Here is a 72,089-nt window from a genome sequence, read left to right as displayed (position 1 = left end):
TGGAATAAGCAATTGTGAAAGCTTTGTTCCTGCTGCGCCATAGAAGAACCCTGATTCAGTCGCAAGGTGAAGATATTCCTGTGCATTCGTAATACTTCATTATAAGAACTTTCCAATATACAACAAACTAAAAAAAATTCCCTTTGATAATCCAGTTTTCCTTTAAAATCCAGTAACTCAAAAACAAAATATGCTTCAACAGGTACAACTATTGTCTGATAATAGATAATCTTTGTTACGATTTTTTAAAGTATTTCTTTATAATGTTATTTTTTAAATAAAGGTGCAATAAGAAAAAGAATTTTATATTTTTATAATCTGATTTGATCGTTATACAAAACCTATCCACGATTAATCTTTATTTTAGTATACTTTTTTTATACGGCGTATTATATGATGATAATGCCATGTCTATCAACAAATCAAAAACCACCTTCCAATAGGCGCCCTTTTGTACTTAACCTTAAATTCCAGGGTTCCATCCAAAGAACAGAAAGCAAGAAGTATTTGGGATGCATTCTTAATTGTAAGTTGAGTTGGAACAGACATGTTGATTACGTATGTGGGAAAATTATTAAAAGACTTAATGTTCTTAAAAGGTTTGCTGATTGCAAATGGGGTTGCAGCTAAGACACTTTGAATACCATCTTCAAGCTTTTCATTCAGCCAAACTTCAGTTATTGTAACGAGATTCTAGTCTCTACTGTTAGTAATACTACTCAAAACTTGAAACTGTTCAAAACCAAGCTCTCCGTATTATTACGAGCGGTTTAAGAACCATTCCTATTCTAGCAATGCAGTGTTTAATTCAAAACCCCTCAATAAGAAACATAATTGAAAGATATGCAGTCCTTCTTTATGAAGAGCTAATTCGTCTGCCGAACAATACGTTCTGAAGTCTACACCAACGCAGAGAGAAACATTAAAACTCAAAGAAGGTTTATACAATATGCTTATTCTGCAGTCACTGACATGAATGTTCACCTCAATCCTCAACTTTTCACTGTAGGCCCGTGTGCCGTTTGGGATATGGAGAGATCTCGGTATGTCTGAACCTGGATATGCAGATTAATAAGAGTCATATCAGCGAATAACCTTTGCTCTGTCTACCACTGAAAACCACCTACCCTGGAGACACATGATTATATGTCTACACAGGTGGATCAATGTTTAACGATGAGGACGGAGCGGGAGTCGGTGTCTGTTGTGATCCTTTTTCATGCTATGCACCAAGGTGCTCATTCCACCCATTACGATGGCAAAATCGACGCTATTTATATTGCATTAAATTATAAAGCAACTGGCTATCCGCCCCTCATCATTCTGCAGAGCGATTATTTTGTTAGACTGCCTGTCTGCTCTTCAATCTCGTGCAAATATGCAATACGCAGATCATACCCATACACTGAATTGCAGTGAGCTGTCAACATCAGTATCTGTTTCTTTCCAGTGGATCGTAGATCACTGCGGGATTCTTGCAAACGAGGCTGCCGACCTTTCGGCCGAAAAGGGTTTGAGCCACTGAGCTGGTTTCCGTCCCGGGTATAACGGGTATACCCATACGGAATTGGATGTCGACCCCGCGGATATTTATTGTACCATTTAAAAGATGTACATGGGCACGGTTACAGGGCCCTTGATGTCTTGGTTACATTCTATTGTCAACAGAGAATAAGGAATTATTAGCATAAGAGAAACATAGATTATACAACAATTTGAAGCTATTTAAGACTGTACATGACTGTACATGAGGCTAATATCAATGTGTCAGTCGCATGACAATACCCACTATTGGTACTTTTAATGCTGTACGTGTGACTTACACTATGCTATGAGGTGAGATTTTAGGAGCAATACATGGGGGAGCATGGATAAACAGACACTATAGTACCACACAGGATACTAGGATAAACAGACACTATTAGTACCATACGTAAGATATACATTGAACGTTAGAATTGTATTTAAAAAATTACATATAAGAAGCATTATACTAAGCATTTAAACAATTAAGACTGTACGTGGTGCTGGTAATACATGATACCGATGCGAGCCAATTGGTGCTGATTGACACTGTTAATGCCGAACAGGATACATACATTATGCTGTAGGAATGCACAGTAATACTTATAACATACTTTAACCTGAATATTAATACACATGAAACCATACAAGAGAATGCGTGATAAGCATGAGTGCTGAGAGAACATTATGGCACATGAGAACGGGAAAGAAATAATAATAATAATATACATTAAACTGATTAATAGTACTTTAGAAGCCATACAGGAGAATGTGCGAATGTACATAAAGGCTAACGATACTGACCAAACTTGTTACGTACATTATGCTGTAGATGTGTGCATAAATACATATAACTTATATTGAACTGAATATAAGCACTAATGAAACTATATAAGAGGATGCGTGAATGTACATAAATGCTGAAAGAACATGAAGCCACAAGTGTACGGGGGAAAAATGTGACAGCCATATGACCAGGCATGATACATACATTATACTGTAGATTTTACAATAATACATATAACGTGCATTATACCGAATATTAGAACTTAGAGACTATACAGGAGAATGTGTGAGTATACATGAGTGCTGAAGAAACTGACCAAACTTGAAACATGCAAACATGCATTATGCTGTAAAAGATATAACCTACATTAAGCTGAATGCATGATATAACATACATTAAGCTGAATGCATGATATGCAAATGTGCTGAAAGAAACATGGAGGCACGTGAGTACGGTCCAAATATGATACATACGTACATATATTATGTTGGACAAGTTATGCTATAGAATTTACAATAGTACATATAGCATACTTAAAACTGTATATTAGTACTTTAGAAGCTATGCAGGAGAGTGCGCGAGTATACTTGAATGCAGATGATACTGATCAAACTTGATACATACTTTATGCTGTAGAAGTGCACAAGAATAAATATAACATACATCAAACTGAATATGGAAAAAAGAAAAAAAAAGTGAACAATGTGACAGCCATTTGACCAAATTTGATACATACATTATGTTGTAGAGATTTACAATAATACATAGAGCATATATTAAACTGAATATTAGTACTTTAGAGGCTGTGTAGGAGAATGTGTGAATATATATGAATGCTGAGGCTACTGACCTAACTTGAAACATACATTATGCTGTAGAAGTGTACAAGAGTACATATAACATATATTAAACTGAATATTAGTACTTATGAAACTATACAGGAGAATGCGTGAGTATACATGAAGGCTAAAAGAAACATGAAAACACATGAGTACGGAAAACGAACAGTGTGGCAGCCATTTGACCAAGCCTGAGATATACAGGGTGATTATAATTAAAGTTTAAGTTTAAAAACGCTATAAAAAAAAGAACCACTGATGAAAATGATGTGAAATTTGAAAGGAATGTTATTGAAGAAGGCGGAAAGCGTATGGCAGAAGAAAAAATTTAGTTTCGAAAGTTAGCCACAGATGGCGCTGTAAGCGGCAGAATCACGACGAGAAATGATTCGTAAAACAACGGCTAAGGTGGAAGTTACACATTAAAACGTATTGATAAATTAGAATTGTTGAATTATTTTATTTGCATGACTGTACATATCACATCGAAAGGGACAAATCGGTTTCAAGAGTTTTGCGGCGACGTACCGCATAAGAACCATTCATCAAAGAAGTTCGGAACTGTCGCGAGACTGGCGCAAAACATGTTCAATATGGTGTCCACCATTGTGTGCAACAAGTTGAAAGCGACAAACAGCATGTTCCACAACGGATCGCAGTGTCTCCGGGGTGATGTTCAGAATGTGTTGTGAAATGCGTGCCTTTAATTCCGCTAATTTGCAATTGGAGCACGGAACACAACATCCTTCAGATATCCCCACAGCCAGAAATCACACGGAGTAAGATCAGGCGATCGGGACGGCCAGGCTGTAGGGAAATGACGGCTGATAATTCGAGCTTTCCGAAATGGCGCCTCAGCAGCTGCTTCACGGGATGTGCAATGTGCGGAGGAGCGCCATCTTGCATAAAAATGATTTCATCCACACATCCATGCTGTTGCAGAGCTGGAATCACGTGGTTGCGCAAAAGAGACGCATACCTCTGACCAGTGACGGTTGCGGTAACAGGACCGGAAGCACCCGTCTGCTCGAAAAAATATGGTTGTAGGATGAATGATGCCATAAAGCCGCACCATACCGTGACCTTTTCAGAATGAAGTGGTACGGGGTGCGTTGCCAATGGATTTTCTGTTGCCCGTATTCGACAATTCTGGGTATTCACGTATCGTGTCAGATAAAAATGGGCTTCATCTGTCCACAAAATTTTCCACGGCCATTCATTATCCACTTCCATGCGAGCCAGGAATTCTAACGCAAACGTCTCCCTAGCTGTCAGGTCAGACGGAAGCAACTCCTGCACATAGCCAATTTTGTACGGATAGCATTGCAGGATGTTTCGTACAATTTTCAGCACCGTGCTCGTAGGCCTGTCCAATGTTCGGGCAATTCCTCGTGCACTGCACGGTTGCACACCACCGGCCGACCCCTCCTGTAATGCTGGGGCCACTTCTTCAACTACCGTCGAATGCACTCGTTTTCTCCCTCTACCAGACTGCACATCAAACGAACCTGTCGTTTCGAATTTTTACATCATTTTCTTTAGACCTACGACACTTATTGGACCAATGCCTTCTTTTATACCCTTCAGTGTCCTGAATTTTTGCAGAGCTACTCTTGCACAATCATCATTCTTGTAATACAGCTTTACCAGCAGAGCGCGGTCCTGCAGTGAAACACCCATGGCGAACGTCTGAGACGCAAAATGAGGAACAGCCTGGTACCTGACGGCTTTATAACACTGAAATTTAACTAACATTTTAATTTACGTCTTTTTCTGCTTGCAGCGCCATCTGTTGCTAACTTTTGAAACTAAATTTTTTCTTTTGCCATACGCTTTCCGCCTTCTTCAATAACATTCCTTTCAAATTTGACGTCATTTTCATGAGTGGTTCTTTTTTTATAGCGTTTTGAAACTTAAACTTTAATTATAATCACCCTGTACATTATGCTGTAGAGATGTACAATATAACATTTAATATACATTAGGCTGAATATTAGTACTTTTGAAAATATACAAGACATGTAACGGCGCTAAGTGGGGTTACCGACGGTGTGCACCCTTCTGTTGGCGTGCCCCTTCCTATACATTATGAGACACTCGTCTATTACAGCCTTGATCTTTAGCTGATCCTGCTTGAGTTTTTTAGTGGTCTTTAGCCAGTGGGGCCAGTAGGTGTCATCATTCGGCTTTTTTAGCCTGTACTGTTCTCTGAGGCTAGGCTGCATGAGAATAGGAGGTGGTCTGGGTCGCCAACCTCACCACATTCGCAGGTGTCAATGTCCGCGAAGCCGAAGCGATATTTGTATGTGAGGAATGGACCATGTCCCGTAAGAAATTGTGTCATATAATAAGAGGTAGACTGGGCCTCTGTCCTCACTTTCGGTATGAACTTGTAAGCTCGACGACCAGTGGTGCCCTGGTCCCATCTCCTTTGCCACTCTGTTATTAACAGCTCTAGCGAGTCCCGCTTCATAAATGTGATCTGTTTTAACGTGGCACCCTCATCTGTGTCGGCCGATTTAGCTGCCTCCTTTGCCGCCGCGTCTTCCAGCTCATTGGTCAAAAAGGTTACAAAAGTTCTCCAGAGACCTTTGAAAAGCCTCTCATTTCATTCAAACTCTTGATAAAAAGAAGATATGCCTCCAGGATAAGGCAGAGAGCACTGAGTAACTCTGCCGGTAAGCCATGGGTTTCACTGCTTGAGGATTCACAGTTGATCCCAGATTTTCCTAGGAGAGCAGCTGCGGCACTTTTTCGCCTTACTACAGGCCATGAATCTTTGCCTGCATACTTGTACTTGCTTGGGCTTTGTGACTATCTGTTATGTTCTCTGTGCGGACAACATCAAATTTTTGATGCTACTCATCTTGACTCGTGCTTGGAAATTTTGTTGTCCGCAATATTGGAAGGCTAGAGATCTAATGGCGTCATAGCCTATCTTCTGGATATTTGTAATAAATAAACACGGCGTATTTACTTTTATGCAGCCGTGAAAGAAAAGAATACGGCGAATCATTGCAGAAAGCACGCGACTGTTGCAGTCTAAATAAACCTTAAAGCAGGATGAATTTGAATACTTAGTTCTTAATTTTCTGTTCTTAATTTTTATTTATGCTAACTCTAGCAAAAATACCCCCTTTGCTTTGATTTAAAAATATTTTCTGGTATATAATAAGAGGCCCGAGCTGTGTTAGTTAAATATTTTTACCAAATTTTATTGAGAAAGTGAAGTTTAAGATTTTAAAGTTTTAATTATGTATTATTATTTATTAATTTTCTTAAAAATTTTAATAATACAAGTATACTTTTAGACTGTACTCTGAAATTTATATTTCATTCAACACAGATTTCAGATTTTGCTTTAATGAAATATTTTTATTAGACACGAGTTTTTTCTTTTAAATTTGATTCTTATATGAAGTACGAGGGAAATTTGTGAAAGTTTAAGGTTCACATGCAAGAAAATTTAGGATTCGTCCTACTTGTAAAAGCTTCATTATAATTTTACTGATGAAACTTATCTGTTTTAACTACTTCAAGCAGCAATAGAGATAAAAACGTAAGATTTAATTAATTATTTTATATGTTTAGTTTCTCTGTACGTGTTATATTGAACAATTCTTTCGAATTTTGATGTTTATTTGCGGAATCTCTGCAGAAATTGCACAGAACTCCCAAACTGGAAAGAACACAGAAAATAGCCATATTAAACTAATTACGAAGTCATTAATTGGTTAATTTACGAAATCATCATGTTAGTTGCCCCTACGTTCACTTCTACAGTAACCAACTCTCCCCAGAATGAAAAATAATTAAAATATTTAACCACGAAATTCTGGAGTTCCAGAAAGGACTTTTGACAGGTGACAGAGGACGGGAACGCCTGGTGTTTAACATAGGTAAACAGGCGTGTGTCCCACGCCCTCCCCTATCTAGGAATAACAACTCCCTAGGGCTCCATGAGGCTGCCTCGGGAGTTTATAATACAGATCTAAAGATCAATACATGGCCAAACAGGGCCTGAGGATTATTGTTTGACAATGGTTGCGTGACAATAACTTTGTGGGTGTGCATGGCTGTTGGAATAACACAGATACATAAAAATATACAAAACAAATACAAGAATAGATACATATACAGGCAAAAACAAACAAATACTAACAGATACGAACATAAGGATGCATTGATATTAAGATAAATATGAAGAGAGACACATATGTAAGATACAAGAGTAAAAACAAGAGTAATAAATACTTAAAAAAAAAAAAAAAAAAAAAACCAACATACAGAGTGAGGTAAAGGGTATTGCTGGTATCCTTGCGGTTGTAAATGTGCTGTGAGCACTTAAACACAGAGATGAAGCAATTAGTACCGGATGTAGAGTTATGGTGCCAGGAGTTAGTGTTAGAGTTCGCTGAAAGTACAGTCTGCACTATAGTTCAAATTTGCAAGAGTTCAGGCTACACTAAAGTTTAATGTACACTGTGGTACTAATAGCACTAAATTTGGAGTTTGGCACAGTCACTAAGTTTTAATGAAATAGCTGTAGGTTGGTACAGTCGCTACAGCGCAAACACTATGTTAGGCACAGTAATTTCAGTACACAATCACAATGGTTGCACAGTTACTATGAACAAGTTTAAGAGAATTATCTAAGTCACGGTGTAGGTACTGATGTTCACTGATGTGTGCACTTATGTAGTGCTTAGGCATAGACGGAGTTGGTGCGTGATGTATACGTGCGGTGTACCATGCATTGTAGTAGGTTGGAAGGTGATGTAGGCATTCGAAGGCACTTTGAGTTGACACAGTTGGTACTCTGCTAGCACACCGGTAAGGTAAGTTCTAAAGAAGATTGACGTGTGCACATAAAGTTGAAGGCTTGATGGTGGGGAGCTTTTGTTTAAAAACTTGTGGGGGTGGCCCCTGAGTGAAAAGCTTTTGAAAAGGTTGGATAGTCGGTAGGGGGGACGAAAAGATGATCGTGTTTAAAGAGTTGTTGGATGGGTCTTTGTCTATTGCGGTGAGCAGATATCTTGGCCCATTGCCCCGATTTGAGTGATAGCTTTGCAGATTTTGGTAAGGACTTTTGATAGCCATTTCTCCCTGCTACCTGAATTGATTTATCAGCCGTTTGCTTCGACAAGCTGCGTTTCCTTTGCAAACATTTAAGGCCCAAGCCAAAAGTTATTTAGGCGCGTGTTAATTTTCATTTCACATTTTAATTTGATTTGATCGTTTCTTCTATATTTTCTGCAATCTGCGGAGCTGTTATTTGTTGATTTAGTTTTGTGTAACCGTTTAGTTGATAGGTTAATATATAGTTTATTTTAAACTTTTAGTTAGTTATATTTACTGTACTTTAGAACTTAAGACGGAACAATAAGTCGTCTGACTGTCTTTTATGGTTCTAGTAGTACTTTGGTATTTGAAATGATGCACGATCGTATAAACAATACACATCTGCATCTAGTTTTAAACACTGAAATTTTTATTCGTTAACATTTCGCTCAAAAGGTAGAGGTAGTAAAAAAAAGGGTCAAATAGCACATGCTACTCAAATCGCAATCTCTTAGTTCATCGCCGCTGCTAATCAATTTGCTTGCTTTACTTATTTTAAGTGTACGATAAAAATTAGATAAGCGTTGCATTTGTCGAGCAAAGCAGTTAGCCGAATTTAGGCATTCTAGAAGCGATAAGAGCTTGCTGAGTCCGTGATCGCCGTTTCTATTTTACCTCTACATGGTTAACGTTCAAAATTTAAAATGACGGTATAAAGTCTTATACGCCTCTTTTAATGCGTGTAATCCAGGGCTTAATTTCTAAAATTAGAATTTACGAAACTCTGTTTATTTACTGAAAATTGCAACAGTCGCTTTCTATGTTTAAATGAACATTCCTATTAGACATCATTAAAGCTAATCGTTTCGAAGTTATGAGTTATAGCTAAAACCAGCTAAAGCTAGTTACCGGCTAAAATCTTTGGTATTACTTAAAAGTAAATAAATAGTAAATATGTGTATTCAGAAAAATATCAGGAAGCCGTAGCACGTAAATACGCATGCACGTAATGTAATACGCACGTAAATACATATGTAAACAAAGCACGAGAAATCCTGAAATATAAAAGCTTCCAATCTAAGCGAAATTTTCGAGTATTTTAATCTTTCAATTAGAATGACGTCGCATGAAAATGTTAATCCTAATGGCGAAGCAAGTAAGACTATCCAAATCAAAGAATTTGTTAGAAAAGGTCAGAAGTAACCTCTCAAAGAATATTAAAAATTAAATTTTCTAAATGCATGGATAAAACAGAGTTTATTACAGGTAGTATAATGTGATAGCTTGACATATACACATATATATATAGTTTTTTTTTATATATAAATATATATAGTTCAGCAATTTTTTCTTTTTCCGTGAAAATGGTAAAAATGCAGTTTTCTAAAACACAGAAATGAAACACACTTCGTTTGAACAAGAAACGTTTACTATGGCATAAAATTTGAATTTGAAATAAAAAAATGCCTTCGAGAACAGAAAAATATCAGAAGTTGTTAAATTCACTAAAAGCATACTGAAATATACTAAACTAAAATAGAACCTTTTTCATTCTTAATCAATTGCTCCGCGAAGACATACTTTTCTAACATTATACTAGAAGTCATATAATTAAATTAACTATTCACGTTCGCAGTTTTGTAAAGACTATTAGATTTCCGGACTCATCAAATATGATAAACACTGTATCCTCGATGGGATCTGAACTAGGGATCTTTTAATCGCTCGCTGGACCTGTTAACCACTAACATCACGGTAATACGCAAGAGTAGATGCGTTATTTCCTTTCGATTTTCCTCTTCCTAGCCATCCGAATTCTGGTAGTGATGATCTGTTGTCCACCACATTTCAGTTTGGGCTGCGTTATAGAAACTGTCGAATTATCGTACCTGGAAAAAACAGTGCTCTCGTCGGTATTTGAAACTTTCATTTTCCAGTTGCCTTTCGGACATATTAACAGCTTATATCCAGAGAGCACGCACGAGGAAATAATATAATCGTCTATAAATTTTTGTATAGATAATGAGCAACTTTTTGTAAGCAGTTGGGCTTTCTTTTCCTAGCAGAAATGCTAAAATGGATAAAGATTGGGGCTTTCATGAATTCGGAAAATTTCCTGAGGCTCCGGCGGCTATGGGTCTGCCTTGTCACCTGATATCGGTTTCAAAACAGATGAAACATTAATCATAACTGTATGATCCATGCAACAAAAAAGCAATAAACTCAGTGGAAGAAAATAATTTAATGACACTCATCCCCCCCCCCCAAATCGAAAAGTAAATCAATTATCAACGTATCAGGTTCAGTATTTTAACCCTGTCGTCACAAATTCATAACTCTTGTATCTAATTCTTTACTTCATAGCACAAAAGCAGGTTATTCTGATGTCCTTATCCAAATATTTTATAATGATACCGCTACCTTTAAGCAAATCAGTAACTATTCTGTAATCAGGGCCGGATTTACGTATAAGCTACACAAGCTATAGCTTAATGCCCTCCACCCCCATAAAATATAGTATAAATAGTATTAAAATATATTATAGCAGACTTATAAAGGGCCCCATACCTCAAATATAACTTAGGGCCTTATTAAGTCTAAATCTGTCTCTGTCTGTAATCCTTTAACATGGGAGTTCTGGCGTTAAATGAAGGTTGCATTCATCACTGTATAAACTCACATTCATAAGGGCGTCAGCACAGCCGAATTTACGTATAAGCTGCATAAGCTGTAGCTTAGGGCCGCCACTTTCTTGGGGCCACCCCTAGATATAGTACCATATCCCATATTAAAAAAAATTGGCTTATGTCCCTAATAAAGAGCTCCATATCTCAGATAGCTTAGTATCTCATCAAATCTAAATCCGGTCCTGGGCGCCGGGCACATTTAAGTCTTTATGTAGGGGCATTTTTGACGAACAGTGGTTAACTTGCAGAATAATGACGGTACTTTTATGCAAGTTCGCCGTGCTGGTTAAAACCAGCATCATCCACCCATGCATTTGACTACCATTAGTGGTATTTGTATCAGAAATAACTCATTCAAATTAAAAAATTAAAATAAGTCTAGATTTTTTTTCGATTGTTTTGAAAGTATTGACATAGCAAGCAATTATAGTGGAATATTTTCCAATTTCTGAGAAGCTACATTACGTTTAGTTACATTACAGAGCATTTATAGTCTACTCGGCCTGGCAAGTGCTGCCATGCCACGACATAGAATCTTTCTCTTCCAAGTGGCCTAGCAAATAGCCATATGTGCGGTGCAAAGTAGTGTCCGAAACATCCCGCGGAAAATCTTCTGACTTTGAATTGAATCAAAATGTATCAAATGCATCAACTTGTTGTTACAATAAGTACTATTCTTATTCAATAATTATATTTTAGTGAGAAATATTATGATTCAATAAGTACCAGTAAATAGTTTTTCAAGTAATAAACGTCACCCTTCTGAAATTCGTGAACTATAGTTTTTACGCTGTATATACCGAAGATATATACCCGAAAACATATTTTTGCTTGCCTTTGGCAGAAGAATGCACTTCCGAAATTTGGTGACTTTGACAAAATTTGGTGATTCTAGACCCTATGCATTACAGTATAAAAGTATTTTAGTCTATATTATCAAAAAATCTGATGTGTACACCACATGACTTCCTTGTATTGGAATATTAAATTATACGCATTTTTTCTTGCATTTCATTTAAACTTATTGGATTGAATTAAATCTACTTCGCCGATAGCGCATAAACCACAATAGAATAAATGCATTCTTTAAAATTCACTCTAGTATTTGTTTACCATAGCGACACTCTGGCGCTAGATTCACTTAACAGTATTAATAATTATATAACAGTTAACTTATATAATAATTATATAACGGAAACTAAATTAACTGTTATATAATCCAATAATTATATAACAGTCAACGTATATATTTCGTTCATATTATAACTCATAATGCACAAAATTTATATCATTTAAAGAAAAATTTATATCATTTAAAGAAATTTATATCATTAAAATTATATCATTTAAAGAATAGAATTATCTAATCGTTGCCACATGTTCTATTCAAATACTATAATAAAGCTAGAATGATGTATAAAAGAAATTAAGCAAACAAAACAAAAAAGAAACAGTTTTTCACAGACGATTGAGTATTTCTCATTTAATTAATTCAGTTCTCACTTCGCGAGAAGGCAAAAATACATAAAAACTCAAAATATCTATATTAAAAATTACGAAGTAAATCTCAAACACTTATTTCCTCGAAAAAATTCCAGAAAGAATTAAGCATGATTTAATTGGCAATAATAAATGAATGCGTTATCTTTGTTGTTGCGAAGCTAAGTTTCTCTAGATTGGCAACAAATCCACTAGTCTCCTGTTTCAAATGTAAACATCAATGGCCGCCATTAAAAACAGGCTTAGCGGCAATTAAACAACTTTAAAATTGCTGATAATTTTAAAAATATTGCACACAGATTTACTAAAGACATAAAATCCTTAACCGGAAGATAAAAACAACATAATTCAATCATTTTTAAAGGAAAAAAATGTGCAATTTACAAACATATAAGAGTAAAGAAACTGAGATCACTGAGCCGGGTAACAGAGTGGATATATGTATAAATATATTTATATACGTTTGGTGCGGCCGATTGCAACCAAAATACGAAGTGCACATCTACATGTTATAGCAGTCCTATATACAAAATTTCAACGTTCTGAGGCTACTTGTTTTTGAGTTATGCGAGATACGTACGTACGCACGCGCGTACGTACGTACTACGCACATACGTACATACGTTCGTACAGACGCCACGAAAAATTCTCTTCAGAATTAATTTTAAAGCAGTTTTATAATTTTTTGGAGGAAAAGAGTATTTTATTCTGTCCTTACGTACAGATATCACGCAAAAACATCGTTAAATTGCATTCGATAGCGGTCAAAATGCATATTTTCGTTGAAATATGCTGCCTGAAACTTTTTGCGATTACAATACTTCCTTTTTACTTCGCACAAGGAAGTAAAAAAGGGCAAAGACATCATGTATTTCAGAAAGTCGTATTTCAGTATTATAATGAGCATAACGAATATTTTCATTTGAATGTAGCCTCTGTTTTGACGTTTATCATAAGACATTATTCAGCTTTGCTTATGCGTTAATTATCACTCAGGAAGTAGAATTGAAATGTTTTGTGTTATGCATGACTTTACGTTACAGAGACGATGCTTTCAAAGATCCCGTTCAAATAATTTGTTGGCTGTTACAAAATTCGTTTTTCCTACTGGGATGAAAATTTTCATGTAATCGCTACGGTAATTTCATTTAAGTCATATCCAGAAAACTGAGAAAGTAATTTTAGATATATATCTTGCTAAGCATGTTAGGTTTAAAATTCAACGGTTTTGCAACATTTTTATAACATCATATAATATTTTTTATAATTTTCTTTTATACTACTTTACATACAAGAAAGAAAAGCAAAAGCAAAGAGTTTTTAGAACTAAAATTCTTTTTGATGTGGGTAAAATTTTGTTGAATAGCAAAGATTTTATTTCATGAGTTGGTAGAAGTTATTATCATTTTTATTTATGTCCAATGAAGCTAATGAAGATTCTATTATAATATGAATAGAAGTGAAATATATTTATATATGTCTTTTACATTTAAAAATTTTTTTACGTTGAAAATTAAAAAAAAATGAATGATTAATTCTTTGAGCTTTTGGGTTGTAAACTGAAGTCTTAAATCACAAAATTATTAAAAACATTAAAACTTCTCTTAACCGCAAGGTTATTAAAAACCATAAAATGTAAACTTGTTGATTTTCTAATTCCTAATTTTTTTTTTTTTTTTTTTTTTTTTTTTTTTTTTTTTACAGTGCAGTTACATTAATAATGATAGAATGAAGTAATTTAGGAGAAATGTTTGTTTTAAACAAACATATTTTAGAAAACATTTTAGGACATATTTTAAAAGAAATGTTTGTCGTTAGGAAAAATGTTAAAAAAGGATTTAGAAATAATTTTCTAAGAGCATCCAGAGGAACTGGAAAGAGGTGGTGCGATAAACAAGAACGAGTGGCAACATCCGATTCCGATAACACTCGGATATTGAACGTAACGTACAAGATCAAAAATGACTCATTGAGATAGCTAGAACCTGTTTTCTTTGTCGGCTGGAGTAATTTTTTTAGGATTTGGAGCAGGTGTTTTGTTCATCTCCGCTATGCCATTTATAGAAAAGTTAAAAGTGTTTATCTACATTTATTTCATATCAGTTTAGTGATATCTAGACTTTACTTTCATGTATCTGTAATTTCGTTCGAAAATGTAATAGTTTTATAAAATTTAATTAAACGCCAGTATTTTATATTAAAAGAATTAACGTGATGTTTACTGCAATTTCTGATTTATGATCATTTTTATGTACTTAGTTTTCATATTAATATGCTCATTCTATACATATGATTATATTTTAATTCGATATCTGATTTTTATAAATTATATATAATTCGCATTTCTCACCAGTGTAAATTAAAAAAGGCGCATAAAAATATTTTTCTCGCTGCCAACTATTACCTAAAGGAAGGTAAATATTTAGGAGCAAATTTTGACCGCAATTTCATGTTTCAATGTCATATTGGATAATACTCGTAAAGCAATGAATGCATTTATGACCATTTATGACCTACTTGGAAGGAAATTTAAACCTGCAATTGAAATTAAAAGATAGAATTATAGTTACCAAACAATATTATGTTTGCTTCGCTTATGTGAAATACCTTCTCACAGAAAGAAGATTCGAGTTATTCAGAGTCCGATTATCAAATTTCTTCTGAACGCGCTGTGGTTATGTGACTAATGCACAGATCCATCATGATTTAAAACTTGAGTTTATTGACTTTAAAATGATTACAAATTCACACAACTCTTTTGCAAGATTGACTGCCTCTTCATGTAAAAAATTAATTCCTTAGAAAACTATGACTCGAATTTGGATTAAAAATATAAAACTTAAAAACAATTTTCCGTGATGTTAAAGGTAAACTCTGATTGAACTTTTAATCTTTAATTCTAGAGGAGTACAGATTCTCACTTTTTGGGATGTATTTATCACTTAAAACGTTTCATTGCTGCCGTTCCTGATAAACTATTTAGCTTGATAAACTATAGCTAGTTCAGTAGCTCTTTCCTTGTCAAACAAAGGATTTGGTTTTGCGGAAGACTGTTCCATTTAATACCAAAAGTTAATACAGCTCTCAATAGTGACATCCTAGAGCTCACTCAATTTTTCACTGCATGGAACATTTATGAGCTATTTTAGTTGGCTTGATTTCATGGAAAATAAGTAACCTTTGCATATATGGCGGGATTGGTTCGTCTTCATACTAATCTTCTGAGGCTGAATTGCCGTCTTGTAGGAAGAACTGTCAAGATGCGCAACACACCTAAAGTTTCAGAAGGTTTTCATGCCGTTAGAATGTTAGAATCACAAAGTAATAGTGCTCGTTGGTAGAAATGTTACTACAAAGCGAGGCATCATTTGATGTCCACTTACGAAGAGTTAGTTTTCTGCATTCCAATAACTGAACTAACTGAAGCTGCAATAGTCCTTTAGTCATTAGACCCAGTAAGAATATCGTTCATGTAAAAATTCCTTCGAGCCATAGCCGCTGCCCTTGAAAATTATTCTTTCTCCTCGTCGCATTACTGCTTCAATACCTTTGTGCTACGTAAGGGACGCTTGTAGTTCTGTATATAAAAGCCCAAAGATTTAACAGGTTCACTTGAGCCTTCCTTCCATAATATTCTTATCCATTTTCTTTATAAATGATTTATTAACATCTGTCTTTACATCATTTGAATATCTGCTGTAAGTACGTAAGCGTGTTTCCAGACGCAGCATTATCGAAAAAAAACCTTGTTTCGGTACTTTTACATTTACCCGAAGTTAGTGTGAATTAGAAGACTAGAAGATACTGAAGTTACGCCATTAAAGACAATGGGCAATTTTGTTGACGTCTTATCAGTGGCAAAAAGTAGAAATTTTCTGGTTCTCGGCATTCAACAACTCTCAGATGAGTCTCAAATCCTTATAATCCGGAATAAAATCTTTATAAAGAGACTGCGTTTTGGATTCCGAATTAATTCTCTCCAAAGAGATACTAATCCATTAAATGCCATGAATTTTGATTTACCTAATTTCAAATCCGTTTTTATTAGCATATCTATTATATACTCATCATTTGGAACTTTAGTAAATGTTTGTAAGAAATGCCTTCCACATTTTATTTCTTCGATACTTAAAATAGGTTCAGAATTATTAAAATATTCCATTTCTCAAAATATTTGAAGATTTTCATCAATAGAAATAAGTTCTTGCACAATCAATAGAAATAAGTCCACAATATGATTTATCAGCAGAATCCACCGCAGCAGCTGAACCACTGCGTATATAATCAAAAACATTTTTCTGCAGCTCCGAGCTGGAGTCTTAATACAAATTATCACATTTGAAGCGATTGATAATTATTAATCTTCTTCGAAGTAATTCCCTTCGATTACGTTGCACATATCAGCAAACTTTTTCCATTTTCGTGAAACCGATTTATAATAGGGGGACCGGAAAGTAATGTCGCTTTTTTACATTAAATTCAAATGAATAAATGTGTAACAAGTTTTTATTTTTAATCAATAATATAATTACCCTCATAATCAGCAACCTTTTGATTGAAATCAGCATATAGTATGCATATTTCAATCCCAGACCGATAAAAATCAATTGGTTTTTGAGTAAAATATCTCGAGATGGCATTTTGGACATCATCCAAATTTTAAAATTTTTTGTCACTAAGAAAATGTTGTAGGGATCGGAATAAATGGAAATCCGAGGGCGCGATATCGGGCGAATATGGTGGGTGAGACAGTACCTCGCACCCTAATTCATTATATTTTTCCAGTGTTCGTCTTGCACAGTGCGGTCTTGCATTGTTGTGTTGCAGAATGACGCTTTTCCGTTGACAATCGCCGGATATTTTTCGATTAAAGATTGGTTCACTCGATCCAGCTGTTCACAATAAAGGTCTACATTAACAGCTTTTCCAGGTTTCAGCAATTCAAAATGAACAATTCCGCGAATACTCCACCAAACACCCAGAAGCGCCTTTTCGGGATTTTAACCCCTATTAAAACTGCCTTTTGAGTTTTGGATTATTATATAGGAGTTTTGGATTATTTTTTGTCTCTAGTAATCAAACGATCAAAAAGCGGTTCTATATGGTGCCGTTAAAGCAATATGTTGCATGCGATGGATAGGTTGGCTTTGTTCATTTCGGCCGGATTATGGGGGACTCAAACACCTGCTTTGCTTATTTTTCCATTCTGCTTAAATGTTCTTTGATGGTCGACCAAGGTTGGTTAAGAGTGTTTGACATGGATTTGCTTCCACTTCTGCCTTTAGCATGTTGCTGTCGACATGCGTAGAAACGACATTACTTTCCGGTCCCCCTATTAAATAATACTCACCATTTGGAGAGATGAGATTCGTTCGGTCTTAATAAAACGTCATCTTCAAGACTTTTATTTTGAAATCATCCACATAAATAAAAATAAAGCGATTCACCATTTAATTGAGGAATTTAGCGTTAATGGGTATAAAATATTCATAAATCTCTTCAATTTTTATATCTTTATTCCAAAAGCCTTTTTTTAAATACAATAAGGAAAATTTGCTATTCTCCTAAGGAGTTTATTTTGAAAAACTCATATTTTTTTTCAGTGTATCTTTCTTCTTGTAACCGCAACTCATGTCACGGAGACATATCGTTTTCATAAGGTAAGTGATATATCTATTTATCTGTATATACATGTATAAGAAGAACGGCAATTAGATAACAAGAACTGTCATATAGAAAATGTTTATTGGTGATTAACTGAACTTTAATACTATACACCAGCGGTGCCCAACCTTGTGCTCGCCAATCGTTTTGTATGTGCTCGCCAGCCAGATTATTTACTACGAACAAAAATATTTAAAAAATAACCATTCATTTATATTTCTTAATTGTTAAAATATGGTAAGCATTTAAGTCATAAGAGATATCTTGCAAAACGTTATAAAGTAATTTATTTCTGACTGATGAACTTAATAGCAAACATGAAATCTTATTGTTCCATTCCGATGTTTAGATGGCTCAGCAGGGGAAAAGCACTTCAATGGTTTGTAGAATTTCTTTCGCCAATAAACCAGTTTTTGAAATCCGGAAACGAAAGTTATAAAGAATTGGACGATAATAATTGGTTATCCGATCTGTATTTTCTCACGGATATAACAGCTAAACTGAACAAACTGAACGAAGATCTTCAAGGAAAAGAAAAAACCCTTTTTCAATTGACTGGGACTGTAACTGCTTTTCAGATAAAGTTAAATTTGTGGATAAATCAGATGAAAGAAACCAATTTCACCCATTTTTCAGAATTTATCAAGCCGTATTAATAACCACAAGGCAACTGAAACAGAGAAATACTTGGAAAACCTAAATGCACTGAAAAATAATTTTGAACTCCGCTTCTCTGATTTCCATAAAGTTCAACCAATATTATTATTCATCTCAAACCCACTTGCCGAAATTAATATTTAAGATGTATCACATAAGATTGGAAATATGTTTAACAAAAATGCTGATGTTTTGGAAATGTGTTCGCCATAGGCCAAAATGTGCTCGCGAGAGACCAAAGGTTGGGCACCACTGCTATACCAAAGGTTGGGCACCATTGCTATAGGGGGAATACTAAGATGGTGATCTTAGTATTCCCCCTTGTAAATCAAAGCACTTGCGCCAGGGTTTCTCTCAACGCGAAAAGCAAGTGCAGAAGTCGTCTAAAATTGTACGGCTCATTACATTTTTAATGCTTTCCAGATCATCAAATTGATGTCCTTTTATTGCAGAATTTAACTTTGTGAAAGTAAAAAAGTTTGTATGGTGAGGGTTTAGGCTTTGAAAGCTGTGCGAGAGTTCGCAATCACCTACTCTGGAAAACTCGCCAATGCTTCGCTGATTCACGCTTCAGTCAGTCGTACTCTTTTTGCGTATTGTTCTAGTATGATCTGTATTTGGAGCTGTGGGTGCTCGTTCTTGTATTTTCAATTATCTGTTGGCTATAGTGTATTTTTGTTTGAGTTAGGTATGCTATTTTAAATTGTACATGTTTGAACAGGAAACAAAATATTTATTAGTTGTTAGCGGATTTATTGTTTTGGTACGTAGGACAGCTAGATGGCTTATTGTGAATTCAAGCGGAAAGAAAGTTTATTGGAACTGAATTGAACCTTCGTGTGTTTAGTGTAAATCCAAAAGACTTACCATGGAAGACATGGGAGTTTTAAACAGGAGGCTAGCAGCATTGAAGTCCAAATTTACTGGATTTGCAAATTAAGTTGATGATAAAAACGTAGAAAGATATGACACAACAGTCGTAAGGGCAAAGACGTTAGGATCAGCTGAAAATCAACTGGAGGATGTCAAGGTTCAATATTAAGAACCAGCGGAAAAAGATGAAATCTTAGATCAAATGAAATAGGATTTAAAAACTTTGGACGTAAGACATTTAAAACCTATTTCACAGATAATTTTTATTTAAGTATTGCAAATGATAGTAATGTAAAAGTGAAATTCCTGATTCCCTTCCGAAGATTTCTGATGTCCAAGAATGGCATAGCTTTAAAACACTTGGAAAAAAGAAAGCCAAAAATAAGCCTGTTTGGGAGCTCCTATAATTAAGATACAATAACACGCCGAACAAGTATTAATTTAGAAGTCACGTTGAACAAATATTAATTTAGAATCATATTTGGACTTCTAAATTAATATTTCTTCCGTGTGTTATTGTATCTTTAAAACACTGTTTAATTCCTTTATATTTTCTAATAATAAATTTGATGACTCACATAAATTATTTTATTTGCAATCTATATTAAATGGTAATATTAAATTGATTCAAATTCATGATTTCCTTCCGAAGTTTTCTGGTGATGTCCAAGAATGGCATAGCTTTAAAACACTGTTTAATTCCTTTATATTTTCTGATAATAAACTTGATGACTCACATAAATTATTTTATCTCAAATCGGTATTAATGGTAATACTTAGTAGATTCATATTATTGGGAATACATTTAGCTCCCTTTTTGAATCATTAGAAGAACGTGATGAACGTAAGAGGCAACTTGTTAACACCCATATGACTGAGCTTATAAATCTAGAAAAAATTAGCATGAATCTGCAGTTGAATTGGGATTTCGATTTCTAATGTATAAAGTAATAAAATATGAGTTCTTTAATCTTTAGATTTAGAATTAGATAAATGAATTCAAAAAATTGGAAAGAGTCAAGAAAGCTTCTTAAAATATTTTCCCATACTTGAGAATTGCATAAGATTTAATTAATTTTCTTGCTCCTTTCGCCGTTCTCTCCTGTCCGCGAAAATTCCCCTCCAGCGGCCGTCTGTTTTCCGTAGCGTGTAATGTTGTTTTCTCTGTACATCATAACTTTCCATGTAAGACTTTCGTAGTGGATGAATGTCAATGAATATTAAGTAAAATTATAAGGAAATAAAGCATAATAGAAAAATAAAATTATATCTGCTTATTTCTAAAAGCAGGATAATTTGACAGCATCTGATTCAGGCGGTTCACTCCTCCCATTTTGTTGTAATCTTTTACAATTAATGTTTTTTTTACATTTTTTTCCCCGTGTTCCAACCTCAATCATCGAGTTATTATGGACTGTACTCATCAAACGTATATTTTTCTTGTCTTTCCAATTCACAACCTCATTTTTTCTCTTTTTCTGCTGAGTAGACGTTGAAGCCATCTCTTACTGTCTTGTATTTTATTTAAAATGGAGCGAATATCCATAAAACCCGGGGCAAATTTAATTAGAAATAGGATGCCTAATTAGTGCTGCCCTCTAGGAGGTATTAGAACAAACAAAAATAAAAACTCAAACAAGTAAACATTTAGAAAGCGTTTTAAACGTTTAAAAGTTTTAAAATGTAGAAGAACGCTTGAAGCGCGTTACGGCTGCCCTGCGGAAGCTTCACTTGAACGCGCTAGACGTGTTACAGACGACGAAGAGGTTAAGAAACGTTGTCAGTTCTTAGAAATTTACAGGGGCACTCAGCTGAAATGAAGTTCCAGTCTATAAATAAGGTTAAAAGTCTTGTAATAGACTCAAATGGACAGCCTATATTATTCGTAAATCTGAATTATATCCTGTTCATAAATGTCGTAAATTTTTAAAATGTAAAATGAAGCAGCGATTTTGTCATTTAAGAAGCAGTTTCTTATGCCTGCGATGTTTTTCGCCAATGCATAGAATAGACTGTAAGTCAGCATAAGCTGTAAGTTTTGCGGGGAAGCACACAATTCTGTATTTCATCGCTCTTAGAAAGCGGAACAATATCAAAATCATAATTCAAATGAGTCATCTATTTCTAAAAAGAAGAAAAATTAACCATGAAATTACTGCTTCAGACAATTAGAAACCATATGGATCCGTGCCTATAAGTGTTATAATTGTTTAGATAAAACTCTTACTGTATTGGCGACTTTATGTGAAGATGCTGTAACAGCTTTAAATAGTATTAAAATCTTGTAGTTTAAATAATTTAAATAGATGAACATTAAGTTATTTGTGAATGGCAATATTTGAAACCAGACTCGAGTGCCACGTGCGACTCTCGCACGAAGAATGTAATTTATTTTTAAATGTTAGAATATGTTTTCTCTTCTTGTTTGTATGTCGCCATTTTTTTGAGTGTGAAATAAAAGTTATTGCTGTGTTCCATCATTGGAGTTGCTTCATTTCGCCAAAGAAGTATCACAGTCATAATTATTTTGGAGGCACCGACCAAGATCGAATAATCGTGCGTATTTTTATTTTATTAGTTCATCACTGAACATAATATTAGTGATACCAGATTATTACTTCCTGTTCATATAGAATTGCTTTATTTTATTAGTTCATCACTGAACGCAATATTAGCGATACCAGATTATTATTTCCTGTTAATATTAAATTGTCTTATTTTATTACCGTATTTGATATTATATTTAATATTCATTTTAGTTGTGCAGACGGTAGATATATATATTGCTCTATGTTATTCTTATTTTAATCACAATTAATGTGGTAGAGAGAATGAACTTCATATAATTTAAATATTTCATTTTTGAGGTATACGTGTACTTAACAAAGTGCATTTAATTTCGTGATTCCTGACTGCATTAATTAATTAAAGTAATTGAATTGAGCTATTTTGAGGAAATATAAAGAAAACAGTGTTCGTTAATTTTAAACATAGAAACAATGTCTTACTTAGGAAGAGCTCGTAAGGAAGATTTGCAAAATCTCGCGGCTGAACTGGGAGTTCATGTGACTGCAGATTTGAAAATAGTCGATTTAAAACAGAAAATTGTTGAAAGTAGAGATTATGATGAAGTATTCGTCAAAGGAGTCTTAGACACAATAATAGAAGAACGGAAAGTGAGGGAGGAAAGGGAAGAACGGAAAGAGAGGGAGGAAAGAGAAGAACGGAAAGAGAGGGAGGAAAGAGAAGAACGGAAAGAGAGGGAGGAAAGGGAAAGAGAAGAACGTAGGAGACAGGAAGAACCGGAAGAGCGGAGAAGGAAAGAACAGTATGAATTAGAGAGATTAAGACTTGAAGCAGAGACAAAGTCTCAAAATACCGGACAGATCCGGCCGAAAACGGAGCTTCGTCACCTTATGCAGAAATTCGATGACAAGAAAGGAGATATCAGTCTATATTTGCTATTGTTTGAAAGGCAAGCAGAATGGGCTAAAATTGATAAAGGAGAATTTGTATCTCATTTACTAGGACTACTTCCTTACGAAGTAACCCAGTTAATAGCTAGAGAACGCTCCGATAAAGCTAAAGACTATGAACACGTGAAGAATTTATTGTTAAGACGGTTTAAACTAAGCCCGGAAAAGTTTAGGCAGAAACTTATGAAACATCAAAAGAGTACCGAATCCACATGGGGGGATTTCAATTATGAAATAGAAAATTATTGCAAGGAATGGGTGACTGGTCTAGGAGCTAAGACTTTCGATCAGTTGCTAGATTTGATGGTGATTGACCAACTTAAGCGTCGAGTTCCTCCTGAAATTCGAGATCATTTTCTTGATGAGTGGGTAGAGATGATTTCATCTAAAAAATTAGCTGAAAAACTTGATGCCTATGAAAACGTTTGCGGAAACTTTAAAAAAAAGCCTGTAGTGGATAGGCAGAAAGAAAGATACAATGCACTAACTCAAGGTAAATTGAGTTCAGATAATAAAAATAAAACTGAAAACAAATGTCATCAGGATTTAATACGCAAAGCTTGTTTCATAGACCTAGAAGTCCACGTCCAGATGATAAATATGAAAAACGAAAGACGCCACAATGCTATCAGTGTGGGCCCTATCAACATTTAAGGCCCCAATGTCCAAAACTTAAGAATAGTACTGAATCTCCTGCTAATCTTAACAGAATTAGTGCAAAACCAGAGGATAAATTTCTATTACCTTATACTAGTATGGGTTACGTAAATGGTCATAAAATTCCTATATTAAGGGATTCAGGTGCTAGTATTGATATAGTTTGTCGCAAATACATCACGCCGGAAATGCTGACAGGTGAAAATGTGTGGGTGCAACAGCCATTAGACTTGAATCCAACCTGTTTACCATTGGCTGAGATCGAACTAAATTGCGATCTTGGGCGAGTAATAACTAAGGCTGCCATTATTAGAAATGAACTCGACAAAGGAAGGTATTTATTAGGCAATCGAACTTTTGCACTGTTGAATAAACAAGGAAAGGAGCCTGATAGTTGTCCTCACCAGGTTAATGCTGTCTCTACTAGAGCTCAAAGGAAAAGAGAAATAGCTGAAGAGAAGCTCTTGGAACCGATGAAGGAAGAAAATAAAGCATCCAGAGATGTTTTTGAAGAAGAAGATAATTTACCGGAACTAAATACGGAAGATGAAGCTCTTATGAAACTGGTAAAAATTGACTCAGAAGAAATTGCACAACTTCAGCTTGCTGATAAGGAACTGTCTAAAATCATCCAAGAAGTTAAAGAAGGTACATGCAAAAATGAGAACTATAGTCTGACAGGAAAAGAACTTTTAGTTAAAAAAACGACGGATAAAATGGGCTTTGAAAGACAGCTTGTCGTTATACCTGAAAAACTCAAGCCGTCAATTATAAAGATGTGCCACGAAGGAACTTCTGGTCATTTGGGTGTCAAAAAGACCAAAGACAGACTTGCTAGATATTTTTACTGGACGAGGTGTTACAAAGAAACTGAAGATTTTGTAAGAGCCTGTGATGCTTGTCAGCGCGCTGGAAAAGGAAATGACAAAAAGAAGGCTCCAATGACATTAGTACCAGTAATTTCCGAAATATTCACTAAAATAAATGCCGATGCCGTTGGTCCGCTACCTATTTCGAAGACTGGAAAAAAATATATTATTACAGCTCTATGTATGTCGTCCAAATATCCAGATGCTGTAGCGGTGACAGACATTTCTTCGCCATCTGTGATTGATGCTTTCTTACAGATTTTCAGTCGTATGGGTTTCCCAAAAGTGATCCAAACAGATCAGGGGACCTCTTTCGTCAGTGCTTTGACAGAGGAATTTTTGGAGCGTTTTGGCATTAAACATGTAAGAAGCTCTGTGTATCATCCGCAGAGTAATCCCGTTGAGCGATTCCATAGAACGCTAAAAAGGGTGTTAAGAGTCGTATGTATAGGAGCGACTTCGGATTGGGAGAATTATCTACCATCAGTTCTTTTTGCTCTCAGAACAGTCACACACGAAAGCACTGGTTTTACACCAGCAGAATTAGTTCATGGCAAAAACCTACGAACGCCAGTCACTTTACTTTATGAGCAGTGGCTAGAACCGATTGAAGAAAGTAATAATGTTGTCAGTTACGTTTTCGAACTTATTAATCGAATAAAGAAATGCCAAGAACTTGCCGTGGAAAACATGAAAGAAGCTCAACAACGGAGGAAAACATGGTACGATCGAAACGCAGTGAAAAGAGAATTTGCTAGAGGAGATTTAGTTCTTGTTTTATCAACGAATCGTCAAAATAAACTAGAAGTACAGTGGAAAGGACCTGGAAAAATAGAGCAGAAAATTTCAGAAACCAATTATATTGTAAGTTTCGAGGAACAAAATGAGCCAAATCAAGTATATCACATTAACATGCTTAAACCATATTACAAAAGACCAGAAATGATTAATATGATAACTGAAGTGGAAGGAGACTTAGAAATGGACATTCCTCGTTTACCTTCCAATCCAAGTATATTAAATTTCTCGGACATCATAGAGGAGAATGAACTCGAGAAAAGGTTGAAATCCGAGCAAATATAAGATTTACGAAAGATTTTATGGAAATATTCTGGTTGTTTTTCAAATAATCCTGGACTAACAAACTTAGTTTGTCACGATATTGAGCTATTAAATAACGAACCAATACAAATAAAGCCATACAGACTGTCACCCCGACAGACTGAAATTCTCAAAAAGGAAATACAGAAAATGCTCGATCTTAAAATTATAGAGCCGGGAGAATCGGACTATACATCTCCCATGATTTTGATAGAATCTTCATCAAAGGATCCTCGGCCTTGTATTGATTATCGTAAACTCAATGCTGTTACTAAAACTGAATACTATCCTTTGCCTAATATTGAAGAACGTATCGAAACTGTAGCAAAAGCAAAATATATTACCCTATTAGATTTATCTAGAGGCTACTGGCAAATTCCGTTAACAGAAAGAGCCCAAAGATATGCAACGTTTGTAACTAGTTTTGGAAGTTTCAGGCCTCTACGTTTACCCTTTGGATTAAAAAATGCCCCATATTTTTTTTAGCAAAGTTATGACTAAAGTCCTGGCTGGATGCGAAGGTTTCGCTGTACCATACCTGGATGACATTGCCATTTACTCAGAAAACTGGGAAGAGCACCTTAAAAACTTAACTTCTGTTCTAGAAAGAATACAGAAAGCAAATTTACGACTAAAACCATCAAAATGTAAATTTGCACAAGATCAAGTGAGATACCTAGGCCATGTTGTGGGACAAGGACAACGAACCCCGGATGAAGTAAAGATCCTGGCTGTAAAGGAGTATCCTACACCTAAAACCAAAACAGAAGTACGTGCTTTCTTAGGACTGGTAGGGTATTATCGCCAGTACATACCGAGATTTTCAGAAATTGCTTCACCCCTCACGGACGCTTTGAAGGGGGTAACAAAAAAGGGAAATATACAATGGTCTGAAATATGTGACAGAGCTTTTAAAAATTTAAAAGAGTTGCTATGCAAGAAACCAATTCTGTATGCTCCCGATTTTGATAAAATGTTTATTATACAAACCGATGCCTCAGACAATGGCATGGGTATAGTACTATGCTAATTAGATGATGAACAACGTGAACATCCTATCTTGTATATAAGCAAAAAATTTACTAAGTTTGAAAAGAATTATTGTACTACTGAAAAGGAGTGCGCTGCTATCATCTACGCTATCAAGAAACTGCATTTTTATCTGGATGGTCAGCAAGAATTCTTGATTCAAACTGATCATAATCCTTTGGTCTGGCTACAATCCAACGCCAAATGTAACTCTAGATTGATGCGCTGGGCACTCTCATTGCAACCTTATAATTTTAAGGTCATTCATCGCAAAGGATCTTTGCACAAGAACGTAGATGTTCTGAGTAGAATTAAGTAATGTAACTCTTAGTGTATGTAACCACGTTTAGAATTAATTTTATTGTTTAATGTATGCTCAACTAATGTATTTGAACGTTCTCCATTTCTTTCTTTTTAAATGTAGTGTAAAAGTATTGTTTAAAACTTAAAATTTTTTGGCCTGAAATTTAGAAATTTATAAGAGAAATAACCTTTGCTCTTTAAGCAAATGAGCAAGCCGAGCTTATTAAACTGTCAAATTTTACAGAACTTTTCCCTTCGGAAAAAGTCTCTCCGTTGGGGGAGAGGTTGTAACAGCTTTAAATAGTATTAAAATCTTGTAGTTTAAATAATTTAAATAGATGAACATTAAGTTATTTGTGAATGGCAATATTTGAAACCAGACTCGAGTGCCACGTGCGACTCTCGCACGAAGAATGTAATTTATTTTTAAATGTTAGAATATGTTTTCTCTTCTTGTTTGTATGTCGCCATTTTTTTGAGTGTGAAATAAAAGTTATTGCTGTGTTCCATCATTGGAGTTGCTTCATTTCGCCAAAGAAGTATCACAATGCTTTGGGAAACAGTCAACCTGTGCATTGTTATATGTGATTCTGGAATCATGATTACTGCTTTAACTAGAGATGGTTTGAATCTGTTGGGATTAAGGGAAATAAAATTAAACATGCAAACATCGGAGTTAAATGAAGTTGTTAATCCCATTTAACCAAAGGTATGTGATGAGATTTCTAATTTTAGAGTTTCAGAATTTATCAAAGTATCTAAAATAACTATCGCACCCACAAAACATATAAATATAGATTTTTATAATTCGAGCCATATTATTAAATGCACCAATTCAGATTTTTTACAATTGGAAAAATAGATGGGTGGGGAAGACATTTGCATTTAAGGACCCCGGTCCAGTGCTGCAGAAAAGTGGTTTTGATTATGTAGGCAATAGTTGAACTACTGCAGTGGATTCGGCTGATAAATTATATCGTGGATTTTCGAGAGAACCTATTGATATTAATGAAACTTTTAAAAGCTTTTGGGAAAGGGAATCTGTTTATAATTCCGAACGAATTTTAAGTAGTGAAGAAAGGAAATGCGAAAGGCAGTCCTTACAGACATATACTACAGCGCATAATGGTAGGCATATAATAAACATGTCGATAAAAAGAGACATAAAATTAGGTTTGTCAAATAGGTTTAGATATTAAATTTATGGAATCGTGTGCTCAATTAGTTTTGATCATAGTAATGTCAAATGACTATCAATTTGTCGTTCTTATTTTTTTTAATTTCTTTTTCGCTAAATGCATAAGTGCAATTAGTTCCATTTTTACTTCCCTGTACGAAGAAGCATTGTAATCCCGAATCGGGTATCATATTTCAACGAAAATATCGATTTTGACCGCTATCCAATGCAATTTAATGATGTTTTTGTGCATTTTTTGCTTTAAAAATGACTAAATTATGTTGTTCTTATCTTCCGGTTAAGGTTTTCATGCCGGTTTCATGCCTTTCAAATCTGCATGCAATATTTGCAGAATTATCAACATTTTAAAAGTTGTTTAAATGCAGCTAAGCCTAATGAATTTTGCGATGGCGGACATATTTGTTTACATTTTAAACTTGGGAAAAATAGCGGATTTGTTGCCCATCTAGAGAAACTAAGCTTTGCAACAACAAAGGTAACACCTCTTTTATTATTGCGAATTAAAATTATGTTTAATCCATTCTGGAATTTATTCGAGGAAATAAGTGATTCAAGATCTCGAGGATTCGAGATTTATTTCGTAATTTTTAATATAGATATTTTGAGTATTTATGTATTTTTGATTTGTCGGGAAGTGAAAACTCCCGAATTAAATGAGAAATACTGAATCGTCTGTGAAAAACAATTCTTTTTTGTTTTGTTTGCTTAATTTCTTTTATACATCTTTTTAGATTTATTATAGTATTTGAATAGAACATGTGGCAACGATTAGAGAATTATTCAAATGATATAAATTTATATGCATTCTGAGTTGTAATATACACGAAATGTAACGCTGTTAAGTGAACCTAGCGCCAGAGTGTCGATATGGTATACAAATATAGAGAATTTTAAAGAGTGCATTTATTCTATAGTGTTTTGTGCGCTATCGACGAAGTAGATTTAATTCAATCCAATAAGTTTAAATGAAATGCAAGAAAAAATGCGTCTGATTTAATATTCCGTGCAAGGAAGTCATGTGGTGTACACATCAGATTTTTTGATTTTGCAAACCTAGAGTAGCCAGACAAAAAATCGAAATGTCAGTTCTTTTTATAGGCTAGATTTTTAGTTCAAGGAAAGTAAACATTTCCTTATCGTTAACGATTTCTCCGAAAAAGAAAAATGCCATGGGATGATATTCAGATTGGTGACGCATAAACTGAGAGCAGACGATCCCTTTCTTGATGACAAGTATGTGACCCTTATCGTTCTAGGATACAGTTACAAGCAACTGAAATCTCGTATATATGAAAGGCCCATGGCAAAATACCATCTGGAAATTTGCAGTTAAACTTCATTCATTTATGGTTTTGTTGGTTATCGTGGGAGATTTATGAAGATCATTACTTTTTATTTAATGTGTCATTACTTTTTATTTTATTTTAGTTTGTAATTTAATTTCAAACAATTTCCCTTTTATTCTTGCATAAACAGTTTTAAATTCTTGGATAAACAGTTTTCAATTCACGTAAACAGAATTGTTTAATATTTTTTTAAAAATTTATTTCATTTTCCTTTATTTTTTCTCTTTTTATGGGAAATAATGTACAATATTTATGTTTATTTTTTTTGTTTCGGTCGTATGCTTACTGTTAAACTAACATATTTTAAAGCGAAAATCCAGTAATTTTTCTCTGCCTCAGGTTTTCCGAAAATTTCATTAGTAACTTACCTTTTCTGCATGTTAACATTTCTTGCACGATAATCATATGCATATTTTATAATGTTTTCTCGCAGAACTATTTTTAGTTAGTTGCACCTGGAGATATTTTTAAAAACCTTGAAGGTGTTTATTGTTTTTACTTCTCGAAATTTCTGTTTTGAAGAAATAGAAAGCTTTCCCTCAAAGAGAATATTTGTTCCCCCAAGTGAATATATTTCTCTCAAGGGAAATATTTGCTTCAAACCTCGTGCACAATATCTAATGGACTCTGAAACATATGTTATATGAAACTACTTAAAATTTGAAAGGAGGCACGCTTAATAAAATATACGGATGCTTAATATTTTGTAGAGTTAACTTCAGATTTACTGAAATAATTCCAAGGTCAATATCCACGACAAATTAAAAACTAGGGTTAATTAGAGTTTAGTTAAAAAACAAAGAGGATTAACTAGGATTCCCACCTCTCCCGGAATTCCGGGATTCTCCCGGAACTGAATCCTGAAAATTAAAATCTCCCGGCTTCCGGAAGGAATTTAAAATATATATTACTCTTCCGGAATATCACGTTTCTCGAAAATAACGACACAATCTGCATGGACGAAATGGTTGAGAGCATCGAAAATCACACGACCGCGACAGCATCCAAAGAACGTCTATTGTCAACATATATTTTTTGCAGCAGCGATCTACGGTGAGTTACGGGATGAGTCCTGGTTTCATGTCGGCCTATGGCGCACGCGCCCTCATCTCCCCTCACCCTGTCATTTTCAATCCATTCTTTCATTTAGTCTGCAGTTAGCTAGCTATGCACAAACAAGTGCGTATTTTGAAGTTATTTAAATGCTTTCATAATAATGTGTAGTGAAAAAAACGATTCTAATTCTGCAAGTGAACAAGTACCAGATACACACACACACAAAAAAAAAAAAAAAAAAAAAAAAAAAAAAAAGAAGACAAAATATTCGACGTCGTTTTTAAGACAGGTGGCTAACTCAATTTGATTAGCTTATGAAGAGAGGCAACTTTAACGGAGAATGTAAAGTATGTCGGAAAACGGTTAATATTAAGTACAAGGATGTTAGAGCTTTAACTGTACATTTCCAAAGCAAGAAACACCAGTCGTTAATACTGAATAGGGATTCTTCGCAATCGGTTTCAAACTTTTTCTTGAAGAAATCTTCAGAAGAACAGGAAAATATATAAGCAATTGAAATTATTTCAGTCTATCATAGGATTAAGCACCATCACACTTTTAATAGCCAGGATTGCACAAATTGTACAGCACTCAATTTCGAGATTCCTCTTTGCCAAAAACGATTTCTTGTGGTAGAACAAAATGTACGAGTATTTGCGAGAGTGTGCTTGCTCCTGCAGCTCAAAAAATACTTTTAAACGAGATTAAGGAGGAGATTTTTTTCAGTTCCGACTGAAAAAAAACTTTTTTTTCTTCTCCCAGAAACTTTTTTACCTCTTCCGGATTTTGACAGCCAAGAGGTGGCAACGCTAGGAGTAGCCCATTTTATAATTAACTGAAAAATTCTGCTAAATCTTTATGCATATTTTGAAGCAGTTGAATGTGGAGAATTACTTCACGTGGCTATGCAAATTAAACGCATATTCAAAAGAAAAAGAACTCGCAGTGTATAAAGGATGAATACATATTAGATATAAAAAAACTAACATATAAATGACCACGATGTCACTTGTTATCACTGTAGTTATCTCAAGAATTAAAAATTTTTTCCGTGTTTTTCGTAGACAGTTTTGTTTTACACTGATAAATAGTGATCACAATTTTTCCATTGTTTCATTATGAGCAGTCTTAATACAGTTTTTAAATTTAGTTAATTCGCCATTCACCGCCAGTTAATAGGATGTTAACTGTAATATATATATATATATATATATATATATATATATATATTAAAGTCACTCACTGTCTTTACACTAAACCGGAAGCATCGTTATCGGGCTTCAGGAACATAAATTTATTCGAAAATATGACAAGTGTGAAATTGTAACAGAAGAGGATGTTAATAATACGCATACTTTTCTTTTTTTACGGCGGTTTAAATTCCATCGCACTTTACTCTTATTGCCATTAGCAGAAGGGATTATTCATTTCCGTTTGAGAAAGGATAACTAGTGGTTGTAAAACTGAGTAACTGCGTTTTTTCGCCATTTCAAAGCAGAACTTCCTTAAATAAACTTCCCCTCTCCCAACGAAGGTGTTTGAAGTTAAAAATAGCTTTGGGCAAAGTACAGTGGCTCGCATTCGGTTCATGATATTTGCGTTTTTGATATTTATTTTAAAAAGTATTTGCTAACTATTTAGTGATTAACTGACAGTAGATTTTTTAATTAAAAAAATTTCAAAAAATTTCTTAAAATAAAATAATAATTTAAAAACTGTTGCAAACAATGAAATAAATTTACGTATGTATTCGTATATTTAGAAAACAAATTATTATAATAATATTAAAAAAATGCAAATAAGAGGATATGTAATATTAATTTACATGTCTTTTAATTTAGATGTTCTGTTTATGCACTCTAGCTCGGATTCAACTAAAGATTTCTTTTATATTATTCGGTTTTGTTTCTTTCCTCCGACAAAATTTCTCTAACTTGAACGTTTTCGCAGAAATGTCATGTTTCCTTATTCTCTTGTCCAATTCAATCTATATGCGTGCGCTAGGGCTTAGTCCGGAGGAAACAAAGAAGTCTTGATAACTTCAGGACAGTCGTGCTACACCCATAACAGAACATTTAGAACGAATTAACATAACATAAGAATAATAAATAAGAACTTTGAGAACTAATTAACATAACACTAGAATAATAAATAAGAACTTTTAGAACTAATTAATATAACATAAGAATAATAAATAAGAACGTTTAGAATTAATTAACCATAACTAACATTTAGAAGTTCAAAATTCCCTATCTGATGCATTTTGCATTCCAAGATTTTTAATTTGATGTTGTCAAGTTTAGCCTGAAATCTTTTACATTTGTATCCCTCCAACACCTAGCCGTAGTATTATGTTTAGTGTTTATTTAAGTGCGTTCTATTATCCCTCAAAGTTTGTTTTCATTAGTTTTTGAAATACTCTGGTTTAATGAGAAATAACGTATAGAATGTTAATGATATAAAACCTTTTTTAAAAGTGTTACAATTGATTTATAGAATGATTTGGAAGCCTATTACAAGGTATTCTTGCAATTTGGGATCGTCGGAAACAGACAAACACACATAATACTCAGCGTTACTTCTCAAAACAACCTTTATCTAGCACCTTTCGCCCATGTTCCTGTATTTATGCAAAGAACTGACGACAAAACAGAGTTTTTGAAGCGAGGTAGTCCGTGAATTCGTGACTCAGGTCTGCCTCATTTTCCCACGGAGGTGATCATACAGTTCACCTCTGTGTACTGGATAATAACCTCCAGTCGAAGGAAGATCTCATGAGACTGATCAGAAATCCTTCGTGGATCCTCTGTAGAATGATTAGAAAGAAATCCTGAAAAGTTTTCACGGAGGTGGTGTTCAGGGAACAGAGTAGGTGGTAATTTGTGGGTGATAAGTCCGGTGAACATATTGTCTTACAGTTAAGTCTGTGAATAGTATCCCTGGTTTTCCTTGCCACGCGTGGCCTTGCATTTCTATGAAAGTACAGCAAAAACTAGCAATTAGCCGGAGCTAGCTTTTTTTGCTGCATTGCATGTAGTATCCGTTGAAACTCTTGCGAGTTCAGGCCCTCAGTGACGGTGTAGCTTAGTAGCAGTAGCTCGTAATGCAGCATTTACCCACTAGGGTCACCCAGACACAGAGGATGATTTTGTATGGGTGCAGCAGTATCTTCGGGATTGAGGCACAGAGTGACGTAGTGACAAGCCATTGTTTGGTATGCTTGGAAGTGCCACCCACATTTTATCAATCATGAATACTAGGCCAAATATGTGCGTATTGCGGCGCTGAGACAGGCAACGGCATTGTTACTTGTTGTTCCTTATTGGTTTCCTACAATGTTTGGGTGCCCCCTTGCTTAACTTGCACATCTTCCATATAAAGTGCAGGTGAGGTTTGACTGTTTCCTCGAAATCCCGGAATCTTTCAGAAAGTTCGACTGATGTCCATCTCAGTTCTTTCACTTCAGGGCCTTATCATTCAATATCTGTGGTCGCCTATTGCGGGATTTATCACAAAGGCTCAAACCTTCTAGTCCAGACTTATGGAATCTTGGTGCAATCGTTTAAAGGGCATGCATTCTTTCCACATGTCTCATATCGATGATTTAATACAACTGTTGACAGGCCTATCTAAAATTCAGAGACACATATTTGGCAAATGTTGCTAAGAGAAATTACTTCCACAAAACCGTTTATAGAGACTGAATTAAATAGAAGCATTTTCAGTTCATTTCACATAATATAGTATATGTTATACAGGTCGTATTCGTCACTCATGAAGTCGTATTAGTCGCTCTTGGTGAACCTGTATAATATTGATATTATAGATATTGCCTAATAGCTAGAAAATACTTTAATTACCCACTAAACAATCGGACACAAGATTCTGGCAGCCTTGGATATGAAACGTCTTAGTCTGCAGACAGATTTTTTTTTTTATTAATGCAAACTTTTCCCAGAATTTTATTAATTAAATGAAGCAATTAATAAAAACAATTTAATAAAACACTTTAATAAAAACAATTCTGAAACAATTTGTAGTTGTTGCTTAATCGTATAGTAAGTAATTAGAATACAGTAAGGAAAATTAGTAAAAATAAATCTTGTTCGGATTTAAATTCGTTAAAATTTTAAATGCTTAATTAAATGCATTTATTACTTAGAATTACATGCGAAGATCTTAGCAACCGAGTTCAATCTTAACGATTCTTTAAATTGGAAGAAGGAAAGCAATAGCCACAAGTATATAAGAATATAAATTTTATTTACAAATTAGAGAATCATCACATATACAAACAAATTAGAGAATCATCATATATATAAAATAACATTAAACATTTTATACAGTGACACATTTGCTGCTTAGATAAAGCCAAAAAGTAACATTAAACCATTACGTTAAGGATTTGTGCATTTGAAGCTTAAAAGAAGACCGGAAACATTATAATAAAAAAATTACCGTAATGTTTGGCCTAGTACTATCAAAAGTCAGAATATTGTTTTAGCAGATAGTATTTCAGGACAGATTGAATTTTTGCATAAATATAGCACGAGCTTCAAGCAGGGAAGAATAATATTATTTTATTATAGCAAAGACAGAACGATGCACTTTTATTTTGAATTTATCGGTTTACACTAGTGGTCTTCACACTTTAAGGAATCTGCAAATCCTGGAACTATAACTCTTTTTTGTGGAGCCCGAAAACTATAATTTTTTATGAAATTTCTAAAGCTATTCCATATCATTTCTAGAAAACTAAACATAAAAAAATTGAAACATTTAAGATATGTCAATAGTACATGCACTTTATGTGGAATATAAAATCATTATTTCCTTACAATGTAAAAGATTTACTTCATTTTATTTTAAGTAACAAAGAAAATAGAAAAGAAAATATTCTTTAATCAGTTATCAATATGATTAGTTTTGAGTTCTATGCAGATTGAAATATTTTTAGAATTTTGATTTTTGACTTCCACAATCTCTTGCTTGAAATCCTGTGGCTTCCCAGAACATTGCTTGAAAACGAGTGGTTTATAATAATGCTTGGTTTTTGAAGCATTTTAAAATAGGCATTTTCATTAAGAAAATTAAATTCTGAAGAAAACTCACATTTAAATTTTAAAAATAATCGAAGCATTTTTATCTAAAAAATAACAAAAACCTAATAAAATAGTAAGGTAAATATACATATATTTATTTACGAGAAACTAAATTTCTCATTGTTTAATTAATCAGAGTGCTATTTTACAAACTAAAGAGATTTAAGAAGAAATTTACTTTAACAAAAATTGTTGAATTATTTGACACATATTTGAATATTATATACTTATATAAGATCTATGTAGCTCCTCAGTTATAAATTCTCAGAGTGTTGCCATTCGGCAGAAAACAATATGTTGGATTTATCTTTAGTAGTAATCTATAAATAACAAACAAACTGAGAAATTTAAAAGCAATAAATGCATTTATTAATAACTTGCATCTATATTTTATTTTTAATAGTATATTTAAGTGATATAAATTAAAATATGTGCAGAAATTTTGCAGTTCATAAAATATGTTTCTAATGCCGTATTTTACATTTTGTGGTATAATCTATTTTTTATTTTTATTCTCATGTACCTTGAACTTATTTTTCAAAAGAAAAAAAAGAGGAAATAATATAGTGATAGGATTTACACAATGGAAGAAATAGATAAAGTATATTAAAAAAAATTCATAAAGCATATTTTAATTAAATAAAGGCTGTATTTTACAATATCCTTGTGTGCCGACACAAGGGGAGAAATGGCTTATTACACGTAAAATATTTTGAAAGCAAAATTAGTTTTGCCATTCTTAAATAAGGATTACAAAGTATTATGAACATTTTTGAGATAATATGACAAAGAGCAGTAAGTAAGAGATAGCAAGTGTACCTTACATCATACAATAAAGATTATTATGACTATTGATTTGTACTACTGACTATAGATACACATACACTTTATTTTGTACTTTTTATACTTGTGACTTTTCGTTAATGTTTGCATCATAGAATTTCGTAATCGTCAAAATATATTTAACATTTCTAAAGGAGAAACAAGACTGAATGTTATTTAGAAGTCAAAATATAAAACACTTTATTCACTTTTTGACAGCATTTTAATCTTTATTTCTTTTTAAAATAAATAACCGAGTTAATATACATTTCCAGTTTTAATAAATATTTTACTAAATAATAATAATGGTTCATTTTCACAATATCTTCTTTCAGTGCTATTGTATTATTAGTAGAAAGAATAATATCAGTTTAGATAAATGAAAACAGTGTGCATAATATATGCTTTATTAAGTAACAATGACTCATATTTTTATTATTCTATTGAACTGAATTGTTTCTATGTTAAGTACTGTTTGAAATTGACGATTTCAAAATACTGCGATGCAATTTAGTCAAAAATGTCAGTTTTCGTGATAAACGCAAGTATAAGATATATATATTTACATATATGGACAGTGTAATTAAAAACAATCTGAATATTTAAACGGTGCAAGCAAATTTGACCATTTATATAATTTAATAGACTCTAGATTTTCAAAATAATAATCTGTACAAAAGACATCAAAATTTGAAATCAACAGTACGCATAAACCAAATTCTTTACAGGAAATGACTTTCATATACGTATATATTAAATATATACAGAAGATTTTTTTAACTCATTTTATATAATTTGTAAAGAAACCCTATTTTTGAAAGGAATTTCTTAAATAATCCAAAATACAACATCTTTCTTTTTAACGTCTAAATAGACGAACGCTCTAGGTTTAAAACAATATATCTATAACCTACTCTAAATATTTTTCAAATGATGGGTAGAGACTATTTGGCAAAAATTGGATGTCACGCCACAGCTATCATGACTATAAAATTCATTATTTACAAAGTTTCTTTTGATAAGATTTGTTAGGATGAACACAATGGTGATGACCATTACTGAACCTGATATTCTAGGACAGGGTTAAAAACCTGCCAGAAAATGAGGAATCATCCGTATGCGATGGCTACTTCAAATCCCTATCACGTGGATTGCCTTGGGATCGCGCACATTTGGAAGGGTTGGGCAGTCATAGATAAAGCTGCGATTCCTTCAACAGGAGGTAGAGGATGGCCTTCAGGGACTTTTAGTTCAAATTCCTGTAGAAGACAGGAAAGGAAAAGAAACACTTCCATTCGAGTAAGACTATCTCCAATGCACATTCTTCGACCTGGAAAAATATATGTAAAATATTAATGGGTAAAATTACTTCAAGAAGAATAATATAAAAATAATAATGTTTGTTGTGAATCCTCTAGCTTAATAATTTAATAAATGATGGAGAGTAAATGTAATGGTTTAATATATTAAAAATGAAGAAAAGAAGCAGGGAAATATCTATTTTCAAGGTTTTTGTGAAGTGTTTCTTTGGACAGTTGTAAGTTGTTAATATTTTACGTAAATAAATTGTGATAAAAATAAAATTTATGAAATAGTTATTTTAGCCCAAAGGGCGTTAGCCCAGAAGGGCTATTAATTTCGAAAAGCCATTTTACGTCGATTCACCTTTCAAACTGTTGCCGCCAAATATTATCGCCGTGTATTATATTTAAAGAAACTAAAGAATGAATGCATGAATGTTTCTCGCACTGTGAAGAAACAACGGTACCTATAGCCATCAAATTTTGAATAACGTAGTCCTCCAACCGAACATGGGCACTTGGAAGCCCGAATTTTGAATTTCAAATTTGTTTCATTCTCTCTTTTAAATTTTGTAAAACTTTAAATAATTTTTGATTAACAAACTCGACGATTTCAAAGCGAGCAATGACAACATTGTACGAAAAAAAAAAAAAAAATTATCTCCAGCAGGATAGACTGTGTATCGGAAATTCTAAAGATATGCTGTTTTTAAATATTTTATGATATTGCTGTTGAATAGAATTTTGTGTCTTTTAAGTGAGAAGAGCATTGTATTTAATAAATAAAGGTAACACACAAAAAGTTAAAAAAAAATTCTTTTGGGGCGTAGCGTAAATATAAAATCTTCCAGATTTTTTTTCTTTTTCTTTGCATTTAGCTAACAATCAAGACATCGGTTATGTTTGTACATTTTTATGCTATAAAATGTAAATTTAATTCAAGATATTAGACTTTTAAACAGTAATACTGTAATTGATAAGTAAAATAATATAAAATAAATTTCTTTGGAAGATTCTAAAATTGCTCAGAAGCGAAAGTATAAAAACGTACTTTTCATAGTGCTGCCATCTATTGTCAATACAGTCTACTAAATAGATTATTTCAAATAACTATGACAGATGGCAGCACTACAAGAACTGAATTGCAACTCTTCGGAACACCACGATAAGGTATAAAAAATATTGTTTAACTGCTTTAGAAAACATTGCTTTGATACTTACCAACTGAGAAAGGCATGAAGTAAGATGGTTTGACCACCCGCCCATTGACTAGAAAACGTTCGGGACGAAATTCTTCCGGATTTTCCCACAATTCGGGATCCATATGCACCGCCCATAAGTTTGGCAGGATGTGAGTGTTCTTCGGAATCAAATAACCATCCAGTTCAGTATCACTATAAAGAAAAGCATTACTTTATTAGAAATAACTCTGATTTTAAACACAAATTAATTTCTTTTTGAAACATTTCTTAACTACTTAAAAAGTTATTAAATTATTATGAAAGGGGGGGGGAAGTATGAGACGCTCGTAATCTCAAATTCCACAAATCGTGTGCGAGTGTGTGTGGGTGTGTGGGGTGGGGACGGAATCGAAACTCAAGCAGTGAGCTTTTCCTAATTTTTTTTTAATCATTCGAATCTTATTCTAAGCGTCCCTCTTTTCCGTGTTACAAACTGGAAAAGAAAGTGAAAAAAATTGGACGACACGTTAGCGACCTGTACTAACCATTTTAAAGAACTAATTTGCTCCAAAATCTTGTTACTTATTATATAATTGTATATGGTATGTGGTTGACTGACCACATATCATATACAATTGGTATGCGGCATTGACAATAACAGGTAAAAGCCATCAATATTCGAAAAATGAGATAGAGACTTCAGTTTCTAGTTCCAACTGAGAAAACTGAGTAAAACTTTTTTTAACATGCAGGAAGAGATTATTTCCCGAAAGATTAGGGCGAACTTCTTAAACGGAAAAATATTTCATTCTAAAACCTTTTATGTGAGAAAATTTAACATGATTGAAATATATTTGGAAATTTGAGAAATATATTTCTTAAATAGGTTTACAGCATTTATGTCTGTATCGCAGCAATAGTACGTGGACTTACTCAAGGGTGGCATGAGCATTGCCCAGAGCGATGACATTGGCACGTCTAAGGACTTCTAAGATGGTAGCCTCCATGTAGGGCATGTGGGGCATATCTTCGAGTTCTGGTGTCCGATTTTGTCCTACCACACGGTCGATTTCTTCCCGAAGGCGAGCTTGAACATCAGGGTTTCTTATTAGGAATAGGATACTCCATTCTAAAGTAGAAGTGACTGTTTCTACTCCTGCGCTGAAGATATCTCCCATTACTTGGACTAGTTGCTCTTCTGTTGGAAGAAGAAAAACAGGAATTCAAAATTTTAGGTAAAATTAAACCAAGTATTTATAATTTTACCACTCAGAAAACAGAATTCATTGTTAATAATTTTGATCAATATATTAAAAAAAATGCAATAAATCTCTCTTTTTTTTCTGATGCTCTTCTTTAAAAATTAAATAAACTATTTCCAGTTTTTAGGAGCAGAGCAAGACGTTTAAACTCAGTACAGAAACTTTGAAAATCTAAGCATAGAAACTTAAAAATATACTTCGATGTTCTTTGAGCTGAATAACATAGAAAATGCAGCTTTTTATGCGTATTAATAGTAGCTATCCCAGCTCTAAATTTTATATAAACTTTGTCCCAGCTTCACTCTTGTTTAAATGGAAAGAATAAGTATTGTCTTAAATAATAGCGGATTCTTATTATACTGAAACTCAGGAACTATTTGATATCTTGATTCTTAATACCAGAAAATAAGGGAGGAAAAATAAATTGAACTCGGAAATTTTACATCAGAAAATAATTAAACTATGTTCCAGCCTGTTTGCAACTGCTGAAAATCTAAGTAGTAGCTGCAGATTTATCGCAGTTATTAAAAACATTTTTAATATAAACTAAAAGAATGAAAATAAATCGGTGGTACAACCAGTGATTGGCAAAAGGGATTAAAGAATATCGTCTGTGATTTTGCCAGATTTAGGAATGGTCAGTGAAAATGTTTAAAATTGCTTTGTTTAGTTTGATGCGAAAATGAATTAGTTACTAATTGAACGAATTGATGTTTCTATCGTTTCCACTTCAAAATCAATCCTTCACTGAGACAGAAAGCCAAATGGACTTAAAGAGCAAACGCTGAGGTTGCTTTTGATTTTTAAATTGGTTGGGCTTCAATCTAAAAACCGCGAAAAGCACCTATATTATCACTAGTAAAGCTAATTTCTAACTGTATATTATTAAGTTTTCCTATCAAAACCTCATAGACATTAATTACAAATCCTCCAAAGCAAGGCTCCGAGATTCATGTGATTCCCATCGTTCATTTAGAAAGTCAAATTTTTTTGAAGACTTAAACTTCCACTTACATATTCAGTAATTTATTGAAATTTTATTATAACTAAGGGAGTTGTAGGCTGTTATATGCCTCTGATTACAGAGATACATTACACTGCAAAAGCTAGTAGTCATAATGAAATCTTAGCAAAGTTTCTTAAGGAATGGAACAAAGGTATATCTCATTGGCTACACTATAAAATTATTCTCGCGATGTAATAAAAGAAAGATACTCACCAGAGAAGAAAGTTGGTTCATTGGATTCTTCAGCCTTTTTTTGTTGGAGGTAGAAGGCATCCACAAAGTCCCTCACTGTCTCTTCGTCCATAGTTTCTTTGTGCTTTTCGGCGATCTCACGAAAATATGCAGCAGTTTCCTCCTTATTGCGTACAATTTTCGCGTAGGAGTGGTTCCAACCAGGCATATGTCGCAAAGAAGGGATGAAGTTGACGGGCACAGCCAGCGTCAAGAGGCGGAAGCCTTCATCAAACAGGGCCAGAAGGCGCTTGAAGCCTTCGTCGTCTTCCTCGAAGGTAACGCTCATCAGGATAGATCCAACCACATTGCTGACAGCTCGGGCCAAGGAAGTTCGAGCGTAGTATGGGGAGCCAGAAGCTGCCCTCAAAGACGTTAGAAATCCTCTCACTTGTTTCTGGAAAAGAAGCAAGGAAATAGCTCACTACCTAATTGATCTAAAGCGACATACTACATAATTTTAGCATTTAACTGAAAATCAAAGACCACGTGTGATGTTAAATACAAAAACTGACATAAATTATTAAGTTACTCTAAGTTAAATGAATTATCACTTAAGTTACTATAAGTTATAATGTATTTGCTTAAGTTATTGTTTTATCACAACACGAATTTCCGCGTTTATTTTCACTACTAATTACACATTTTTGCGCAGATGTAGAATAAATCCTTCAATTTCTGATTTCTTCCAGTTATTTTTTTAAAGTTCTGTTATAACTATTAGGTAATACATGAATTTATTTTATAGTGCTTCCCCATAACCTGCAACTTCAGGCATACTCTGCAATGTAATCCTATTCCAAAATCCAAAATTAAGAGACTGAACTTGGAATTACTAAGTTTTTTTGGACTTGTGAAATATGAGAAAACGTCATTTCCCAAAATTGCAGAAAGTCCTCTCCTTTGCCTATCATTACCAATAAGCAGTTTCGATGCCGAACGATCCTTTTCTAAAACCGTGCTAGTTAATGAAGGAAATTTATGTATGTGGAATATATCATGCGTAATACATCGTCCGACGGAAATTCCTTACCTGAATTAATGGTTTGATTATGTTTCAAATGTTTTGGTATATCCAATGTATTAATAAAATTTCAGTTAAAATGCAAATAATTTTTGTTAAGTATTTGTTATTTGGCGCCATTGCTTCGCTTTTCGTATAGACCCTTCTCCCGAAATGTTAATAATCCTTGATAACGAAATGTTTTAAGGAATTGTTAGTGTAATTTCCACCGCTAAAGTTAGGTTCAGCAAGCCTTTAGCTAAAGTTATTGTCTTTGTGTAGTCTTAGACTGCTTATCTCCTTACACAAGGTCCCCTTAAAAAGTTTTTTTCGTGATTTACATTGAAGTTCCTTTAAAACACAATTTTCGGAATTAAACTTCCTACACATGGGTTCCCTCTTTTTAATACATTCTACTAAATTTATAATATATACTTATAATATATTAATTATATATATATATAATAGAATGATGTAAAATTCATTGAATTCGAAAACAAGTTTTTCTAATACTTGCGCAATAGCTGCAAAGTAAGATAATAATAATTTATTTACTAAAGAAATATTGATTATATTATCTCCTAATATAAATTTAGAAGAATGTATCAAAAAGAGGGACAATGAATTTTATATCATTGAATATATATATATATTATATATCAAGCGCTTTTCAGTCATATTACTTTTTAGGCTAAGGGCCTCCTATTTTTATTCCTCAATTCGGAACTTTTCCGTAGCTTTTTATTATTTTAATTTTTATGTAATTTATTTAAACTGATTTGTTTTCACATTTATTTCCTCATAATTTTGATTTAAAAAAAACTCTTTTTCATCCTTCATTTTATTCAATTTTGATATGTGCATTTCTTGTTAGCAAGTAACTCGCCTTTCATGATTTAATTTTGATTTCATTAATGTCTCTTGATTATATATATATATCTATATATACGTGTGTGTAAATATATATGTCTATCATCTGATATATGACCAACGATTAAATGCAAAGAAATTAATTATTAGTTACGAATTAACAATAATTTTTAGCTTAAACTTTATTCTCTCCAGCTAATGAAATAATAAATATCTACTATATATATTCTGTAATTACTTCCTAGTTTGAAATAAAAGCAGGCGCCATGCTTTGGTTATAACGATATTTCACCGGATTCCGTATTAAGAACGCGTAGAATTACGCAAGGGAAACCTAAAAACAAGAACGCCCGATTTTACGCTCAATCCCCAAATGGAAAGCGGAGAGAAGTCTGGGGTCGTCGAACTCTACGAACGTCCTTGATCCAGTTCGTTCCGCCTCCTAACGCAGCAGTGGGCCACCCGGTGAAACACTTTCTCTTGCCTTTCTTTCTCTCTCCCTTTTTGAGACCCGTTTCTCCTCTTCTTTCATCGCCATTTTGTTTCGGTTTTTTATTTTTTGCCTTTTCGGCTTGCCGTAAAAAATACGGAAACCGAGACTCGCGCGCATGAATGGCTTTCCGGTTTTGGAGGGAATTCCGATGCTTCTTTGCAGTGCATGTTGGGAAGGATTGTGTAATTCGCTTTGTGTAGTATTTTATTGGACGAACGATGCTCCAGAGATTATCTACTATTACATGCATTCCAGGTCCTTTTGGAGAGAATTTTTTACTGGACGCCTCTGGTATAATTAGGTCTTATTACAGTTTTAAATGCATTTACATGTTTTCATTTATGTGAAAATAGTTAAATGCAGTTACAATTGCAAAACTGAAAACTTTTAATTCGCAGTCAGAGTTTAACTTATTGCAATTATTATTCAGAATTTACTTTTTCTTATGTCTGTTAGGCTTATGCAATAACCGTTCAAATGTAGCGCAAATATTCTGCCCGTGATAATAATGTAAGAAAAACAATGATTATAATAATTTAATTACTGGTTTCAAGACCTTCTCACATTTTCTAGGCCTTTTAAACATTTGTATTATAACTGGAAGGGAAGCACGCTAATGTAAAATTTAAAATTAAGCAAATTGCAATCTTAGAACTGACACAGATTAAAAAAAAAAATTCTCTTGTTTTCGAAATCCTCTGTTCTTTAAGAGCAAAACTTTTGTTTTTAAAGGAAAAAAAAAATCTATAGTTTAATAATTATGATGCGTTTTGATGATTCGCAATAATAACAAAATAATAATGATAACGAAAGAGGTAGAAAGTAATAAGAGAACAGGAATATTTAAACGGTTATTTTAATTTTTCAGTTCTATAATTATTTTATAGGATTATATTTGAAGGACATATTTTTTAACACAATAGAATTTTGAAAAATGGTTATTTTGTTATAGAAGCACTAGTATCAGTAATGACAAGGAGAAGTAAATGTTATAAATAAATATTGGTCTTACTTAATTTATTTTCATTTTTTCGTAATATGTAACATAAATTATTAATTGCATTGTACTCTATAAAATAATTCTATATTTAAATGCTTTAAATCAAAAAGCGCATCTTTATGGAAAATGCCAGAATAATTGATAAGGCACTAATTATTAAGTTCGGGTTAAACTGTTTTAATGAATATTTTCAATCATTAACATAATAAATAATTGTTTTTATCATTAAAAACAACAATAAAAATTTTAATTCAGATCAAAATCAAACACGTATCAGTTTTTTTAGTAATCAGCCAACAATGGATATTAAATTTTTGCAGTAGAAGCTACCCAAAACTGTTTCAAGCTTTTAGTGATATTAATCTTTTAAAGTAACATATGTGTTCTATGTGATTGTTATTTTATCATTTAAGTAAATACTGATTTTTCCTCACGAAAATCGTGAATATTTAAGTTTATCCATCCTGTGAACTACTATAAAAAGCTGGACATTTTTAGGCTTTTTCACTCTAATTATGATAATTATATAAAAATTTTGCTAGTTGTAATAAAGTCGTGGTATTTTGGCAACAGAATGCAACGAAAGCGATCAAGATCGAATATTCGGCGGAATAACATAAAGGTAAACATGGTTTTAACTTTCTAATGTTTTTTTAACGCTGAAATGAAAATTATCAAGATTTTATCAATATATTAATGTTTGTACATATGCATCTAAATTTCAAAATTCAGCCAAAATTTCAAAATTTTATAACTTTTGAGTTTAATAATTTATTTTTAACACTTTAAAATTAAGAAGTATAGTATACCAGTAGATGAATCACTTGTTTTACAGATTTTGTTTCAGCGAATTCTAGCATATGAATTTATTTTTAGAGTTGAATCATTCATTTTTAACACATTAAAATTATCAAACTTTCTCGTAGATGAGTTGCTTGTTTCCACAATAGATGTGTTTTTGTGTTCATAAGCAACCGCATCGTATAAATATTCCGAACAAAATTATAAATTTAATCCCAAAATAGCTAAAAGCGTATATAAATAGTACTGAGGGAATTGCGATAACTAAAGCACGATATCACGGCAGAAAAATTAGAAAATAATGTAATCAATAAATATTAATGTAATCAAAAAATAATATTTTTAGACTGCTCTGTTCTATAGTTTCTTATTACAGAGGATGAAACAAATTTGCAAGTTAATTATTTTCATATTATATACCGATAATTCTTTACATGCTTCTAAAATCAAGCTAGATACTTTTCTTTAAACTGAGATAGACTGGGCACTGAAACCGTAAATTTTACGGGGGGGGGGAGAACTTTCTTTTTTCTTTGAATGTTAGAAATTTTTAAAGTTTTTTTTTTTTAATTTTCACTAATTATTATCTTACAGAATGCACTATATTTAAGATTCACTTACCAGTATATTATTCTGTAAGAAATCTCTGCTGGGTCCAAAGTTTTTGGCACCAAAATCACGTAAGACACTATGTATGAAAGATCTCTGTTCTCTCCATCGAGCGCCGTCGGAGTTGATGACGCCTATGATGAAAAATTATTATGTAATTTTAGGTAATTCAGATCTTCTGGTGTGACTATTTAATACAATATTTTTAAATTCCTAATCCATATTATTGCTGTAGATTACATGTTATGTAAATATTATTAAAAACGTTAGAAAAAATAAACAACAGTGGTTTTAGCATTATAATGTTAAAAATAGTCTTATTAATAAGCCTAATATTTCGCTTTTAATACTTGTTTTTAAGAATTATAATGGTATAATTCATATTGCATAAATATCAGTTTTACTATTACTACTTCTAATTCATTTTAATAATAATAATAATAATAATAATAATAATAATAATAATAATAATAACAAAAGTAATAACAATTCATTTTTAATAAATCCATTTAAGACTAGCAATAACGAGATACTATTCCATTTTTAATAATTAATAAATATTAAAGTCGTGAACTTTGTAACATATCAAAATTCTTATTGCTCGAAAATAAAAAAGAAATATGCAATGCAAAATTGCAAAACAATAAATATATGAAATAAAAAATAAAGATCAGGTTTTTGAAAGAAAATTCATTTACTAAAAATTATAAATAAAGAAAAGTAAATTAAATAGAAATTATAAATACAGTTTTGGAATACGAAATAAAATTCAGTTTCTAAAAATAATAATAATAAAAAAATTCTGCATGCAGAGTGAAAGACAAAAATTAAGAGTTAAAAGCAATGATTTTACTTTAAACAAATAATAATAATTAAGAAAATCAAATTTCTTTAGCATGCCATTAAAATTATATTACTAAACGCATTCTGTAGCATGAAATAAGAATTCTTCAGTAAAAAAACTTTTCGTACATGTAGTATTATTTTACAATATTAATGATTTCTTTAACTGGGGGAAATTTCGGAAAACAATAGTATTAAAATGTAGCATTTTGTAGACCGAAATGTTTAAATAGAAGCAAAGCAATTTTTTTTTCCAATAAGAAAATCGTTAAATGGCTAGAAAATTGATTTTGGTGTGTTAAGAATCTCCGTTTTTCTTAGACATTTACTGGCTGAAATTTTAACGGAATTCTGAGTAAAGTAAACATAAAATTTGCAGTTTTGGTATTAGATTGTGTATAAAATAGTCATGATACTGTTTTAAAGCCTATCAAACTTCGGTGGTATTTATTGGCTATGGGAGATGCTTTTATGTTAGTTTATCATTCTGAGGATGCTAGAAAAATCGGATCAAAATGTTCACTTACCGTAACCTTGTAAGATTTTTGTCAGTTCCGTGTCCGGTCGACCGGAGAAGACTTGCTGCTTGAAAGCGTGCCGGATGAGGTTATGATCATTGATAACGACTACTCTTTTCGCACCTAAGTATATCTGGTAGACTGATCCAAACTTTTTGCCTAAATTCGTGAGAGTCAGATGATAGTCCTTTCCCAGAAATGGCAAGTAACCCACAATAGGCAAACCCATTGGTCCTGGCGGAAGAGGATTGCTTCCAAGTCGCCTCAGCCGAGACATCCATATCCGGACAACAAGCAGGACTCCAGCGAATACCATCAAAGTCCGGCTAGTGGACGTCAGATGGGAGAACCAAAACGGTAAGCTGAGCATGACTTGACACTGGAGCGATTGTCAATGTTGGTCGATGTAAAGATCGATTTTTATAGGGAGGTTGGATAGTGGCGGGGTTGGCCGGCTGCCCTACTATTGGACGCGGGGGGTATAAAGGCACCGCCTCCCTCCCTCCCATCTACGCACACCGGGCCAAGTTCCGCTAAGGTTTGGATGACCTGGTAAAGGCGGCAGCCAGTTTTCCCATCTGCACGCCCACAGATTTTTTTTTACTTTTTCGTTGTTATTTTTTCTACCTTAGTTTTTCTTTCTTCTTTTTGCTCTATCATTCGTGCACGTATTCGAATTTTTCTTTTTGTTATTATTACTATCTTTTATGAATGTGTGGATGACAACTTCCCCCTTTTTTTTCTTGCTTCTTCTATTCCAGAGGGAAATACTACCTTGGAATGGGCGTTCTTCATTCGCACACTTGACCGTCGTTTCGATTTGCTGCTCAGAAAATCAGCCACTTGCTTTTCAGCAGCGATAAGTCTTTGATGGTTTGCTGTACAGCGCGTGTGGCAAACATCTTTCTCAAAGGGATGATGGGAGTGTTTTTGCAGAATGATAATACTTTGCAGGTGAGGAAGTCGCGCGTTATCGTTTGCAGGTTAAGTGAAAAAACAGCAAATGTCGCTCAAAAATATTGAGTTATTCTGTTATCTCAAAACGAGAAAATTCCTCTAATTAATTTCAAACCATAGTTGTGTTTTTATGGAAAATAAGAGACTTTCTCCGATGTTAAAACTGCTTTCTTTTTAAATCAAAATTTTCGAGCTAACTAAAGTTTGGAATATGCAAGCGACTGCTGAGAGCGCAATTGATAAAGAAGAGATGAGAGTATGTTGGGATGATTGTTTATATTTTGTATCTGGCAAAAGTAGTTGGATTTCATTTAATCGTTATCAAAACTCAGGAACTTATTTCCCTCTCCACCTCATCCTCATCGTGCTAGAGGTCAATGAACTCCGCGTAGCAGATCTGAGCATGAAACAGAATTAAAGACTGGGGATTTGCAATAAATCTCCTTTACAATAGGTTCACAAATTTTTAATTCTATGATCATTTGAAGTTGTATTTTTTTATAATTTATTAATCGTTAATTTTTGAAACGAAAGAGATATATTTTTAGACTGTTTGCTTTAAGAAATAAAACGTTTTAATAATTTTTTAAATAAGAAATTTAAGTTTCTAGCTGGTAAAATTTTCTTTACCTCTTTTATTTTCCTTTCTTGTTTCACTGCATTTTATAAACGTCTTTTTGAGCAAATTTAAGAATAAAAATTAACCGCTTCGGAAATGTTTTGGGAAAGTAACGTTTGTATGATACTTTTGAAAGCACCTTATTTTGGAAATAAATTCAAGTTTTATTTGGAAGGTTATAATGCATTTGTGACATTTTTGAAGAAATTCATTTTATGAAATAAACTAAAATTTTTCTTCTCTTAATTTTTTTTTCTTTTTCTTTCTTTTCTTTTTTCTTTCTTTCTTTCTTTCTTTCTTTTTTTTTTTTTTTTTTTTTTTTTTTTTGAATGCCTTAATTTAAAATTTGTTCAAAATTATTTTAATAATATTTAATTGGAAGATACGCGTAATTATTATGATTATTATGTCATTTTGGATCTTTCGCAAATTTAACTGTTCAGAACATTTAATTTAAAAAAGTACAGTTGTTTTGAATGAAGGTGAATGAAAGAATATTTGAAAAAACATCTTTAATTTTTCGTTGGAATACTTATTTAAATGAGTGGCTAGATGCCTATTGAAAAATAAAGGTTAGCTAATGAAATATTTTTGCCTTTAAAAGAAATATTGGATTGAAAAGTACATATTTTGAATATATTTGAAGCAACAGCCGAGGAAGGGAGAATTTAATAATAGAACATTTTTATTTGGAAGGGGGGACGAATGAGAAAGTTGACATCCATAAAGATACTAAAGTTAGCCCAGTTATTATAAACTGTAATTTTACAAAATTAGAGTTACTGAATAAGCTTCAAAAGAATAACTTTGCATTTATTCCTAGTTTTCGAAGATAATTTCAAGAAAGTATATTAAGAATCTATATATATCTTTTTATAATAGATGTTAATTATTCGGGTTAGTAAATTAATTACCTTTGTCTGTTTTATGATAGTGAATGCTTAACGCACAGTAATCCATTATTAAATATAAGAAATGGATTCAATAAATACTTGAAGTTTAATAAATTAAAATTTTAAATTCGAGACTATTTCAATAGTTTAAAGGCAATGAAATGTTTCCGCTATACAAAAAGCAGCTTAAAACTACTCATGATTAACGGTAAATGACTTAATAACATAATATAGCAATACTAAAGTATATTATACTGCTCATATTTTTTTATGATGAACTTATATAAAATAGGACTCTTATAGTGCATCTTCTTAACTCAAATATACATTTTATATCATTTTTATAAAGAAATGTAATCCTTTATTAAAAATTCTCTATAAGATACCTAATGCATAATGCCTACCTAAATTCTCCATAAGATTAAAGAATGTTTAGGAAGTTGATGCATTTTTAAACTCTCTATAAGAAATGTAAACAAGAAATTTTATTTACCTCTTTAATCATGCTTGATCAACTGCTACTTTTCACAAATGAGAGAATAATTTTTTTCTCAGTTTCCAAATTTAAAACTTTCCCGCTAAAATTTGTAAAATAATTTTCCAAAAATTTGGATGCATGTATATTTGCAATTTGCATTTTATTTTAAACGATTTTGAGGTACTGAAATGGCTATTGCCGTTTTGTTTCTAAAAAACCAATTTTTCTTCACATGATAAAGTCACAAAGTGTGGAATTAAATATTAATACGATTTGTATTAAATGAATAAAATTGAATTTAATAATAAAAAGCTGACTTTAAATAGTAATTGTTTACTTTGCATAACCCATTTTACAGCAACGAGTTTAAACATTAACAGATTATATTACATTTAACACTTTCTAATAAACAATAAAACTAAGTACAATTTACACATTTTAAAATGTATAACAGAATTACGGATAAGTTTTAATTAGAGCAAAATTAAAATTCTGCGTTTAATGAAAATCGAATTTAATAGACATAAAGATTTTAAAAATATACTTACATTAGTAATGCTTATAACTCCCCCCCCCTTTATCAGAATCACTTTAATTCAAAGTAACAAAAAGATAAAAGGATAAAAAAATATAAAGGGATGCTAAATTATCCCTAGAAAAATTAAGAAAATTGCGCTCAGAGCCCCACCTGCGGTGACGATTACTGAAACTGCAATAATCGCGTTATTACATCTTTACTTGACGTTAGTAAAACCTAATTTTTCCAGATTTCTGAATTAAAATGTTTATCAATCTTTTAGAGTAAGGTTTCGAAAGATATAAGTGACCAAACAAGTGCGAAGATTTTAAGTTTCCGTATCTTATTTCATGAATCGTAGGTTTCCAATGTCACATCTCCAGAAGTAATGATTTTAATCTTATTTTTTCACATAAAATGCATGTAATATTCGATTTATTTTCAATGCCATGTATTTTTACAATTATATTAACATAATAAATTTCTGAGGATGATAAAATTAAAAAAAAATAATGTTTTTTTTTTTTATCGCTTACCTAAGACAACTAAATGTAAAGACTATTGGTATATAGAAGATAGAGTAATTATCTTATACAATGGGTTTTTCAAGACTAACCTTTTTCCCCCAAACATAGTTTTACATTTCACTGTTTTAAGACATTTGAAGGACCGTATTTGCATTTCACTTAAAAACAGTGTTAACTGTACTAAGTTTGTTTATGTTGTAACGAAAAAGAACTCATTCCTTACGCCAAATACGCCAGTTTTCTTATACGTTTTAAGGTTTCGTAAAATGATACAGTTTATTTAAGAAACAACTGAGCTTTTTGCTGTGAGGTGTGAAAGACGTTAGCAGTTAAAATGTTTTATATTGGGTATTCCAAATAAAGAAAGGTGTTCTGAAACAAGATTTAAAAATAAGCTACGGTCAACTCCCGATCAAGAGAGGCTGGACTAACTGCTGTGCTTTGTCCAAAAAAAGTAAAATTTCTTTACTGTGAAACGAGAGAACATCTATTATCATAAACCTTCAGAGTAAAATAAAACTGGAAAAAAAATGCTTGGGAATGCATTGAAAATGAGCAGTGATGGCAGAATATTCCACGGTATTTGAGAATTATATTTATTTGTTACTGTACGCAATCCAGTAAATATATAAATATTGTTAAATTATCCACCGAAAGAAATTTAATTTACATTAACCAAATGAATTTATTTTTCCAGGATAATCTGCTTGGTAACAGGTTAATAGTAAATTCCCGTTAACTTTAATGCGGGCTCCTATTTTCTGTGTTTTTTATAACTGCCTTGGAATTAAGCGGAATTTTAAATCAAGGGCTAATGTCCTGAATGATGTTATTCCTGTGAATAATCGGGAGTCGACTATAACATTAAAATCAAGATTTAATTACATAATGCAAATAGTTAAGGATTATACAACTATAATTGTTTCGGAGAACTGCATATGAAAGATTAAACAAAAAACAGGTAAAATAAAATACTAACTTTTTATTTCCAGTATTTCCTGAACTCTTTCCCTTTTTCTGTTAATTTATGGTCTTTGTCAGTAGTTAATAACTGTGAAACATTATGCTTTTTAAAATTTTCTTTGGAATCCATATCCTGTATTATGTTGCAGAGTTTTGTAGATATAATATAATCATTGCTATGTCTATCTATCTAATAAATCAATTGTAAATTTTAGTTTAAAAATGTCACTAAGCCTAAAACCAATTTAGTCATTCAATAAATTGTAATCAATCAAGCCAAGCATATACGCATCAATAATTAAACTGTAGTAATTTTTATTAAAAAATTAAATTTCTATGTTTTCCTTAAAAAGAAAGCAAAAATTCTCCGATGTTGGCAGGCACGCTTAAATGAGCAAATTTTAGATCAGTTAGGGAGGCATGAAGCATCTACAGTTAATAGTTTAACACATTGCTTTCTGTATTCGTTTATCACATTACTCTTTATTTATATTTATTTAGCATATTGCTTTTTATATTTCTTTATCATATTGTTGCTGCTTTTTCCCAAAGCAATCTAAAAAGTATAAATATAAAAAGCAATTATATATATATATATATATGTGTGTGTGTGTTTGTATTTCGGCATATCGTTTTCGATTTTTGCCCCAAAATAATTCAGAGTATTTATTAATTTAACAGTTGCTTACAGATTGCTGTTGATTTAACCTTTATTTTTTCTGTTTCTTAATCAAGAATTTTTCTTTTTAATTTTTTTTGGGATGACATCGGAGCAGGTTACATCTTGATGATTATTAAGTTAAAAAAAATAATTTACTCTGTTGTTGCACTTTTAAAACAATTTAATAAATTTTAACTAGATTTTCTTTATTGGCATTTTCTATATTTTTTTAATTTACCCAGTTTTAAATTTGTATATAATTTTAAAAAAACATAGCTCTGTTCAAAATTATTCGGCTGCTCCTTGAAAACCCAATGAATTTCCAAGCTATGTTTAAAAACGATACTTTTTACGATTTTATATTTTTATAAATTTTTGCATTTTAAAAAATTCCTTTTGTATTTTGAAATGTTTATATTTTTGTTTTGTGTATTTCCTTTTGGGTAACAGCTCAGCTTTCACTATGAATTTTTGATTGAATTTTTCACTCTTGATTATCGTATATATATGTGATGATTTTGCGGATAAGCATAGGAATGACGAAGCTCGGGCATCAGAGTCCGGACGTTGTTTGGCTGAGTGGCATATAACAGAATGATGAAACAGGAGGATTTTGCTTTAAATTGCACATCTTTATTCAATTCAAATGACAGATCATTTTTCTTTTAAATGAAATTCTTCTAATTAAGTATCAAATAATGTTTTAAACTAAATGAGATGAAATCTAGGCTTTTGACGTCATAACTATTCTAACAAAGGGAAGAAAGATGATCAGAGCAGCGCAGAGTCTTGTAGCAGCGATAGTAGGAAGTAGTATGACTAAAAAATGGCGCGTACTCGGTATTTATACTTAGTGACTACATAACATGCTAGAATGTTCTCGAAAGTACTGGTCTAGGGGAATAGATCCTGAAATTGCGGAAAGTTAGATGTTCCCTATTCGTGTAGAGCAAAGCCATCGTATTTTTCATAAGTTTACATACATAGTGCTAAGCGTCAAAGTATATAGCACTAATATATAGTCCTAAACGTCAAAGTACATAGTACTAATATGTATTCCTAAGCGTAAAATTGTTCAAAATCTCTGCCTCCCAGTCTCGCTTTATTTTTCTCAGCGGGGAATTCATAGTTCTATAAGTCACTTTTCAGGTTTGTTAATGTGAGTTAAGCAATAGAAAATATCCAAATGATGTTTTAAGAAGTCCCTAAAACCTGGAAACACATTTGAAAATCATATTTTGCTGACTTGAGTATTGATAGCTGGAGACACTAATTGTCATCCAAGGCGTTTTGTTCTCAGATAATTTGTTCGTGAAGTGTGGCGTTCGTGATACAAGGTTTCACTGAATTAAACTTTCATTAAAAAAGTTTCCGTTTTAGAAATTTGAATTGTACTAGAAACGTACACCTCTGATAGAATTTTATTACGAAATTTCAATTACGAAATTGCTTGAAAATTTCACTGACTTTCAAAATTCTCAAACCTGGTAGAAAGTAACAAAATGACTGGGGTGGGAATTACTCATTTATAGAAGAATCAAATGACACGCTATTCTGAAAATTCTTTAAAAGACGTGGTAAGAAAATAGCGCATCTAATTCTCAGTGCAAGTTCTCGTTCTGTAAGTGGTTTGCGTATCCAGCTGCAAGTGGAAGATCCGTGATTTGAATCCTAGAGAAGGATTATTTTATAATTACACCAATTACCTAAACTAGTAACAAAAAGTTTCATTTAACAATTGAATATTACTTTATTATTGAAACTAGTGATAACAGGAACTAAGTAATATTCGCTCATTTTTATTGACAAAATATTTGGTAAATTTAACTTTTATGTTAATAGTTATATTAGAATAATAAAGCAAGTTTCTGAGCAAAATGGAATAAGTTCAAAAGTGATTATAAGCTGCAGAATGTGTTATATGCGTTTACGAGAGAATTCTGCCAAAAGAAAAAAAATCATCGACTTAAACACTAATTTTTAACTCAGCAAAACGGTATTTTTTCAACAGTCGATCAGATATTAATATTTAACTATATTAAGTGAATAATGTTACAAGTTTACAAGTTACAGATATTGGTGCTTCCTGTCGTTTTTAAACATCGCTTCTAGTCGCAAAAGGTTAAAAAGGCAGCATTCAGTTCTGAAATTTACTACCAATAAAAGAGTACCCTTCTTTTTCTGATCTGTATATGAACCGGAACATCAGAATAAAATCTAATGGTTATGTTGAAATCACATAAATTGAAATCTCTTAACATATTTCTTTCTAAAAAATGTTCAAACGGTAAAATCTTTTATAAGTTTCTCTTTGAATACCATTTTACAATTATAAAAGTAATGCAAAAGCAAATGCTGGATCCTTTAAAACAGAAATCCTTCTTTAGAAATAGTTTTAATATATTTTTCAGCAAAATAAATTCAGTTTTCGAGTTGGAAATAGCAGATATTATTTTTTATTTAAGTTGCTAAGAGAAATATTATTATATAATTTTTCCCATTGTTAAATTTCGCAGTATTTGTTTATGAAATTATTAAATGATAAAAAACTTCAAAATTTTGGAGTATAATTTCAAACTGCAAGCTATTATTTTCTCCTCTTTCCGAAAAAAAAATAACGAAGTTAGTCTAAAAGTCATCTTGTTCTCAGTCAGAGATTAATTATCAATTGCACGAAGTCAAACTTTCGGGTTGAGCCTTCAGCGTAAGTTTTCAAAATACTTTGCAAAACAACAACAAAGTAAACTCTTACGATCCACCGAGGTCATTAACCTCGGGGACAAACATGAGTTCCTATCGCAGTTGAACAGTAAACAAGGAGAATTAGTTTCTAGCGAGTATGGAAAACTTATGAGAATTAGAAGGCAATCAGTAGTTGTTTAGACGTAGAAAAGGCTGAAATAGGGAAGCGAGTATAAATCCCACCTCCCTTAGGGCGTAGCCTTTTACTTCCTGTAATCATAATCAAGAACTGTAGAACAGAATTTATAGACTTTGTATCAAAAAGTATTTTAAAGATGCAATGTTGGATTCAACGGGATAATTATTTTTCTGATAAAAAATAATTTCATTTTGTAGAAACCCTTCCAGCCTCAGTAAGGTTAAAATTATAAAAAAATTGAAAATATATCAGTGTTGCGTTCGCAATATAATGAAAATGAGAGAGAAAAGAGTCACTATTTTTAGGGGTTGAACATTCAAACCGTCGAATCTCTCGAATAATGAGAAATATTAGAAATTCCAAAATCAAAAGCTTCCAGTTTTTTTTTATCATTCGAATGTTTCGAATTCTAACTTATTAAAATATTAAATGTTTTAAATCGAAACTTGGTATAGACTGATTATTACTGATGTTCAGAAGAAACGTTCATAAAAAAAGAAATTTGATTGTTGCAATTTCACAAGATCTCATTTCGTGGCGGCTCTGAGTATTCCCTTCTTAATTTTATAAGAAATTCTAGCGTTACATCTGTAATGCTTGACTACTACCTCTATTGCTATGATTTAAAAACATTCTGGAAAATGCAATGAATCTCAACAGTTAACCAATTATTTTTTGTCAAATTATATTGCAAAAAATGGACTTCAGTTTCTATTTTATTTCTACAAGGGTCCATTTTGAAATAAAAATTTCTTTTTCCTGTAAAAATTTCAGCACACGTTTAGAATTAGATAGGCTTATCACGGAGAAAAAAGGATCTTAAAAAAAAAAAAAAAAAAAAAAAAAAAAAAAAACCCTGGGATGGCACTAAGCAGCTGGCGTAGTCTCCTTTTATTTTTCAGAATTAAGTAATTCAGACCAGTTCACTGTAATTGTACTTCACACATGGAAAACAATTACTCATTGCAGCCTCTATTTTATTACTCCCGCTAAATTTCCAACCAAATTTTACTGTATTTTCATTATTTGTATTGCATACTGTAATAATATAAACGCTGAATTAATATCATAGTAACTGTATTTTCAGGCATTGTCCATAAAAATAGAAACACTTTGCTTAATAAAAATATTTTATTTCTATTAATTACACAATAAAACGCAGAAATGGTCACTAAGTTTTGGGTGATTATTTTAATGCATTCTCAGGGCTGTGTTAAGTTAAAAATTTCAGTTATGGCTTATAGACTGAATTCCTAAAAGATCGGACTGTTGCTGCTGTGTTACTTGTTGCACTTAATGATATCAAGAGCTTAACTATGTCTAAAATCATAGTAGTATGCAATGTTCACAGTAAAACAATCGCAACTGTGGATACAATCTGCCACTCACAATTGTGGGAAAACGTGAAAGTTAGTGACTTAGCCAAAAGGGTATTACAAATAATTATTACATTAAAGAAGCTACTGCGATAAAGGGGACAGTTGCGTTTAATATGCTTGCAGGGCCTGTTTTCGACATATCAGAGTTTAGAGCTAAAAGGTTTCCGGATCACGAAATGCGAAAAATCTGCGAACCAACAATCTTCCGACTGCCAACTAGACGAACTACTCGTTAAACAATGAAAGTGTACATGAGGAAGGCGAAAATTCCTTATATTCGTCTAACTCAAAAAGTCCATTGAATAGAGAGAAATGAGATCCAGTCGTCTAAACGATGACGCATTACCGCCCGCCACATGTAAGTTGAGTGTCAAGGAAACGTTACCGCTATTTTTTCCCTCCAGAACAGGAAACATGAAAAATCAGCTAAGTTCTGTCCGGCATTCGAAGAATGGATCTTCTGATTTCTAACTGGAAGTTCTACCTATTACACTTCGAAAGCGCGTACGGGGGAGGAGACGATAATTCATTATTCAGTGCGAAGGAAAACGTCTAGGTAAAATATTTACAGTAGAGGTGGTACCTCAAAACTTTTTGTTTTACGAATAAATGCAGATTAAAAGCCTTCAGTGCAGCCAAGAACATAAAGCGTTTAATGTTGACTATACAAGTATAAAGATACATTAACACGCCGAACAAATATTAATTTAGAAGTCAAAGAACAAAAATCAGCGTTATATTTTGAAATTTTCACAGGACTAGTTTCGATGGCTTTACCGAACCATCATCCTCAGCTGCAAAAGCGCAAATGAACGAGATAAGATATAATGATTAAATAAGATAAGAAAGCTTGGACAAGAGATAAGCCACTGGCGCCCTCTGTTGATGAAACCAGAACTAAAACATAATTTCATTAAAGGCTGAAGGCAAAGATGGATTGGAATTAATTGAAATTAGGGTCGTTAACTAGAACAGAAAGACTTTTTTGAATGTGAAATGCCTCTAGAAAATCCAGTTCAATGAAAGATGTTTTTAGAATAATTTTGGCAGCAAAAAATTGAAAATGTGTTTTTAGGACCAACAATGTTGGGAAACAGAAGACTTCTGTGTTTCCTTTTTTCTAACATATGCCTCATGTTCCTTAACGCGAAATTTTAAGGCTCTCTTATACAAGTATTGTTCCCTGATGAGTCAAACTTCAGATTATTCCTCCCATATAGACGGATTTATGTGTGAAGGATATCAGAAGTTTGCAAATTAGACTGTTTGCTTTTTATAGTAAAGCATGACGGTAGTTCCGTTAAGCTTTCAGCATTCACATTGTGGTTTGCAAAGGATACATGCTTCGCCTTATAATAAGGAAGCAGTAAGGAAGCTGCACTGAAGGCTTTACTCCGCATTTATTCGTAAATCAAAAATTTTGAGGTACTACCTGTACTATGAATATTCTACCTAAACGGTTTCCTTCGCATTGAATAATGAATTATCGCATCCTCCCCGTACGTGCTTTCGAAGTGCAATGGGTAGAACTTCCAGTTAGCTATCAGAAAATCCGTTCTTCGAATGCCAGACAGAACGTAGCTGATGTTTCCTGTTCTGGAGGAAAAAATCGTGGATAACACTTCCTTGACGAAAGGTGGCGGACGGTAATGCGTCATCGTTCAGACGACTAGATCTCATATACCTCTATTCAGTGGACTCTTTGAGTTAGGTGAATATAAGGAATTTCCGCCTTCCTCATGTATACGTTCGTTGTTTAACAAGTAGTTCGTCTGGTTGGCAGTCGGAAGATTGTATATATCTAGTATATATCCATTTTAAGCGATTTTGCTCATTCAGTATCGCAGACATTGTATGCAACTCCATCTTTGAAGATAATAACGCCTTTTTTCATCGAAATGTTTAGAATCGTTAGGTTTATCGAAGAAAGAAACCTGAAATATAAAAAAATCAACAATGCCCTCATCAGGATTCGAACTCCGGATCTCCCGAGGGCTAGTTGAATGTGATGCCAATAACACGAAGACGGGAGATATAACTAAGTGGACTATATATGTGGAGACGGAGACATACTAAGGTGGGAGATAATTCATTATAAGTTGAATTAAGAGGCATGAAGTTACATATTTTTTCTGGACTCTTGAGTTTGATTTAAGTGTAACTGAACCGTGATGATTTTTGATGGAAAAGCAGCATGAAATCTCCTTTTCCTTCCTCCAAATCTCTCAGGAAATTAAAGCAGTTACAGTTAGAAGAATTGTACGAAATACCTATTATCAATGTTCAGAATTTATATGCCTCTATTCTAAGTAGCATTCTTCCAATTTTGAACGTCAGAGGTATTCCTGTACCCTATTCACAGTCTGTTTCTATTGTTTTAGATACTTTTAATATATTACTGTATGTTTTTCAAACTTTTGTGAGCTAATATACATAAACGAAAGCAGATTAATAATGTAAAGACCATAAATTAAACAAAAGATTTCAGAGTGAAATCTAGAAATCATATTTAACTTTAACACTAAGCATACGCTTACATATAGCTACTCGTACGGTAAATTGAAGAAGTTTTAAATAAAATCTTTATTTTTTCTGATTTAATATTTCTAATCTTGATTTTAGTACAGAGATATTAAACAAGCTAGCTTTATGGTAATTTTTCCTCAAAGATTTATTTTGTCTATTTCAGTAAAAAACAGAAATTTAACAATTTTTAAAAACGTTTTATCTCGTATGCAATTTGTTCATAAAAAATTGCAATAATTGCGTTTAATTTCGCTTTATATAACAGTCCATTCTATTTCTAAAATTTGATTTCATATTTCTCTTTTGCACGTTCTTTTTCCTTCCGAAATATGGCCTTCAGAACTTGAGAAGAATCTCATTTTTTAGCCCTTTCCGTATATTCAGGATATTTTCTTGTTCGGTATGTTTTCTTGCATGTTCTCTTCTGCATTTGCAAAATTGGGAGAAAACGGAGGTGGAAGAAGTCCAACCTCCTTGAGGTTCTGGCAACTACTCTTTCATGAAATACGTGGAGAAGAAAGCAACAACAAAAACAAAAATGAATATTATGTTTATAATGAATATTATGTTAACATATTATGTTTTTTTTTTTTTTTTTTTTTTTTTTTTTTTTTTGTCAAAAACCATTTAGATGAGGGATGCGCGGGCGATGTCTAGCATATGCCTGTTCAAGCGAATAGCACGCTTTCTCCGTAAAAGATTTCAACAGAAAGAACGATTCCTATGTAGTTGTACGTCATCCGCTTCGGTTATACTAAGATTTACGCCTTCGTATGTTTCATAAATAACATCATTCCGTTATGTTCATTGCCTTACGAGTTTCATATAATTATAAATATACACTCATATATTATATGAATGCATCTGAGTAATGAAATTATACCTCATGAAAAGAAATGTTAAAAAAATTAAAGGGGAGTACATTGCAATTTTGCCATTAGTGTATTATTATTTTATATTGCGTAATTGCTATTTCATGATTTAAAGTTTTTAGCAGTGTTTAGAATGTTCATAAGTTCATTAGTTAATAATGTTGCGCTGATGTAAGTACTGTCAGTGCTGAGATAGTTCAGAAGATTATGAAGGGGGAGTAATAAATTAAAAAAAAAATCCGTTATGAGATGATAACCCCGGAATACTGAATCGCCACTTACTCTCGGCTAGCAAACTAAATTTACTGATTGTATCGACGTGAGAACTTCTTCCACCTTGCCCCAGTCACGTGGCCTAGCACAGAAATGTACAGTGACAAAGCCCCACCTACTCATTCTACCTCTTTTACATTCAGCACCAGTCGGGCGCATAAGTCGGACCATGCCTTTATGTCTCTAAAACAATAAACGCCATACAAGCTATAAGCAGAACTATAAACACAAATACATAATTTTAAAATATATTCGAGAGCGGTATAAAATTGTTTCGAGGCCCGATACGATCCGTCAATTTAAAACCATTTATATATGTATACTATATTATATGTAAGCATATATGTGTTACATTAATACGTGCGTGTGTTAGATCAACTAGTACCTTGTAATATGAACATAGATATAATCTTTGAATTTATAAATACCATCTGGTCTGTCAACCCAGCCCTCAGTCTGGACCTGACAGATGGTAGATAATCCCCGTTGAGGAGGTATCTAAGTTCGCTTGGCTACCTTCCGTGGTCGGAAAGCGATACCAGCGGCGTACAATGATCTATTACTGATATAATTAAGGCATTGGTCAAGAAAATGGAAGTAACTGATTCCATAATAAATGTGAAAGAGGTGGAGAACCAAGCTGTCGGCAGAAAGAGAGAGAGAAATGTTCAAGACTGTATGCAAAGTTTCTGGTAAACCTGGAGACAACAGGATGGTGAAGTCACACGACGAACTACGAACGCGGCCACTACATGGTGAAAGAAAACAGTCACAGGTCACCAATAAATTGATCCCTCTTAGAGGTGACATCTTACAACCTCCATAGAATCCTTGCTCCTGCTGATTTTTTATGGAGGTACAGCATATATGAACGCCTGGTATGTGTTCGCTTTGAAATGCATCCATTTTGATATACCTCTTTTTTGAAGGCGAAATATTTTGTTTGGTATACGACAGTTGACTGGAATACGACTGAAGTTCGATGAATCATGACTGCGCTCACTGCATCAGTTTACTCCTTTTAACACAATGTTGTGCCTTACCATGAACATCAGTATGTTTATTTCTACTATTCATTAAATAATCTGTGTCTGTAAGTCAATTGTTTAGTGAATGTATTGTGAATTTAAAGTAATTTTTGTGTTTTTTCGAGTAAATGAATTTGTAAATTCATTCAGAAAGAGTTTTAGGAAAGCTAATGAGAAGAGTCAAACAACTAAGAAAAGTTTTAAGATCACCTTGGAGATGAAAAACGAGATTGCTGAAGAGTATGAAGATGTCATGCATATCCGGGACTTGGGTATTGCATAGCGTATGCCGAGTACGATGGAGTAACCGATTATGATAAACAAAGGGGCAATTAGGTATTATGAAAAACAAACGTTGCGAAGGGGATAAAATCGATTACCAAACTCAGACAGAGACGTTAGAGCATGTTAAAAAACTTTTGATCAGGTTAGCGGGAAAACATTTGTCAGAACTTGTATTCCTTCTTATCTGTTTTGGGAACATGCTGTGTCCTGAATGGGAACAGGGAGCTTACTCAAGTTATGTTAAAATGTGTGTGTAATAGACGAACCAAGCGGGAAGGGTTAGACTTACCCTTTGTTCTCACAATAATACAGGTGCTCTCGCACTTTCGGGATATAGCGACCAACTACTTGTGGTCTGAACGTAAAAATATAAAACTACCAACTAAAAATAAGAGCTAACTTTGAATTTAGTTTACACAATAGCCTAACGCTAAGACTTTTAAATTATTACGTCTGTAGTACGCAAACTGCCAAAACTACAATACGTTTTCAATAACGAGAAAATTAAACCTCTGGCCTTAAAGGCAGACAGCAGCTGAATGAAAACTCGTGCGGAATACAGTGTCAAGGCGGCTCACTTTCCTCTCTCTCTAACTCTTGTCAAAAAGGCCACAACTTAAAATACTTGGACGTTAGCAAGTAAAATATGCATAAACAAGTTAACGCATTTAATTCTGGCCGGAAGTGGAAAATAAGAAGTGATAGCAAAGTTTTAAAATAAAATAAACGTTAGTAAAACTTAAGATCATTATGCATTTATGTACCATAGCATGTGAAGTGCTTCATTCATGTATAGTATATGTTTCACTCACTGAATTTGTATTTAAGTATTAAATAGAGTTACGATAATAACAATAGATTTTTTATGGGAATGATTCAATTATTTTCCCTTTATTTTTTATCGGAAATGTTCGTTTAATATACATTCAGTTCGGTATACTTAAAAGGATCTGGAGCGAATTAATGACGCATACCGAGGTATTGCTTATTTTAAAAATTGCGTATAAAAAAACACCAATTGAACAGAGTATTCGACATATTCCGAGTGCCGTGTGTCATCATGTAAACTTATATGCTTGTTTGCGAGAGTACCAAAGACATCGAAGACGATATTATTTTGAAAAAAGGAAAATGTGCCAATATAAGTGTTCCGTTAAATAAAATCTCGATAATATTACTTAACCCCAGTTTTTTCTTTTACTTCCGATAGGGCAAAAATTCATGGCTCACTCTGTAGTATATCTTCCCTTCCATAAAATTCACCTACAAGATTAAAATCAAGTTGACTTAAACTGCCCTAAAATTAAAAGGGAAGCACACCAAAGCAAATTTTAAAATTAGGCATACCATCAGACCTTGTTATTTTGTATTGCCCTCGAAATCGACAGAGTTTTATTTAAAATCTACACCAAAGAAAGTTTGCTGTTTTGACTAATTTTAAACTACACTATTTAAAATTTTAAGCTTGTAAAATGAATTTTCATTCAGGTTCCTACTACACTATCAGAATACTGTATGATCCGAAAGCAGATGTAAGCAACTAACGATTATTTTAGACTTCACCTCTGTTGGATGTTGATAGGGATGACACGTGGTAGAATTTGAACAGCATTAGATGTAAGTGACTAACATAACCATTTAATGGGTCTTTTCTTAAACTTAACAGGATAAATAAACAATGTTTGTCAGCCTATGACATTTCTCAAGGTGAATTTATATTTGCATAGAGTTAATAACACATGCACATAAAATAAAGAGATCTGTCACATTTCTCTTTGTGCTGGTGTCTGTGTTGGACGAAATTTCTATTCCATTAAAAATAAAGCTTTCACATAGAATTTTATTGAAAACTGAAAATTTTTATTGTGATAGCACAGCGGCGAGCACACGTTAAACAATCGGCGGGAACCATGGTGCACGCGGGCATAGGGTTGGGAACCCTGCTCTAAAGGACTGCTACTGCCGTTTGTATTTTCGACAGCTACATCGACGTCAGCATTTCGTATATTTGAACGCCGTTTCACGACGATGAGTTCTACAAGTACAACCACAGCAGCGACAATAGCTACGAAGATAGCCAGGATGATTCGTAGCTTTGGCTTCTAACGGCGATTAAATATAGTTGCACTTCTGTTTCTTTTCATTACTATGCAGACACAAAAGGTAATGCAAATCTCCCAACAGACTTGAAGTACTTAATACATTTGCTTCCTTTTCTTTTGGGATCACATAACACATAATTTCAAGTTACGTATAATTTGTAAGTCAATTTCTGTACCGGCGCTTGCATCGGTAAATTTCAAGACTGTTCCTTAGTACCCAACAGCAAAGGGAAGTTCATTCGCTTGGAGAAAATACCACTGGCGTCGGATACAACAGAGAAAGAGTCGCTTTAAGAGTTGCCGCTGGCGATGCTGTTCTCTTTGTTTATACTCTTACCCTAATTAAAATTTTTCTTATTTACTTGGTCTAAGGAAATATAGAATAGATTTTAATGTAAGCAAAATCTTGTTATTAAAACTAAACATTACACATCATCATAAATTTAAGAAAACTTTTCTCTTGCGCTATTTATTTATTCTAAGAACTTCTTATGTCTGAACTATGGTAATACATTTTTCTACCAATCAAATGAGCGTTTGTTCATTATCAGGTGAGAAAAAGCGATAACGTTATATACAAATTTCGAATTGAAATCTTACAACTCATGATCTGAATTGAGTATTCAACCAAAGTGCTAACAACAAAGTTAACGTAATGATGAGCTGTCGCACTTAACTGTTCAACTGTCAACACAAACACGAGACAAATCAAAACCACGTGTATAGTCATTTGTATTTGCGCACTCTTAATGGTTAAATAATAATACAAACTAAAACGAGTGGTTTATCGGAAAATAAATAAATATAAAATGAGGTAATTTACCTTGGGGGTCAATATTATCTTTAAATTTGTAAAATACGTATCTCGACACAGCAATTATTAGCTCCATTTGCAAATTTATAAAAAATCACCTCATTCTACCGTGCTTGCTTTAGATCATACAGTGGTATCGGATCATACAGTGGTTTCGGATCATACAGTGGTAGCTGTAAGTGGTAGCACGTCCAGCTAGTAACTGAAAGATCCTCAGTTCAAATTCGAGAGAGGTCAAAGCCGAAGTTCCACGTTTTCTGCTCCAACTAACCAACCTACTGTCTTTATTGTGATGCCTGAATTAAAGATGGAGTTGCACGACAATTTGTCCCTGCCTAGATTTCGGTCAAATTGTTCTTGTCCTCTCCCAAGCCTCTCTTTATGTGGGGAAGAAATAAATTAATTATCGCATTTTCCCTTGCATGCTCTAATAGTGTTACTGGTATCACATCCAGGAAGTAGTTGAAAGATCCGTGACTTGAATCCCGGAGAGAGCATAACTACTTTGTTATAATTCTTATTCTAGAAAAACCTAATGTTTCAACACATTTTACTTTATGTAAAGAAGCACCATCAGTAAAATGAATAAACATTACAATAAACAGGTACAAAAAAGAGCTCAAATCACTTGAAACGCATGAGGTTTTTTGAGAATGAAAAGAGAATAATTTATATGGTACATTTCGAAGAGGTAGTAAGTCTTCACGAAATGTTCTAATCTTCTGGAAAAACAGACACATTTCTTTCATTTATATCCGTTTTTTCTGTGTCACATTTTATAGAATATCATTCGTTTTTTTTTAAAAGAAATCTCTTTAATAATACAACACTTTTAGAAATTTCGCCAAAATTAGTTGAAGATTTCCTCGACAGATGTCGCAATAGCAGATTTGGAATTCTTTCTTTCTCTAAGCTGTTGAAAGAAAACGTTGTTCCGAAAGAACTGCCATTACAAACATAAATAAGGACAATGTTTTAGCTTTAAAGTTAGGTTTTGTATTCCATATTTAAAAATTTATGCTTTTTGTTATAAAATAATAAAATTAACAAATCAGTACGTTTATATTAATAGCCTTAGAAAATGAAATTTTTAAATTACCGAAAAATTAAATTACCGAAATTTTTAAATTGCCGCTGAAAATATATTCTAAAACTAATTAATTAATAACTTAATTATGAAATCTGTTAATACTCTATTTGCTTCCGAGCATTCCTGCAAGTATGTATTAAATTCGTAAACACTTTCTGAATATTGAATTTACACCTATTTTTAATTTATGTTATTTAAATTAATAGATAAATTTTAATATATTGAGACTAAAAATAGTTGGAAAAGAAAACAGCAGAGTAAAATTATACACAAAATGATGTTTAAATCAAATGAGAAAAGAACATTTGAAGAAATTTTTAAATCAAAATGCAAATCTTTCCTTAAATGTAAAAAACAATACAAAAATAAGTTTGCAGAGATAAAAAATCAATAAAAAATTAATTTTAAGCCTTTTTAACTATGAAATTTATCACAGCGCTCTTTCAATAGTATTTTATAATCATGTGTCATAAACATCTCATACAAATTAATGAATATGGATGAAGTTATTTTGGAGTAAGGATTCGGAAAAGAAAGACGAAATGCCAACAAGAACGCGGAATCACTAGCAAAACGTAAAACAAGCATTATGCGTAACGCCGTGACGTCAACTTTCACTGCCCGATAACAAAGAATGCAGAGAAACGTTATATAAAGGAGTTTATTGCATTTGCTTAATTAAAGAGAGGTTTGGAATAAACGATACCAAATGTTAGTGTTTGAGCTTATTATTTCTACTGAAGCAAAATATTGCTTCAGTAGGAATTGGATAAAAAACTACTACCTAGGAAAAAATGCCCGTGTTTTTGGTAAATTTCTTTTTTCAGGTATTTAAAACATACTCATTTTGCACTGGTATTTTGCTTTCTAATTAATATTAAAACTAACAATTAAGTTGGCATAACACCCTTAAATTTTGAGAAGTGTTCTTCAAACTTTATCAGCTCAAATAATCCGTAAAACAATCTGTAAAAAGTACAATCTCCTCCTTTTTTGGTGGAACAGTTACCATATTAAGTAAAGTAAATATTATACAAATCATTGAATATACATCAATGTTGCTTGCATTTCACGTGGAAAGCGAATAGAAAATCATTATTTATGGAAATTTAACATTCGAATCTTATAATTCATAAAAACTATACGATATTCGGAAACTCGAATCTTTGCGTTTTTCCTCATTTGATTATTTTGAATCTAAGGAAGTGCTGAAGAGATTAATTTTATCTTCATTTAAACAAATAAATAAACGAACGTGATTTCAATTTTTGTAGCTTCAAATTACAGTGATTCTGTAAACTGCATTCTAAATTTCTTGGAGAGAATTTTGTGTTGCATTTTTGCGCGAAGAAAATTTGTATAATGTTTAAGTATTATAATCTTTGAAATGACTGTATTTTCACCACAATGATTTAAAAAGATTCTGCCAAATGACAAAATTTGAACTATTAGTTAAACATTTTTGCTAAACTACACTGAGTAAATAATCTTCAATATCATAGAGTTTTAATTATGCATCTCATTTATTTAATACATTAGTATTGCATTATTAAATGAACTCTATTTTTAAAAACCACTTTCTTAAATTCAGGTTTCAAATTTTGTTTTAACTAAAGAACTGTAAAATATTGAGTATAAGATTTTTTTCGTTTTTCGTCTTCCGCTGATTCTTATATGAAGCAATCACAGCATTTTTAGCTTTCGTATTCGAGAAAATTTTAGATTCGTCTCATATTTAATTACTTTGTAGGGTTTTATATTTAACTGATCCATTATCTTATTATTTTGCTTTATTATCTTATTATCTGATTATTCAACTTCTACTTTCGTAGGCTTGATGCAAATTAGTTAGTGTATACAAAATCTCAAAAATTTAGCAAACAGCATTTGGCAGCGACAGCTGACCATTTTGATACTATTCTTGTCCAGTTACTTGTCCAGTCAATATATCTGCAGTGGTGTCCAGAATAAAATGTGGTAGACAATTTGTCAATTAGCTGGATTTAGTCAACTGCATTTCATCCTTTCCCCAATCGCCGTTCAAGAAGGAGAGAATATAAGGGATACTCATATTCCAACTATCAGTCAAATAGTTATAGCACGTCCAGCTACCAGTTGGAAGATCCGTGGTTCGAATTTCGGTGAGGGCATATCTTATTTCCTATTTCGAAAAACCAAATGCTGTGCTATTTCACTAAGAATAAGGAGGAAGAGAAATGATAGAACTGCTGCCGACCTGGAGCATCTTAACTAGGAAACCAAGTTCGTGTATGTTTTTATGTACATAAATTTAAGTATATAAGGTGACACTGCCTGAAAAAGAAAGTGCCTTACCTTGAAAATTTGAATGTGGTGACATGCAAATTACAGAATGGATGCTCATGCAAAAATGATGCTAATAAAATAATAATTTCTGGCCAGTCAGACGAGCCGCGCATGATATAAGGAGACAACGAACACATGAAATCTTAAGCCGTCCTGTCAGTTGCTAGAAGCGTTTGTTATTATCATGTTTGGTGAATGACAAGGGTATTAATGCCTTCATGAGGCCACCAAACATGAATTCATCAAAAGCATTGTAAGGATCCTAAGTTTTACTAACGTTTATTTTTATTTTAAATTTGTACTATCACTTCTTATTTTCTACTTCCGGCCAGAATTAAATGCTTTAACTTGTTTATGCTAATTGTCTTGCTAACCCCCAAGTACTTAAGTTGTGGCTTTTTGCCAAGCGAGAGAGAGAAGGAGTTTTAGGAAGCAAGCCGCTTGCCACTGTAGTTTTACGAGTTTTCACTCGGTTGCTGGTTGCCTTTAAGGCCAGAGGTTTAGCCCTCTTGATATTTGCAAACGTATTGTAGTTTCAGCAACTCGGCGTACTACATACGTACCCTTTTAAATAAAGGCCAGTATTAGTGCTAGGCATTTGTATACTAATTCAAAGTTAGCTTTCAGTTAGAGTTTTAGTTAATAGTTTTATATTTTTACGTTCAGACCACAAGTGGTTGGTCTCTGTATCCCGAAGTTCGGGAGTACCTGTAAAGTAATAGAGAATAAAGGGTTTCGTACACACTTCCTGCTTGTGTCGTCTATTCCACACAATCTGGAACAGAACTTTAGTAAGTTAACTGTTCTTATCCAGGATACAGTATATTCCCGAAAGAAGTGAAGCGACATACGTCTCCTGAAAGCATAAGTTTACAAATGTGTTTTAGTCATAGATCTGTGTAAAAGCAGTTGATCTCTGCCCTGCTTTGCGAAGAAGCACAACGTGATGCCCCTTGGCCGCATTTGGAAACAGTTGGTTTAGTAAGGGAGAATTTATTTGGTCAATTTTAAGTCGCAGTCACGATGGACCTTCTTTCCACGAGATTCCCAAAACACAATTTTTAAAAACTAATAAATACACAGTGTCGTACATAAAGGGATTCCAACAAGTTGGCTGATTTTAAGCGTGTATATGTATGCTTATTTGTCCAGTGACGCTTTGTCCAAAACTTCCTTCCTCTCATCGAAGGGTGAATCTGGGCCTCCCTTTGATGATGCTTGCTAATAAAATTTGGTGCTAATTTTTTTCTGTCTTTGTCTGATACTCTTTCGCCCAAATCATTTCTACATCTTTCCCACAGCTTAGGTATTCATCAGTATAGTCATGCCTATTACACTCATGTAAGCTGTAATAACATATGCGCATTCATGCTGCTGATTTCGGTAATTTGCATATAAAATTGGGTAGGAAAGGCACGAAAATGTCATTGCGTAAGATTTCATAACAGACGAGATTAAGCAACTAAAAGGGACTTACGCCCCGCAGACCGGCATTTTCTCTGTCTTGCTTTAAAGGAAAATATTTTTATGGGAGATATCAAAAACCCTCCAATGAGCTACTGGTAATAGTTGTCTGAGAGGATCAGGGATTTTTTTTATCTATCAGGAGGGTTGCAGAGAGTCACTGCAGTGGAGTTATAAAAATTTGAAACAGTATTTTACAATACATATTTATTCTGATGCTCTCTCTGCCCCACAAGGCTTGGCGAATCCGGGACCAAGCAATAGACATCTTTCGGATATAAAAAAACGTTTATCACAAAATAAGAGAGAAAAATGGTATATATTTTCATTGGTTCAAGGCACATATTGGTGTTACCGGGAATAAGAGAGCGGATGTGCTATCTAAAGAGGCAGCCCTGGGAGGGGGTGATATTTATGACGATATTAATGATTCCAGAAGAATTACCTAGAGAAATGGGCTCGGGAATCGAATGGTTCAAATAAAAATAAGGGTTACAAATTTTGAAAATTTTGACTATAAACAGAAAAATGGATCTATTTAATAATATAGATACTATTCAAGTTATCATGGATCAGGGTAGATTTCCGGTCTATTTAAAACGTTTTAATCTCCAAGGCAATGATCAATGCTTGGCTTGTGGGAAGTACGGAAACGCAGCTCATTTTATGGAGAATGTAAACTGACCAAGAGTGTGAGGACGAGATTTGGAAAAATAAATGAACAGAATGTAATTGAAAAAAGAAAATTCTTGGATAGCTTATAAGGTATTTTTCCCACTTCCCTAGCGTGCCTTCGTGGTGTAACGGTAGCACGCTGGTGCCGGTATTCCAGAGGTCCGTGGTTCTATTCCCGACGAAGGCAGTTGCATATTTTTCATCTTTTCTGCTTCCAATTAACCTAATGACTCTACAAGTGGCTCCCGAACTAAAAGGGTTGTGGATGATGATTCTCCGCACCCAGGATTTGGCGACTAGGTCCCCTAAAACACTAGTCGCCCTTTAAAAAGGGGAGTATATAAGGTATTTCTCCCACTTCTTTAGCGTGCTTTATTGGTGTAACGGTCGCACGCTGGGCCGGTATTCCAGAGGTCCGTGGTTCTATTCCCGGCGAAGGCGGTTGCATATTTTTCATCTTTTCTGCTTCCAATTAACCTAATGACTGTACAAGCTATGCAACAGAAATTATGAGGATTGTGAATGAAAACAAGACTGTCATAGGAATAGGACGTTAAATATTTTAGTTTTTCTTTTGTTTACGAGTTTATGTGTTGGGTGAGTGAGTTATGTGTCGTCTTACTATTTTTCTAACCGATTATGTTTGTGATTTTCCTTATTTTGTATTGTGTGAGTATATTTTTAAAGATACACAATCTGTGTTAATCTGTTTAATATGTGTTTTAATCTTTTGTTTTTATCTTTTAACTGTTTTTTTATTTGTCTGCGTCGGATGTGCTGCGTTAACCATGAGGCCGATTATTATCGGCCAGGAGGGTTGCAACACACTCGTAAACTAAACTAATCTAAATTGGTAGTTTATGTTTAAAAGTTTTGTGAATCTTGCTCTAGATCAGCGGTTCCCAACCAGAGGTACGCAAGAGAAAAATAATAGGTGGTACTCAAAGAAACAAAGTATCTTTAACTATTAAATATATTAAATTATATTAAAGTCAAAAATCTCGTAGAGAAAAAAAACAAAGGATAGAAATTTTCTATGATCGAACTCTAAAAGAAGATTTCGAAAATGACACACTTGTTAACTTTTAGCT

The 72,089-nt window shown here is 33.0% G+C and overlaps 1 protein-coding gene across 1 annotated transcript; it reads right to left on the bottom strand.

Annotated features, from left to right (window-relative positions):
* Window positions 1–34,869: 34,869 nt before the first annotated feature.
* LOC118197322 (cytochrome P450 18a1-like) lies at window positions 34,870–48,109 on the bottom strand. Its single transcript, XM_035368814.2, has 6 exons — window positions 47,679–48,109; window positions 46,321–46,442; window positions 41,515–41,929; window positions 39,967–40,231; window positions 39,074–39,246; window positions 34,870–37,881 (listed from the first exon to the last, which is right to left on the bottom strand). Exons 1-6 carry the CDS (start codon window positions 48,037–48,039, stop codon window positions 37,694–37,696), a joined length of 1,524 nt encoding a protein of 507 aa, XP_035224705.1. The 5' UTR covers window positions 48,040–48,109; the 3' UTR covers window positions 34,870–37,693.
* Window positions 48,110–72,089: the final 23,980 nt, after the last annotated feature.

This window comes from Stegodyphus dumicola, chromosome 2, assembly GCF_044657685.1.
Source record: "Stegodyphus dumicola isolate Sdum_Otavi_A_Nest chromosome 2, ASM4465768v1".
Classification (NCBI taxonomy): Eukaryota; Metazoa; Arthropoda; class Arachnida; order Araneae; family Eresidae; genus Stegodyphus; species Stegodyphus dumicola.
Note: the sequence above shows the minus strand (reverse complement) of the source record. Positions and strands in the feature narration are given on the sequence as shown.

Excerpts from the sequence above, each read along its gene's own strand:
- LOC118197322 (XM_035368814.2), bottom strand. The coding sequence starts at position 48,039 with ATGCTCAGCTTACCGTTTTGGTTCTCCCATCTGACGTCCACTAGCCGG. Across the intron at positions 46,443-47,678 it reads AAAAATCTTACAAGGTTACG|GCGTCATCAACTCCGACGGC; the intron begins GTAAGTGAACAT and ends TTTTCATCATAG. Across the intron at positions 39,247-39,966 it reads AATGCTCATGCCACCCTTGA|TGATACTGAACTGGATGGTT; the intron begins GTAAGTCCACGT and ends TTTTCTTTATAG.